The sequence below is a fragment of the Lygodium microphyllum genome, chromosome 14, assembly GCF_053477565.2.
Source record: "Lygodium microphyllum isolate KBCC chromosome 14, Lygodium_microphyllum_v1.1.10, whole genome shotgun sequence".
Lineage (NCBI taxonomy): Eukaryota > Viridiplantae > Streptophyta > Polypodiopsida > Schizaeales > Lygodiaceae > Lygodium > Lygodium microphyllum.
Genome location: NC_141148.1, coordinates 147297836 through 147369924, shown reverse-complemented (window position 1 = coordinate 147369924; position 72089 = coordinate 147297836). Strand labels below are relative to the sequence as shown.

The following is a 72089-nucleotide window of genomic DNA, read 5'->3' as shown; positions in this document are numbered from 1 at the left end:
AGAAGGAACTAAGGGCCTAGCCCACAACCTATCTTGAATTTTCAATAATTAAATAATGCAAAAAATAAGAGAAAATACAAGGAAAATAGAGAAAAACCACTAAAAATAAGGGAAAAATGCATTTTGGGTGCGGAAAATTAATGAAAATTAAGAACAATGCTCGTGAATGTTTGTGGGGACTGAAGCATGAGGATTTGCCTCAGTTCTCGTTCTAGTGCATTTTTTACGCTTTTTACACATAAAATGATGGCAAAATGCCTTATAAATCGATACAACAATGCAACGTTTGATCGATGGGAGGGTAGAGTGGTTAAAATGTGTCTAAATGCGGATTAAAATGATGAAAAGATTGCTGGTTTTTGTTTGCATGCCATATAGGTCGGTGAATAATTATAAAATAAGAGCCTAGTAGCACGAGGGTTTCCTTGGTGCTAGGTTCGTGCAACGCCGCATAAGAACGGTAGTTGAAAATCATTGAAAGGATGTTTTTCACATGTGCACAATATTGATTTTATAATTGTTTGAGCACTTAGCATCCACAATATGCATAAATCATGGAAATATTTAAGGTATCAGAAATCCTGGATGCACAGTAATTGCTTTCATTAGGACCTTGACCCACGTTGAGTGAGAGACAGGACACCCTAAGCCATAGGCTAGTCATGGGGTCTAGGGGAAAGAGAAGTAAGGACAATGGTACATTCCTGTTACGATTAAATGGTACCTTGAGTGGATTTTGTGCGAAATGTTTATATGTTAAGCGACGCACCGAGGGGCCAATCCCTAAGGTGTAGGAGAGTCGCAGAGGGGTGGCGGCACTCAGCCGTTGGAGGATCCCCTATGTCCCTGCTTCATGCCATTAGGCAATGTGTAAGGGACTCCCTCTGAGGAGTAGTGGGTGAGAGAAGAGTGGATTATAAACGATGTAATACAAATGCAAGATATCTAGGAAGGCAATATATGTGTCATCAACGCTCCTGGCCGCGAGGCCGTGGGGTTGTTGAGCGCGTGAGATAGAGGTCCGGCTAGTGCACGAGCCAGTGCCGGCCCATTCTAGGTTCCATCAAACCTATCGTAAGCAAGGGCGTATGAGGGCAAATGGGTGTGAATAGCCTGAAGGACAAGGGAAACCCTAACCCTAGCTAGGAAGAGGCTATATAAATAGCCTGTGGGTCACTATCAAAGTGTGAGAGAGTGAACCCAAGTTTTACTTGTAAGAAACTTAGTAAACAAGATTTTGTTCTTGTACTTTGAGCTCTCTTCTCCCTCTTTGCACACATTCAAATGCTTACCTCTCTGATATTTTCACAATACACATCCCTCCTTAGAGTAATACTGATATACAACAAGACACTCCATTCCAAGGAGAAAAGAGGGCTCCTAGCCCTAAACTAGATGTATCAGATTATGACCCATACCTCTTCCATATAATATAGCAAGAGGTGTACACATAAAATATTGTCTTACTACCCTATGGGTCCAAGATAACAACAATAAATGGGTCTCTTACCCATACTAACCATAGCTTGCCATATAAAGCATGTTCTAATAAAAGTCCCCATAATTGACCAGGTCCTATCTCATCATCAATGGAGATATATAAACTAGGACCACAATTGAGAAAGAGGTATTCTTCATAAGCATAAATTGCTAATGAATCGACAAACTGATTCCAATATCGTGGAATTAGCTGAAGAGACACTCTTTCAAACTCATCAATCAGGTTCATAATAGTGCGATAATACATACAAAGAATGGGATTCGGTACTATGTACATCCCACTCAATTGATTCAAAACCGATTGGGAATCCCCTTTTACTAGTAATTGGCAAATACCATCTTTCTTAGCAATATTCAATCCCATGATCAAGGTTTTTGGCATCAAAATGCATCTAGAAAAACTCCATCTCCTTGATCCACAATCGTTTCATTTTCCATGAAAATTTTCTCTTTTACGTCTCTCGAGGTCTTTTAGCACTTAAATCCCAACTTTAAAATCCATTCTCATTGGTGACCATGGGATAGGGCGACTTCGCCCATCGAATCCACAAACTAATCTACATATAAAGAAACCATGAATATTATCAAGCTGTTACAAGGAAAATACACAACAAAACATAAAACACAACTCTCACCATACCCCTTGACAAAGATTAATGCATGAAGTCCACAAGGGATAGGCCATATTCTAACAAGGATCCAGAGCTAGTTGCTAGCCAACTATTACAACACAAAATGGTGATAAAGAACTATCAAATGAGTCATCCTAAGTGGTGGTCTGACTTGCCTACTTGACCTAGGACACTAGATTAAGAACTCCTACTAGGTGAGGATTCCTATATCCTAGCCTTTTATTTTCAAATATGTTTTATTTATCACTTTTTTATACTTCAAGATGTGATACTCGGTCATGTAAAAAGGAGGGAGCTCAGTGTATTGTGACCCAAAGAGAACAGGACATCAGTCCAACCTCAGCACCCAAGAACCTACCAAGCTCTCACAAGGTGACACTAAATCCTTTTCTTCTTTTGCTCACTTTTACTTTTTCTCAAACCATCCTTATCTATTTTTCCAACTAAATGTCAACCCTAGGAAGGGCAAGGGATCTTGACTCATCCCCAAGAACCTACTAGGCCTTCATAAGGCAATGATCATCTGCACTTGGAGCTTTTCTTCCTTTATTTTTGTATTTTAGGAATTAGGACCCCTTTTTACACACCTCCATATACTAGGTTTTCCAAAGATATTTATAATTTTCAGCCTTTATTTTTGGTAGGCTTCCCTAGTTTTTTCACAACTAATAGAAGCTCTTAAAAATAGCTGCCTATCAGGTCAACAAGACAAGGTCACTAAGGACTACTCTCAAAAACAATTCTTAGAGTGCCCAACAATGTCTTCACAGGAAGTGGACAACTGCTTAAACCTCCCAAGTCACATTTGACCTAACCTTGGAACTTCATGTCTTGAATGCCGGTTCCCCATAAAAGGAAAATAAATTCCCCACATACATATACACATATAGTACAAAGAAAAAGAACTCATAAAGAAAGGACATCACTTGGACTTGGCCACAAGAAGCTTCTAGGTAGCAAGAGGCTCTCTCTAGGTACTCCATTGAATCTGTTTAGTACAACACTAAGACAAGAAGCTATTAACCACACTGGCACCAAAAAAACAAATGGCCCTCTTAACCTAACAAAATCAAACACTAAATCCAATAAGAACGGCCCTCTTTGCCTAATGAAAATATAGCTATAAAGCACACCATTCAACATCCTACTACTTAAAACAAAGCCTTGGCCCCACATAAATCATACTGAAGAACAAAAATAGAACAAGGGGATAGGGTGCTTAGGCCCTACACTAAATGCATCAAATTATTAGCTAGCTCCCTACATAAATAGCAAGGGGTGTCCTACAAATATGCCATTGAACAATTCGATGCGTCCATGAAAGAATATGAAGATGGTGAATTACTACCTAGCTCGTCATCTATACTAATCATCAATGGCCTTAACAAGACAAGAAATCCCCCCAATAGTCCTAGGCTAATAAGATTAGAAAATTCTAATAATCCCTTAGAACCACTATTGAGAAGTACATCCTCGATAAGGGCATAATTTGCCAATGAATCTGCAAAGTGGTTCCACTGATGAGGAATCAACTAATAAGTCATTGTCTCAAAAATATGAAGTATATCCAAGGCTACATGATATATCTGCAAAATGGGATCCCTCACACTATAAGTCTCATTCAATTGGTTGATCACTAGCTGCAAGTCACCTTTCACCAATAAATGACAGATACCACCATGTTGGGCTATATTTAGCCCCATGATTGAGGCATTGTATTTTTCCATGTTATTAGTAAAAGTGGTGCCTAAATAAACTCCCATTTTCATAATGACTCTATGTTGGGGGCCTTTAATAACCATATTGGTACTTGCATGCTTAGCAGGCCCTCGTGAAGCTCCGTCAAAATACAAAGTATATATCCATTCTTCATTGACATGCCACACCATACCGATTAGCCCATTTATACTTATGGTAGTCAAAGTTGAGCCGAGAGAGAGGATATATGACAAGTATAAACCCTCCTTCCTCATGGATCTCAATTGGGATTCTAATAAGAAACCTATGACAATGGTGGTAATAGACCTTAATATCCCACGTGAAAGATCCATCTTGCTAATCAATGATATGATAACCCTTACTTCACCAGATCACTCGACCTTGGTGGTAACATTGCTCTAAATACAGATATTCAAGATAATGAATGATTTTTCCCATCCGATTGCCTTAGCATGTACTAAAAGTTTAAGCCGAACCATGAAAGACCTGCAAAGGTACCAAGTCGATGTTAGCCCCTACACATAATAAGGTGTCTACTTATTAAAGTTTACTTTACTTTAAAACTCTACCCCTTGCAAATCTGTTAAAAGGGTTGTAGAGCCATTCTTCCCTATACGGATGATCTTATAAGGGCCACTCTATTCGGGTTCTAACTTGCCAAAAAATAAATCATGATGTGCATCATAATATAGGACCAATTGACCCTTCACAAATTTATATATTTTAGCATGAAGTTCATGGAGCACTTTCATCCTCTTCTTCCCTACCTTTTGATATAACAAAGCCGACAATTGGAACTCATCAACCTTTCTTGCAATGCTTCCTCTTCACCCAAAGAATGGTTCAACACAAACCTCATAGTGGGGAACACGATTTCCAAAGGGTAAGACACACTCTTTCCCATATACCAACTTAAATGGGGTGTGGCCCGTTGCTCTCTTGAACATAGTATTATAAGCCTAGATAGCCACATGAAGTTTCTTGTCCCAATCGTGCTTACCCTCAGATACATTTTTGGATAAAATCCCTACAAGATGCTTGTTATTAGTACTCTCTACTTGTTGGGATTATATGGGGTGGTTTTATCATGTTTAATTTTTAGAGCTTCAATCAAGGCTTCTATGACCTTATTCAAAAAGTGTGTCCCAAGTTTGAACACCGATTCTTTAGGTGGACCAAAATGGTAGACAATATGTTACATAATAAAAATAGTTGTTTACTTGGGATTGTCCTTCATTGTAGCTTGAGCTTCATACCATTTTGAAAATAAGTCCGTTGCCATAATGATATAACGATTTCACATAGTAGACGAAGGATGAATAGGTCCAAGAAAATCGATGCCCACTTCTCAAAGGGCAAAGTCACAAAAATAGGATTAAGCAGTCGCTTACTATTTTTCCTAGCATCGTGTCTCTGACAGACATCACAATGCTTAATATATGCTAAAGCAACTTGGAAAATCATCACCCACCAATAGCCAGCACGTAAAGCTTTTTGGGTAGTAAGCTATCCAATGAAATGGCCTCCACATATTAAATCATGGCATTTCTTTGGAATCAAGAGTACCTCATCAAGCACCACACAACAACGATAAATCTCATCCACACCTTTCCTATATAAGATACCTGCTATTATTGAAAAGTGAAGTGCTTGCTACTTAATCTTCCTCTTCTCAGATTTAGAAATTTTTTTTGTCCGGTTGCCTATTGATAGATAATGCATGATAGATGTATAACATGACAAAATAGAGATTAAATCAAGTTTCATAATTCCTCTAAGTCACTAATATTAGTCCACTCTTCCTTTTAGGCTCACCAAAATCTACTAGATACTCTACGATACCCTGCAGTCTTGGTGGCTTGCTCCTAATCTCATAGTCAAACTCCTGCAAAGAGATCAATCACTTGGCTAGGCGATCAGGGGCTTGAATCTTGTTCAGTATAGGTGCAATCCCTCTGCCTTGGTGAAGAACACTACCTTCTCATAAAGAATATAGTGTCTAAATTTCTTGGTGGTGAACACCATAGCCAAGCAAACCTTCTCTAGATAGCTGTAATGAGGCTCTAAAATTCCCAACTTTCAACTTGCGAATACAATAGGATGATAAAGATGTGCCTCCCAAATTTAGGATAGGCAACAACTAATACTACGCCTTGTCTTGCAACCATGAATATATAGAAAATATCGCCCCTTTTTGGAGCTTTTAAAATTGACACTTTGGATAATTCCATTTTAGTATCCTCAAATGCCACTTTTGCATGCTTCTGTCCATTCGAAAACATGGCCATGAGATAAGAGATTCATCAAGGGTAACGAACATTCAGCCAATGCATTAATGAATTGACAATAGTACCCAATGGATGAAACAAAACTATGAACTTCCTAGGGCAAGTGGGTGGGCTTAGGGACACAATAAGAACCACTGTTTCAGGGTCGGTGGCAGTCCCAGCGGCACTTACAACATGACCTAGTAGTAGCAAACCAACCATAAGCCATCTCGAATACACCCTTTCAAGGATTCAATGCTATGTAATACTCACGAAATAACTAAAAGCATGTCTGTAGAACAATCAACTATCTTTGACGGGTCATGGTAGCTACCCTAAATCGTCTATGAAAACCATTAGCTCTTTAAGGGATATAGTGGCAAACGTCTTGTTAGCCATTCTTTGCCAAGACCCAGGAGCATTACATAGGCCAAAAGCCATCACACGATATGCAAACGTACCAAAAATTATAATAAATGTCATCTTCAACTTATCCTCTTCAGCTATGGCCATCTGATTATAACCCGCAAAATGGTCCATGAAAGAGTTTATCTCTCACCTTGCTAGCTAATCTAAAATATGATCAATAAAGGGCAGAGGATAATAGTCCATCAACGTCTACTTGTTCACCTTCTTAAAATCAACACATAGGAGGATTTGATTGTTCTTTTTCTTGCTTATTATGATAGATAATCACCATTCTGTATGTTCAAGTGGAAAGATCTGACCAACCTTCCTTACATTCATAAATTCCTCAAAAAGAGGTTCTCTCAGCTCAAAAGGCATGTGTCTAACCTTCTGCCTCACTAGCTTACTACCTTCTTTCAATGGGATTATATGCACGATAATAGAGGGGGGAGTCCCCTTGTTGAGGGTTGAAATGACTTGATTTTTGGCCGATTTTTATTATTTTTGTGGACTAACTGGTTGATTTTATATGATGATTAGTTGTTTGGAACTGTTTAAGAGTTTTTTGGATGAGATTGATTAGGTCTGAGAAGGTCATGATAATTTTTAGTGGAGATATGATGTTCTGACATGTTCTGTTGATATTATGATAGTGTTTGATTAGTTTTGTTGAGCTTCAGTTTTGCTCTATTTTCTTCTGTATGAGAGGTTAGAATGATTGATTGATGGTGTTTAAGAGTGTTTGATTGGTTTTGCTGAGCTTCTGTTTTGCTCTATTTTCTTCTGTATGAGAGGTTAGAATGATTGGTTTTGTTGAGCTTATGTTTTGCTTAAATGGTGAACAGGTCCAAGCATTTTACTAAATTTTAGGAAGGGGATGTGGTAGATCCTCTTCGAGAGGCCATGGTATGGGACGTGCTGGCAATAACCAACAAAACAGGTTCAATCAATAGTTTGGTGAAATGCAGGTTTTTGGAGACAGAGTAAACTTTAGAGGCATGGGGAAGTCTAGAGGAAGAGATGGATGGCATAATAGAGGTTCTGGAAATTCTGCTATTGTTTGCCATTATTGTGGCAAAACATACCATATTGTAGCCCACTGCTATACAAAGAAGGATGATATTTGTAGTGGTAAATTGCAACAAAGAAACTATGCATCGTCTGAAGACAATGATTGATTGATATTTTTTAAGAGTGTTTGAATCTTATTGAACAATTCTTGATGGTTTTGGTTGAGCTAACAACTTTCTGATGACCTGATGTATGGTTTTGTAGACCCTCTATTGAGCTTCTATAAAGCCTCTGTCTCTATTCTGTTCTGTTCTATATGCCTCTGTAAGTATTATATGGGATGGATGTGTAGCTTGGGGAAGTTTTCTAACCTTGGAAAGAGATGAATACAAGTTCCAAATAGCTCAAAGAAGTGGAAGAAGTAGCTGCTGAAGACTCAAGCAAAGATTGAAGTGACAGTGACACCATTGAGTTACAAAGGGACACTGCAATGGCTTCGGTGAACTTTCATATCAAACATATCTCTTGGGAGGGATATCCATGACCAAAGAAGAGTTATGTATGATTATTCTTGATTATTCCATTGTACCATTGAGAGAGAGCATGTATGAGAGAGAGAGAGAGTGAGTGAGTGAGTGAGTGAGAGATAGCTAAATCTATACAAAACAATGTATCTATGAGTGAGAGATTGTGAGAGAAAGCTATGGAATCTTTGAAGAAGAATGCTATGTGATTATTTCCATTCAAAATGGTATATTCTCTTGTGTTTTTGTGATGTCTTGATGAATTATATGAAGAATATAAAGAGCATAATTTTTTTTTGTTCAAGTTAAGCCATGGGAGAATTGTTTGTATGAAGCTATGTGAAGATTTCTTATTCCTAGTGTTCTTTTCCTTACTGTGGTCACATGAAATATGAAACACATGCTTATTGATGATACAAGATAGATTTTCTTGCAGTAGATTCCCCATTTTCTATACAACTGGGAAAAACTGCCATTAACAGGCATCAGAAGGGGTTGAAAATTAAGGAAATGGCATTACTAAGAGGAGAAGAATTCAATGGATGCTTGCAAAGTTTCTTCTACTACTAAAGAATTGGAAATTCTCATTGCCAAAGCCACTTTCTACAAAAACATTATCCCACAATGGCGGAAACATATTACCATCTTGATGCACGCTCTATGTGGTGAACTATTCCCTCTCCCTGTTGAAGCAATAGAGACGTGCATCTTGGTGGCCAATTGTTTTCGAACAAACTGAAGAGCAAGAACAGAGAGAATGACCATCTATGGAAGATTCGGCCTTCATTAAAGAGTTTCCAAAAATCATCAAGTGGGAGGTTGTGAATAAGCTTTAGGAGTCATGGTGGTCAGTTGACATTCACCAGAACAAGAAAAAAAAGAGTTAGAATCTATTCGTGGATGCTCAACAGCAAGAGTTAGAATCTGTTCGTGGGTACTTCAACAGCAAGATATGTGGGATGCTTGGTGTACTGACAACTTTCTATTTGTCCAATTAGAAACCCACTGCAAGCTAGTAGACAGAGTGTTCTTCACAACATACACTTTTAAAATAATCAAAAGCCGGCATTACTATGATAATGGCACCACAACAATCCTTAGAAGAATGATTTTTGATACCTTCAGAACTGAATATCTTCCCCGCTGCAGTGGAATGAAAGCTGAATTCAGAGATATTAAAAAGAAGGAATTAGAAGAAATGTTGACAAGAGAGTCCTCTAGAGACTGAATCCCTCTGATTTTGTTCTGTTGAGTACAGACAAACTGGGTGGAGCTAACTCCTTAATCAATGACACGATTAAGAGGCAAGCACTCAAACACACCCAGAGGTACATGAGAAGAGAGAAGGGAAAAATCAAAGCTGAGAACCAACTAGCAGCAAAAGCCTCCTTTGACGCCCTAGCAACACTCTTTACAGAAGTCCCCATGGCAACTCAAGGTCCCCTTTCTAGTCAGATTCATCCTAAAATATTGATGAGACCAACAAATGTAGTCTCATTTCCCATCTTTAAGGGAGAGTACAATGAAGAGCCTAATTTTCATGTAGTAGAGTTCATGGTACCATGTATAGCTAACAATGCCAGAATCCCCCAACATTGGTTGGTGATACTCCTTACTACTTTCAAAGGCATGGTGTTTCAGTGGTATGAGAGATAAGTAGCAGGAACTTCTGGCGCATGAAACAATATGAAGTTGGCCTTCCTCTCTAAATCCAGGCATGGAGATTTTGAAAAGCGGATGTGCAAGGAGTTCATGAACTTAAGTCTAGCAAACAAATGAAAGAATATGTCTCTAGAATGGAATCCATACTGAAGAGATGGACTAACCATCACTTAGATAAAGGCATCTAGAAGGGAGTTTCTCTTTGAGGCCTACAACTAGAAGTTGGGAAATTGAGAAGATCGGTTAACTTGTAAGCTACACTGGAAGGTGTAATACTGTATGGTGAAGTTGAAGCAAGGTTGTCAGTGACCTCAGAAAGAGGAGTTTGACCTCCTCCCATGCCAAGAATGGCATACCCACCAAATGCAGTCCCAGGGACAGTTCCCCACACTTACCCTCAAATGCAAAAAACATTGCAGTACAATGCATCGAATCCACAGTGGTTGTAGATGGCAGTGCCTCAAACCACAACAATAGTGGCCTCACATAGTTCCCCCAATGGGAACTCAACAATAATAGTGGAATCCTACCTATTAGAACCAACAACTACTAGTCTCAATAGGAGCTCTAAATCTGAATTGGAATAGAGGATCCTTTGGACCAACCCAATCAGTTTATGTAGTGATTACAGAGGCTTTCCAAAACCCTGCTGCAAGTACTCCAAGATGCAAAAATCTGAAGGACTAGTCCAATTCAATTTGCAAGCATCAAGAAGGAGTTGATGGATGTGATTACAGAACAGTTGCATACGGTAAAGGTGAATACTATCGCCATATCCAGTCCTGCAGTAGGAGGTGAAAGAGATGTGATGAAATCAAATACATGGTGTGGAAAGTGTCATCATGCAGGACATTTAGCCATTGAACGTACCTGAAAACCAACCATCCCTAGAGCTTTCTATTCGCATTCTTTAAGGAAGAACCATACAGAGGATATTTGTGCTCTGAAGGAGATGCATGAAAGAAGGAAGAAAGATGAAGAAGCAAGATTTAACTTGTTGGAATCCAAGATGACCACTTAGGATATCAGACCAAAGCCTAGAGAGTTTGGTCCTAATTTTGTCATAAGGAGGTTTCCCTCTTAGAGTTACAGAGGACGATAGTCTGGCAGTGGCCAGAGATTAGAAATTGAGTATTACAGATGTGGAGAAAAGAGACATTGTTGAGATATCGAGCTCCACTCGTGATATGCCAGGGTGACCGTTGTGCATTTATGTCACTGACTTGTCAGTTGCAGATGCAGTTGGTACACCGCTCATGAATAATAGCTACATGACAGCTATCCTTATCTACTCTAGTTCATGGCTCAGTTAGCATGCCACCTTAGTTAATTGAGTTTGGTTTGAGACCCATATATAGGGTTCTTCTATTTCTTTGTACTTGAGTTCTTTTTGGCTTACACAACTAAGAAGAGAAAAATTGTTTTCAGCCTCCATCTCTGTGTGTATTCCCCCATTGTGCAAGCAAGAAAGCTACAAGTGAGACTCCTTCTCTCCCACAATCTTGACATGGTATCAGAGCCTTTTTCGTGGTAAGGAGCTCAAGAAAGCAAGCCAAGCTTGCAGTGTTCTGGTAACAGGAGTAGTGTTGCTTTCATTTTCTGTTTTGGGAGCAAATCTGTGCAGGTAGCACAGCCGAAAATTGCAAGAGTGCATTGTCTCAGGTTGAGATGCCCTTCGCGGTGAAGCAAGAGGACAGTATATGCTGCGGGCTATGTCTTTAGCCCTTGGCGACCCTATTTTTTTGATTTGAGGCCATTTCGGGGCCTGTTTTGGAGGCGGAAGTTTTCTACACGTACTCAGGAAAAGGCCCAGTTTTATGCTGTGCAGCCACTGTTCTACAAATCGGTGAAAAGTTACTGTAGAAATTGCATCGTATGCCTATGTGCAGAGACATTGGGAGTTACAGAATCATCCTTGTTGCCTATTGATGCAAAATCGTCACTAGGAAGTGACTGTGTGGTCAAATACCACTTTCGTCAGTTTTGCAGATTTGCCCTTGTGAGGCTGAAGCTGTGTTCTTTGCAGTGACAGAATTTTTTGCAGTGTTCTATAATGGCGTCTGATTCTCTTTCACAGATTGTCACTGAAAAGCTTGACAAGAACAACTTCCAAGCATGGAAGTTTAGAATGACGAATTTCCTTATGGGAAAAGGATATTGGGAATTTGTTGCAGGAAATGAAGAAGAACCAGTTCTTCCTAATGTTCCCAATGAACAGCAAATGCAGGCATTTAAAGCATGGCATGAGAGAGCCAGGAAAGTTATGTACTGACTGTCTATCAACATTTCAGACTCTATGATTGTGCATATTCAAGATGCAAGTACGCCAAAGGAGGCATGGGATACTTTGTCAAAAATTTATAGCACAAATACGCAAGCTAGGAAAATGCAGCTCAAGCAAGAGTTTCATAATGTGCAAAGAGAAAGTATGAGCATCAATGACTACCACATGAAGGTGAAGAAGATTGCAGATGCACTTGCTTCCATTGGGTTGCCAGTGGAAGATGATGATTTAGTTTCTGTGACCTTGAATGTTCTAGGAAAGGATTATGCACAGTTTCGGACATCCATTTTAGTTCGTGAAAGATTTCATGATTTTGAGGAGTTGATTGCTCTTCTAATTTCTGAGGAGCAAAGAAATGGTGGTGCATCTTCTTCAGGAGGAACTTCAAAAGAAACTGTCTTCTACTCAAATGCTGGAAGAGGTAGAGGCAGAGGTAGAGGAGGCCGATTTGGAGGCCGTGGTAGAAATCAGAATATGCAGCAGACTCAAGAAAACCAGTCCTATGGAGGAGGATGTGGTAACTCTAGAGGCAGAGGGAGCCAAAGAGGTCGTGATGGATGGCAAAGAGGCCAAAATGCAAACAGTAATGTTGAATGCTACTACTGTGGTAAAATGGGTCATATGGCTAAAGACTGCTATAAAAAGTAGAATGACATCATGAATGAAAAACTGCAACAATGAAATTATGCATCTTCTAGTAGACAGGGTGATAACAGAAATGAGCATTTGTTTATGGTGCAACACATGAATAATTCTGTGATAAGTGCAGAAGAAAGCAACAAAGTGTGGTATGTTGACTCAGGTGCATCAAATCACATGACAGGTCATGCAGAATGGATGGAGGATGCAAGGAAAATGGAAAAACCAGGATTTGTGGAGAATGGTGATGATACTGCACATCCTATTGTGCAGATTGGAAAAATTCCTTTGTCTATGCAGGATGGGAAAAAGAAATACCAGTCCGATGTATTTCATGTCCCGAATATCACCAAGAATCTGGTTTCTATTGGTCAAATGGTTGAGCAGGGCTTGCAGGTCAGATTTAATCCTCATGGATGCTTTGTTGAGGATATGAAAAATAAAGGTCACTTGATAGCAAAAGGAAAGAAGAAGGGCAGAATGTTTACGTTGGATGCAGATATGCCTGAATTGAGTGCATCAATGTTTGCACATGGGACCGGTGTTGTTGCAGATATTGATATCTGGCATAAACGCATTGGTGATGTTAATGTACAGTGACTTAAATCAATGCAAGCCCAAAATATTGTTGTAGGATTGCCTAAATTCAAGGTTGCAGAAATGCATAAGGTATGTGAAGCCTGCCAATTTGGAAAACAGGCAAGGAAACCATTTCCTAGACATGTTCAAGAGAGTAAGAAGCCATTGGAATTAATCCACTCTAATGTGTGGACTACTAAAGCTGCATCTCTTGGAGGCTGTCATTATTTTGTCACTTTTATTGATGACTATAGCAGAAAATTTTGGGTGTATTTTATGAAAAAGAAAAGTGAAGTTTTTGGGCATTTCAAAACTCTTAAAGCTATGGTTGAAAAAGAAACAGGCCTGCAAATAAAATGCCTAAGGTCAGATGGAGGGGGAGAGTACCTCTCAAATGAGTTTGCAAGGTTTCTGCAGGAGCATGGCATAAAGCAGCAATATTCATGCAGTCATACCCCACAACAAAATGGAATTGCAGAAAGAAAAAATAGGCATATTGGAGAGGTATCTCGTGCCATGCTCAACGAAAAAGACTTGCCAGATTTTTACTGGGCTGAAGCAGTTGCTACAGCAGTCTACATAATGAACAGGACTCCCACTGCAACAATACATGGGATGACTCCAGAGGAGAGGTATACTGGTAGGAAACCAGATATTTCTCATTTGAAAATTTTTTGTTGCGTTGCCTATGTTTATGTGCCTGATGAGTTGAGATCCAAGTTGGATCCAAAAGCTGAGAAGTGCATCTTTATTGGTTACTCTTTGCAGCAGAAAGGGTATAGATGCTATAACCCTTCTACTCGTAAGTTTACAGTGAGCAGAGTTGTTGTTTTTAATGAGATGAGTAGCTGGTATAAACCAATAAATGTGATTGATGATGTAGATGCAAAAAATGGTAATGTTGCACAGAATTCACAGCAGCAGTCACAAAATATTAGTGGACCTGGAGCGTCCTCTAGAAGTGATTCACATTCTTTGCCATGGACAGGCAGATTGAGATCAGGAGAATCTTCACAAAGCAATGTAGATAGTGGTATGCACGTATCACGAAAAGGAAAAGAGAATGTAGATCAGCCCATGTTTGATGTGAATGCAGGTCACTCTTATGTGGATGGTGAATCTAATGGCTCAGAACAGAGCATTGATGATGAGTTGGGTACTCCTTCTATTGTTACACCTAGAGTAAGGAAGACCAGGGATGTTTTGAGAGAACCTGGGAGTGAAACTAATTTGCGCAGGTCTACCAAAGCTAGGTATCCTGTGGATAGGCTGAAATATGATGGATTTACAACCATTCACTATGTCTATATGGTCAAAGTGATACATGAACTAGAACCCACTTTTTTTTAGCAAGCCATAGGAAAAGAAAAATGGGAGAAATCCATGGATGAAGAAATGGATGCCTTGGAAGAAAATGCTATATGGAAATTGGTACCCTTGCCTAAAGGTAAGAATGCAATTGGCTGTAAGTGGGTTTATAAGGTGAAGCACAATGCAGATGGTTCTATGAACAGATACAAGGCAAGATTAGTAGTCAAGGGGTATGCACAAACATATGGCATTGATTATAAAGAAACATTCAGTCCGGTTGCAAGGATGGCAACCGTAAGAGCAGTCATTGCTATGGCTGCATCAAAGGGATGGTCTTTACATCAGATGGATGTAAAGAATGCCTTCTTGCATGGTGATTTACAAGAAGAGGTCTATATGGAGCAGCCACCAGGTTATGTGCATGCTATTCATCCTAAGTTTGTTTGCAGGTTGAAGAAAGCCTTGTATGGCTTGAAGCAAGCACCTAGAGCATGGTCTGACAAGATAGGACAGTATCTTGTCACTATTGGCTTTCAGATTTCCAAGACAGATTTCTCACTTTATGTGAGAAAAATAAAGAAAGATATTATGCTACTTGTCATTTATGTTGATGATTTGATTATGACAGGTGATAGTGATGAAGATATCCTTCATGTGAAAATGCTATTGAAGCAGAAGTTTGAGATGAAGGATTTGGGAGAGCTGCGTTATTTCTTGGGCATTGAGGTGATTAGATCACCAAGTGGGATACAGCTCTTGTAGAGGCAGTATGGATTGGACATGCTGTCCAAATATGGGATGACAGGCTGTAAGCCTATCTCAGTTTCTTTGGAGCAGAATGTGAAGCTGAGCGCAGATGCATGTGAGCTTCTGGAAGACCCTACTATGTACAGACGCATAGTAGGAAGTTTGATTTATATGACTATTACCACGCCAGATTTGAGCTATGCTGTTGGATTGGTAAGCCAGTTTATGCAGGCTCCAAGGAAACCACATTTGGATGCGGCTAGATGCATACTCAGATATGTGAAGTCCACATTGCAGTATTGACTATTTTATGAGACTGGGGTTCAGATATAGTTGCATGGATACACTGATGCTGATTGGGCTGGTAGTATTTCTGATAGACAATCTACCAGTGGATATGTGTTCTCTTTTGGGAGTGCTGCAGTCACTTGGAGCAGCAAGAAATAGCCTACAGTTGCCTTGTCGAGCATAGAGGTTGAGTACAAGGGTGCACCAATGGCTGCATGTGAGGTAGCTTGGTTGCATAAGCTACTTTATGATATGCATTAGCTTACAGATGGGCCAATTGTCATTTATTGTGACAACATGAGTAGTATACACTTGGCAAATAACCCAGTCTATCATGCTAGAACAAAGCACATTGAGGTGCATTATCACTATGTGCGGGAGAGGGTTTTACTAGGTCTTATTGATCTAGTTTATGTCAGCACAGAGGATCAGGTAGCTGACATATTCACAAAGGCATTGGGCGCAAAGAAGCTGTGCAAGTTTAGAGACCTACTTGGTGTGCAGGAATTAGGATTGAGCTCGAGGGGGAGTGTTGAGATATCGAGCTCCACTCGTAATATGCCAAGGTGACCGTTGTGCATTTATGTCACCGACTTGTCAGTTGCAGATGCGGTTGGTACACCGCCCATGAATAATAGCTACATGACAGCTATCCTTATCTACTCTAGTTCATGGCTCAGTTAGCATGCCACCTTAGTTAGTTGAGTTTGGTTTGAGACCCATATATAGGGTTCTTCTATTTCTTTGTACTTGAGTTCTTTTTGGCTTACACAACTAAGAAGAGAAAAACTGTTTTCAACCTCCACCTCTGTGTGTATTTTCCCATTGTGCAAGCAAGGAAGCTACAAGTGAGACTCCTTCCTTCTCTCCCACAATCTTGACAGACATATCTCACAAAACTATCTAAACTCTAGAATGTCGATGGACTACAAACCCTTATGCAGTGATGCAAAGAAGAAGGCCACATTGCAAAAGACTGTCCAAGTCCTACTCCTGTAAAAGCTATCCCTGATACCCAACAAAAGACCCAAGAACCTACCTCCAATTTGGTAGAATTAGAAGTTGCTGCAAGAACGCATGCTAAGAGAAGAGAACCTTTAGTCAAAAGAGAACATTCCCTTTGCCAAAACGGTGAAGTTCAACCTTCTTCAGAAGGAGAAATAGAATAATACAGAAGAGAATGGTACGGTATAGAGGTGTCTAGTAGTACAAAAAGATTCAAAGATAGTTGCAGAGACAAAACCAAAGGTCCACGAGATAGAGGATGTCGAAGTATCTCCAGAAGTAGAAGAAGTGTAGATAGTTCCACTTCTAGAGGAAAAAGGGAAGATCAAAGTGAGTGTTTCCCCATTCCCTAGCCAGTTGCAAAAGCCCATGGATCCTATCAAAGAATATGACTTGGTCAAAGACCTAGACACCTTTAAACCAAACTTGACATTCCGACAGTTGTTAATTTTTTCTTTTAGCTGTCGAAAGAAATTAAAAAGCATATTGACAAGAAGAAGAGGCCTAAGGATTGCTCCCTCAATAGCCCCCAAGTCCAATACATCTCGAGAGCTTGTGAAAGAAGTGGATGTGGCTAACACCTTCTTGGACCCTGATACCCTAGAGAATGGCATGTGGATTGAATGATGCTTTATTGCAAATGCATTGATTGATGGAGGCTCATCAGTAAATAAAATGATAGATGTGACAATGAAGGATTAGTCTTGCAAGGTATGCAGCTTACGTAGTGGCTTATCACACTGGCAGACCAAAGTAGAATTAAGCATTTGGGCATTCTTCCATATGTGAAGAGAACCCTCGCAGAAGAGACTATTGGTTGACCTATCTAGTGGTAAAACCAAATTCCTACGAGACCTCATACCCTCTACTGTTGGAAAGACCATGGATTTTTGAAGCAAGAGTACGAACGGATTGGTTCAAAGACCTTAGGTAGAGGATCTAATAAAGTGGTGCTAAAGTTGCATGGATCGTAAAAAGGTAATAGATCCACTTCCATTTAAGTCTTAACAGACTCTTCCAACGAAGTAACAAATGGCATATCAGGAGACGAAGAAGCTATCAAACAGATCTTTCCCAAGAAAACAGAGGTATGGTCCCCCTAACAGTGGGCATTATAAGCCAACTCCTGAAAGAAGCAAAGTCTTTGTCAATGGGTGAATACCTCCTGTCTAAACCCGAATTGAATTCTGAAGTCACCTCTGATAGTGAGATAGAAGCATGGATGTATTATTCTCCCTGTTACATAGTTGTAGTAGAGACAAAGATAGAGACAGTGACCATAGAAAAGACAGAAACAGAAGTAGAGTCAGATGTAGAAGCAGAGGTAGAAGACACAATAGAGAGTCTGTTCTTCTCTTATAGAGCCCCTACAGAGGCGAAAGAAAATTCCGAAGAGGACGAAGTTGACCTTGTAGAAGAAGATTATGATAGTGTACTGGAAGAATCTATCCTACCCGTAGAAGGCATAGATGAGGAAGAAGTTACAGAGGCTACATAAGTAGAAGATCCCATGATGTTGAACAAAATGACTATGGTTCCCTTTGGAATATCTAATGAGTCATGTCATTTGCAACAAAATATCCATAAGAAATGGATTAAGAAAAATAATCCTTCCTTTCGTAGTGGCTCTTGTCACCCTAATCCACCATTCCCAACAAAGGATGATGATGATGCACCTTGCCAACAACTAACAGTCCTGCAGCCGAAAAAAAACTTTGAGTGATCATGTTTTGTGACGTTTCTTAGAGGCATCTTCAGAAGATGAGTCCTCAAGCCAAGATATAAATAACCCTTCCATCAAACCCAAAACAGTCCTAATACCCTTTCAGCTTCCCAAGGAGCAGATTTAGTCTCCACTAAAAGAGGAAGTCGATTCTAGTGGAGCATCAAAAGAGGAAACCACTCCCTTGAAGGATTCGAATCTGTATCCAAAAGCAATCTATGGGACCTTCATCCATGAAGTGGAAGGTGAAAAGCAATTAATATTTATGGATGTTGATGATACTGAATGTCACTTGAAGGTGGGTGTCAATCTTCCAGAAGAAGAACTATCGGTCATGCATGACCTTCTAAAGGAGAACCTGGACGTGCTTGCATGGTCCTACAAAGATCTGAAGGGGATTGATCCCACAGTATGTCAGCATCACATCGACCTAGAGCTTGATGCCAAGTTTGTGAGGCAAAGACAAGGGCGCATAAATCCAAATTACTTTGACTTAGTGAAAGCCGAATTACTGAAGCTCCTTAAAGATGAGTTTATCTATCCGTGAATGGGTTTTTCCCATCGTGGTAGTACCCAAGAAGAATGGAAAGCTATGAATATGTGTGGACTTCCAAAAGCTAAACTACAAAACCAAGAATGATCATATTCCTATTCCTTTCATAGACCACTTATTGGAAACAGTGGCATGCCATGAACTTTATTCCCTCTTGGATGGATGTAGTGGATACAACCAAGTTCATATCGCAGAAGAAGATCAATTCAAAACAACTTTCACAATCGAATGGGAAACCCATGCTTATAGAGTGATGTTGTTTGGGCTCTGTAATGTTCTTGCTACCAAGTGATGATGGCCACATTCCAAAATCATTTGCATGATTTCATTGAGGTGTACCTAGAGGAATTTTGTGTCTATAGCCTAATTCGTGAGCATTGGGGACACCTAGAGCAGTGCTTTGATAGATATCGACGAGAGTATGGAATCTCTCTCAATCTCGACAAACGCGTCTTTGGAGTCTCTTCAGGAGTTCTTTTGGGTCACATTGTCTTTGCACAAAGGAAAGAAATAGACCTTGCAAATATTGAGAAGATTGTAGCTTTAACAACTCCAATCAGCCTCAAATAGTTGAGGGGATTCCTCAGCCATGTGGGCTACTACTATAGAAGGTTCATTACACACTTTGCAACGAAGCAGTCCCCTTGTATAAACTCCTGAGAAAGAATGCAGAGTTTACATGGACTACTGATTGTGATGAAGCATTTAAGACTTTGAAGCCGTTTTTGATTGAAGCACCCATCCTGGAACCTCCTGATTAGATAAAAGAGTTCCATGTGCACATTGATGCATCTGTAGAAGGCTTAGGAGCAGTCTTATGCCAAAAGGGCTCCTCGAAGTTAGATCAACCTATCTACTATGCTTGCCAAAAAGTAATTGACTGAGAAAGGAACTATACAGTGACATAGTTCGAATGCCTAGCAATGGTGTTTGCCCTAGAGAAGTTCCAACACTACCTACTATCGACGCACTTTAAATTCTATGTCGATCATGAGGCCTTGTTCTTCTTGATGAACAAAGAAAATGTGAAGGGGAGAATGGTTTGGCCTCCATATCTCTTCTTATGTTCTTTAGTGAGCTTCCTTTTATCTGTATGGTATGTGTTTGGCACAATAGCTCAAATAAGTCCCCCCACCATGCAATTCTTGACAATCTAACTATGAGCTAAGTCTGGAGGCTTGCATACACAAATATTATCTCTTCAAGCCTACCCAACTTGCTAGATACTCTGGATCATTCTAGAATTGTGAATAACACAACAATCATCATAGTGTTAGAATCTTATGGGATAACAAGCACACCATGCATACACATGGGCTTGTCATCCCAATAGTAAGTTGTTTGGTTTAGCCTCTACAAGGGATTGAAGACCTCAACCAAGTTCCTCTCATCATACTAAGGTAAAAACCAAACCTATCTTGTTTTATGAGCCATATATGTCTAAGCTATAACATCCTTCAAGCCATAATGTTGCCGAATAAACATGATATTAGTGCAACATAAATTATTCTTTGTGGACCTCTGTTAGCTCTTTTATACCTTACCCAACACAAAATCTTCACAAATTGGTTTCCGTTTTCAATGTAAAAGCTTAACCATGCATTCTCGTTCACCATTTCCTAGTGTTATCTTAAATCAAGTTCTAACATGGCATGATAAAATTGTCCATCACAGTGTTTTGGCTAACTAATGACATCATTAATTAAGTTTTCTCAAATTAACATCTTATAGATAATGTTTGCATAATATTGTTGCTAATCACACTGCAAAACAAAAGAGTTCAAGTTCATATTTGTTAGATAGTGTTTGATCATTGTTTGTCATCATAATGCATGATGAATCCCTCGGATGAGTAGAACTACACTATTTTGTTTGAGATCATTGTAATATTTATAGCATGTTATCTTCACACAAAAGAGAGACTACAACTCATAGTAGTACCATGCATATATATATGCCATAAGACATCCAACATTCACAAAAAAGACATGTCACCTATGAGCAAAAGTTCTTTGAAAACCCCTATGTATGACTTATAGAAGAGTAATATGACCCTATTTTTATTGCTATATGATGTGCTATGCACATTTATTATAAGATGTTATTGGAACGTAAAAGAAATAGTGAATTATTATACAACTCTCAAAATCTATTAACATTTCAAATCAAGATGTAAGGATGAAGGATTATAAAACTTGATTCATATATTATGCACATGTCTAATCAATGTACAATCATTGCATATATAAAAATTGAACATTTCTATTGAGAATAAATTTTTGAACTAAGACTAGTAAATTTTTGAACTAAGACTAGTCGACTAACCACTATGAGTCGTGATTTGAATAATTTTTCAAAGAGGCATTTACTCAAAACCTTCTTTTAGGATTTAATAAGTTTTTAGAAGAGATCAAGAGTCTTTTGGGAATCTTCTTCATAATACAAGATGTGAGGGTTATTTAGTATGGATAGCTTCTTTCCAAATTCCATCTAAAAGGACGTCGGTAATACATGAAATAATTACATGAAGAGTGATACTTTTGTATACTACAATCATTGTCCTTTGGTATTTCTCTAAATTTTATTAAAATTACTCACAAGGTGAGTTTGTTAAGATACTTTAAGTTCTTCAATCATGATGGAGAAGCCATTAATAGGAAATGCAGTAGCAGCAGCTGTAGAAACATGTTCGAAAGGGTCCACAAGCTTCCACCTAAAACTTGTAACAAGATTATGCAAAAAGACCAAAGATAACATTTTTGCAAAATCTATCCCTGCACAAAGGTGGGGCCCTCCGCCAAAAGGGACAAACGTATTCATTTTGGGACCCTTTCCATCAAAACGAGTAGGATCAAATGTCATTGCATTGGGAAAGTATTGCTCATCTAGATTGCATTGGGTTGTGCTATGGAAAATCTGTTGTCCATAGATACAACTATGAGCTTTCTCTCTCTCTCTCTCTCCTTTTCACACACAAATATAAGCATGTTTGTGTGTCTTTATTTTCAATCCATGAATAAAATCTTATGTATAGATCCTCTTCTATAGATGTGATTTGTTGTCAAAATCTATCAAACTATGTGTATATGCATATGAAAATATTCTAGGTTGTTCATCTTTATGGAGGTTATTGTGTATGTGGGTCTTGTTACCTTATTATTTATGCGGATTTATTGAGCTCAAGCATCAATCCATAGAAGATAGAAAGAAATATTTATGAAAATGAATACAACATTTGTATGTTATAAGGTTATCATGGATCTAGTTATCATCCCTTCATGTACAATTTGGTTACCTATGTGAGTCTACAAAATCATAACTTCTAGATTTCTTAATTTGAAAGAGATATGTAATATGCTGCAAATCATCACTCATAAGCTAATGGTCCTTGGATAGAAAAGCAAGTAGTACTTGAGCTATATAAGGTTAATAGTTCATAGTGAAAATAGAGGAAGAACTTTTACCATCCATCCTTGAGGAATAATGAAATGATCAAATTGAAGATCGCTGAGGACGGTATAGCACAACCCAAAGGTTGGAGGTTGCAATCTCATAGACTCCTGAATCACATTCCAAGTGTACCTCATTTTTTTAAGGTCTTCCCCATTCAACATGTCATCTTCCTTCTTGCTAGATCTTATAGACATTTGCTCTGTTATGACATACACTCAATTAGATAATTCTAATGAACCAAAACATCAATTTTTAGCATCATACCATAATATGTTGGCATGATTTAATGAGATGGTTTTAGAAAAAGGAGATTCTACTCTACAAGAATATCTATTGGTTCTTATATTATCAAATATCTAAATCTTTTTGTACCTTTGATTATTGTGAGATCTCTAAAAGGCATGTCATAATATGGTTGTAACCTCTACAATTGTAGATGGACTTCTATATTCAATCCACATGGCTTACCTCATGGAGTTCTAGTGTAGTTGAAATATACTCGAGAATTAATGACTACATCTTGAATGTTTTTCTTCTAGGGAAATTTTTCTTTTCTTGGCTAAAATAAGGGTTCATAAGAAGAGTTGGGCTACAAAACAATCATTCTTTAACCCGAGATCATGATGATAGCCTAAGGTTTGAAAATTTTGCAAAATCTTTGTGTCTTGTTGCCTAAATTTGCATCTTTTTAGAAGACTAGCCTATCATCAATGCCAATAACTTGGAAATAAGTTGTTCACACTTGTAGCTATTGACTATCAAAGAAGGTGGTGGAAGCCAAAAGCAATCAAAGAGGTCAATGTGAAGAAGAAAATGACGTTCGTACATGAGCACCTTTGTACAAGGTTTGGAGTTCCCTTATCGATCCTTATTGATAGAATCCCAAAGCCCAAGAACTACCTTATAGAAGAACTAGAAATGAACTTAGTTTTCAAAAACAAATACCCTTCTCCATATTATCGAGATTGCAATGGCCTTGTAGAGGATGCCAATAGATAGTGAAAATCCTCAACAGACTGCTTGTCAAAAAACCAAGGATATGGGATAATTCTTGTACTTCATGAGGGGTCCATGAAGAGTTAGAAAAATGTTTGGAGGCTTGAAGGACCACACATGCAGTTATGAAGAATTCGAAGAATGTTTGTGGGCTTGAAGGACCCCACATGAAGTACAAACTTGTTTCACCTTCCGGTACGTCTAACTTTTGAAGAAACTAGATTTGTTTTGCAAGTTTGATAGTTACCAACAATGTATTTGAGACATTGTCGTGATGTTAAATGCCTCACCTGTCCTGACCTCGTCGTAGCAGGCGGGATTCTCAGACAAGAATTTGCATGCCATGCAGATGGCGGAGGTCACCGTCTCATGCCCGGCGAACAGAAGCGCGATGAGCATGTCGATAATCTCCAGGTCAGAGAAAGGCCTGCCGCCCTCGTCGGTGGAGGCGATAGCGAGGGAGAGGAAGTCGCGTCGATCAGTAGTTTTCCGCGTATCGTCGTCGCCCTCATCATCAGCAGCAGCAGCGCTGCTGAGGCGGCTTTCGACAAGCAGCTGGTTCCTTCTCTGGGCGACGAGCTCGCGAAGAAGCTTCATGAGGCGGGCGCGGGCCCTGTGGGCGGCGAAGTAGCGGGTGCCGGGGAGATAGAGGGGGAGGCTCATCACGCCCTTGTTCACGCGCGCGAAGAGCCGCGCCAGCTCTCGGACGCAGGCCGGCTCCTCCACGCCCACCAGCAGGCGGCACGCCACATCCAGGGTGTGCCGCGTCACCAGGCGGTGGAGGCCCACGCGCGCGCGGCCGAGCCAGTGGTCGCGAACGTGGCGCTGCGTGAGCGCGTCGACCTTCCCCGTCACCTTCCGGACGACGTCGGCCGAGAGACAAGCCACGAGGAGGCGGCGGAGGCGACGGTGCTGGGGCGGGTCGCCCATGGCGACGAAGGTGTCGCCGAGGAGCTTCTTGGTGGTGCGGGGAAGGAAGGGCCGCAGCTGCCTGCCGTCGTGCAAGAACAGGAAGCGGTTGGCCTCCGGCCCGTGCATCACCACCGTCGGCATCCCGAACAGCGACGTCCGGAATACCTTCGAGCCGTGCCTCGCCACCCGATCCTCCACGAACCTCACCAGCGTGTTGTCCCTTAAGGCCCGCAGGAAGGCCAGTGTCTCCCCCACCACTGGCAGGCCGCCATTGCCCGGAGGGAGTTGGCCACCCCCACAAGCAGCTAACCTCGCTGAGAGCCACATCATTAACCTCTTCTCTCTGAAGATCAGAAACCCGACCGCCATGATCAGGGGCAGTACTACTGCAGAGGCCATACCCATTATCTGCTGCGTGCTCGCCATATTACTGCCTGATATAATCAAGTTGAGGCTAGGCAAAAACTGGTCATATTCGGCTCAAGAGCACCTTAGAACTTTATACAAGATGGCTGCCTCAAGTAAGGGTTGCTGAGAGGGTCATATAGGTACTTTTCTTGGTTTATCGCCTTTCATTTGCGTAACGGCAAATTGTAATATTTTTTGTAGCCCTTCTTCATCTCATACCATGTGCAGCAGTTATGGGTATCATGTTCATAATGAATACCACTATAAAGTGCTTCAACCTAATGAGGCAAGTGTCTCTCAACGTCAATGCTCGATCAACCCACCTTTGGAATATACTTGTTGTTTTGCTCAAGGACTTTTTTTTGCTATGAACTATATGTACATGTGAACTCCCTCCGAACACCTTCTTTTGCAAAAAATAAGGAAATCTTTGAAGCAAGTCACTCGGACATTAATGCTCAATCAACACACCTTTGTAATACACTTGTTTTGCTCACCAATCATTGAAGCAAGTCTCTCTGAGACATTAATGCTCAACAGGCCTGCTTTTTGAAGGGCGTCATCAAGCCTACCTTATGAAGTTTAAGGATGCCCTTCATGAGTATTTTAGTAGACGTCCGAAAAGCATATTTGCCCTTCATTTTACCCATCATGACATGGGGAAAAAAAAATTCCCCTTCAAAATTCCCTTTTGTAAAATTTTTGGGATAAATCAATGTAAATTTCAATTATATAGGTAAAGGTATACACCAATCCAAACATTTGAATCACTTAAAAAGCCAAGCTCTAAAACGAGAATGGGTAAACCCAAGTAGTACTTAAGGTTTGGATGCTTCAAAATATCTATGGTAATCAACCACTTTGACATGCCTTTAGGAAAACACAAAAGGAAAAGGCCTCGACTCGCTAAGGAATGAAAATACCCAACATCATACATCTTATACTACTCAAACATCATATACCCTGTCTTCTTTAGCATCTTGCCAAATCTCAAAAACTCTATTCCATTCCACATCATCTAGCTTTGATCTTGTAAGTGCAACACGCATGAGAGCATCCAAAGTCTTGATAGGCATTGATGTTCTTCTTGCATCCTCAATCATATTTTGGAGTGAGAAACCTCTTTCACATGCCACAATGCTTGCTAGAATAACAAGAATAGCTTGCCATAACTTCATCATATTAGGAAAGCTTTCTTGCCATTCTTTCATTACTGAAAATGCTCTCCATGCTTCTTTCATTGTAAACCCTTCACAATTTAACCGAAGAGTCTCAATAAACATAAACAACTCTTGTTCACAAGCTTTTCTATCAACCAAGGGATACAACAATTCTTCTCCTTCCTCACATGGTTGAAGATGTTGTACCAACTTATCAAGCCATCTCTTAGCATTCTTCTCTCTAATTTCATCATCTTGAGCATAAAATCATAGGCTAAAAATCTTTACAGCATTAAAGAGTGGAAGATATGGAAAACGAGCATTTAGACTATCTATCAAACATTGCACATAGTCCATTGCAAGCTCCATGCAAGATTTCAAAGTACCATCAATGTGTGGTCTTATCATTGGAGCATCTTGCTTTTCAACATCCTTTTTCTTTCCAGTAGATGCATCATCTTTATTTTTACCTTTAGGAAGCAGTCTGTATATCAATTCATATTATCTATGTATATAGCCATCCTTATCAACCATTTCTAAGTATCCTTTTTTAGAGCATCCCAAGAACTTTGATAAGTATGTGGTATCTTTTGCGAAATTCATGGATCTAAAAAAGCAATGCTTAAGCTTTGATATAACCACATCAATAGCACTTCCAATGGTTGTTAGATCCATTATTTCTTCCTGAAACTTTAGACTCAAGAAATTTAATTATTTTAATACATCAGCCATCATATGAATGCAAAACTGCACAACAAAATGTCTAGCTTTATTGTGCCAATCCATCAACTTTTCATTTTTCCAAGTTGTCAAGATAGTAGGCATTAACGCAACAAGTCTTTCCCATGACTTGTCCATGTGAAAGCCATCTAACTGCATGAATTTGTAATGGTCGATGTGCATCTAGCTGCGTAATCTCTAAAAGAGACATCAATTCATTGTTTCTTTTAGATGAGTTATTGATCCATGAATACACTTTGTTTGCTAGCTTCTCTACAAAGAGAAGCTCCGCAAGCATCTCCAACAGCCAAAGCTTCTCAATGTGCAATGCAATGCACTGCAATTAAATTTGGCAAGTCCTTTCTAAGGAGCCCAACAACCCCTCTCTCATATCCAACCATACATTATGCCCCATCAGTTGCCAAGCTAATCATTCTTTGCTTGCATACGCCTCTTGCATTAGGAAAGTGCATCAAAGCATCATAGATGGTCTTTCCTTTTCCATCTGTCAGTGTCATAATACCCATAAAACTTGACTGCTTAACCCCCACCCCTTTGCCTGCAATATAAGTACCATATTCTATCAAATGCATCTCAAGTCCTCTATCTCTACTCTCATCCAACATCACAGAGAAATATGGAGAATCTAGCATAGATACAATCTGCATTTCCAACAATTGACTTGAAATTGCTAAAAGGAACTCAATGCCTGTGTACCAACTTGTATAGGAAGAGTACTCTGTAGTCCTCGGCATATTTGGAACATTTAGAGACATAGCCAAGTCACAAAGATCCTTAAATGAGGCAGTCGAGTTGTCCTTCTTTGCAACATAATACATTAGTTTCATGGTGGTAATGATCCTTTCCTTATTTGCATAATCTATTGATGCAATGTGCACTGGAATTGACTTTGTTTTCTTTTCCACTGTACAAGTGTACTTGGCCATTGCCATTTTATGGCCACTAGACAAAGCATGTACCTTGATAGCATCATGTTGCATAGTAATACATCCATCTCCCATACCCCATGTACCTGACACTTTGTACATCTCGCACCATTCGCATTTCATAACTCCTTTTTCGCCATCCCGCAAAACATATTTGAGCCAAGGAAACTTTGCTTTCCATTGGGCTCTAAATTTCCTTACCGAACCTTGCTTTTGCTCTCCTTGAGCATTTGAAGCATTACTTGCATTTTCCAAAGAAGGTTCCCCATCCAAGCCATGCATATTACTAGCATTTTGTGTGGAAGTTGACCCTTCCAAACCATGCATATCTAAATCTTCTTGCAAATCATCATTAAGATCAAAATCAAGAGGACAATTAGCAGCTTCCTCAATAACCTGAGAGGGAGCTACCCAACCAAACATTGCTTTCAGAGTCTTTTGCCTCTTCATTCTTTTGGGTGCCATTGAGAATCTATACTAAAACACATACATGATAAAGTATCAATTTGCATGAACTATTATTATAGTGCTTTAAAAAACAAAGAGATAAAGTTTAGAGCTTGTACCTTGATCTCAAAAGCAACAGTTTTGTATAGTCAAAGCCCTTTGAGATTATCAACCACCTCCACTCCACAAAGTCACTATTCTCAAGCCCTCACCCTTAATATCCAATGGAAAGTCCTATAAGATGACAATAATCACCAATAATCACACTCTTGAATCATCCCACCTAGTTTCATTATAATTTACAATCGATGTACCAATTTGTAATAGATCAAATAATTGATCTCTCTCTCTCTCTCTCTCTCTCTCTCTCTCTCTCTCTCTCTCTCTGTGATCCGTATCATAGTTTATGACTCCTGACTTCTGTGACGGTAGTACAAAGACAACAGAAGAAGTGTAACTGTAGTGGCGAGTCACGAGTTGTGACCCCCAGCTGCGCATCACGCACTCTTGCCCTCATAGTGAGGGCGGGATGTTCTCCGTCTTGTTCACAAGCCCCATTTTCGTTCATGCTTCCGCTGTCGAAGGGTTTTCGAAAGCAAAGTCACAACCACAGAGGTTCTTGAGAAATTCCAAGATGAAAGATCAAGCGAATATGATGCCAGGGTTTCAGTGTATTACAATTTTTGGTTCAAGTACAAGTAACAAGACGGATCAACCAAAAACCTTGCAAGAAAACCACTTTATGTTATAAATTAGAATACGCAAGTCATAGAACTGTCATCATATAAGGAAGAAGTGTTGTTGTAGAACAACAATACACAAACTTATATTCTAAGGCAAATCAGAGTGCCATATCAATATGCATCAGCATCATGGACTTCTACTGATCCAAACAACTCAGCACTTCTGAAGAGTAAGATTGCTGATGATCATGATTGCTGAGCTTATCCTTCACAGCAGTAAGTCCACTACTCGTCAAGCTCTCTAAGGATGTCAGAAATATTCCAAGAAACTCCACTTCATTGTACTATTGCATCAAAAGCCACTCGGCAAGATTGACGTAGAAGAGGGGGCGTTTAGGCATTGGAGACCACGAACCCGATCTGTTGGCATTCTCAATCTCCTTGACTAATGCCGTGCCACCGTAATTGCTTTCATGAAGACGTCAAGAGTGTTGACGAGGGCTTGATCATAGTGGTTGCTTTCGTATTATGGTTGTTCTCCCTTGTCGCTCAAAGGAGAGGCGATGTGCAACTTTTCCACCATTCTGTCCAGAATAGGATGGTTGAAGCGGCAATTTGCGCCGTATTTACAAGAACCACAACGTAGGTAATATGCACAATCCGGCTACTCTGGCCTCTGCGGATAGGAAACAGTCGTGGAAGACTCCATTGCAGGAGAGGTCTGCAAAAGCTTCATTTTCTTAAGAGCTCAAGCTGCAATTCTCACGTCTGAGACGGAATCGGGAAGAAGCAGATGCATGAAAGCCCATCAATGCATCAAGGCGTCTCTCTCTCTCTCTCTCATTCATTGATTCATCCTCATGCCTCCTCTACAGAGTGAAGAGAACGCAGAGAGTGAAGAGAACGCTGAGGAGTGTGTATTGCTTTCTCGTCCCTCGTGTCGAAACGCCATCAGACATCATGTGTGTCATGTAAATAATGTTCTGTTGAATGAAACACATGCAGCGCCGTGTGGAGAGACATGGCAATATACTTGCAAGACCTATCATCCGTCGATGAATGCACTGCGCCACATGAATATAGTACAGATCAGCTTTGATATTGGACGACAGCAAGGAATCACCCTCGAATTAGAGATCCTCGTCGGCTGCTACTTGAACCACAAGGGGAATGTTGGGATGCCATCAATTACGGAGAGGCTGCAGCCTTCAGACCTCAATTGCCATGTGCCTTTCTTTCTTCATGAAGTTCATAAAAAACAAACAGTAAAACCTGCGTATTCCCCCTTCTCCCCTATACTCTGTTCTGCTTTCCCCTCTCGTCACCTTCGGCTTCACCTCCTTCACAGCCACGTCTTCCTCCTTTTTCCCCTCTGTTCCAGCAGCCTTCTTCGTTGATATCTCTTCATCCCCCCAATTAGCCTCGCTCCTTTTCTTCCCCCAGCTATTTCCGTCGTTATTCTCCCCTCAAAGCACGGCTCTTCTTCCCACTTTTTCTCTTCAACTAACTTCCGAAAATTCCCAAAAACACTAGCATACCTGAGTCTATGCTCACCTGCAGCCTTTGGCAGAGATAGAAGAGATGGAAGCTCAGAAGCAGTAGCTTTAGTAACTACCTAACAAGTTGAACATTCTGATCAGATGGCTGCCCAGGAAGGCATTGGGCTGAAACTGAGTTTCCTGAACCAGCTTCCAAATCTCCTCAGCTGATTCCATGCACTTAATACTGATAATATACTGAATTATAACTTGCCAAATGTTACTATTGACACGCATTCCCTTTTCATACATATCTGCCTGTGCAGCACGAGCCTCCTCCCCAGTCCTTCCTAGAAGAACCATCCACTGTCTTTTGAGTTGCAGTAGTTACATAGACCTCAGTCATCAGACCCTCAATAATTCCAAACTCTTGGCGTATAACCTTTGCAAACGAAGCTAGACAGTTCGTTGAACAACTGGCATTTGATACAATTTGCATCTCTGGTTTGTATTTTTCCTCATTAACACCCATCACAACATTGGGGCATCTGCAAAAGGTGCTAATATAATTACTTTCTTTGTAGCTTTTAAAGCACAGACAAGTGTGATATTATCCAGAGAGATATCCTCCTCATGCATTTATTCAAATAGTTGTAATGTCTTCTCTCCTTGACCCAGTTCAACATAGATTGAATACGCAGAGCATAAATGTAATCACAAAAACTAAGTGTGCATAAAGTATGAAATCGCACACACTACTTTCGGGTGGTTTTCACATCTCGAATGCGCAGCAATACGACACCGCCTCCTAGCATGTTGTCAATGCATGGGAGTCGTCTAATCCTCTCCCTCACAGGAACTCTTTCGCCCTATCTAATAGCCCTGTTGCCTTCAGTCACTTAGCTGATGTTGCACAAGTGTCAATTAGCCCCATCCTCATGCAAGTTCTCCCTTCGGAATATATTGAAAAGCTTCACCTCACCATCCTAGCCAAGAATCCCCACCCCCAGCAGAACCTCCTCCCTCCCCTCTCCTCTCCTTCCCATGGTGTCCCCCCTGCAAGAGTTTTTCCCCCACTTACAGCACTAGAATTGAATTCGATCCCTAGTGGTGAAGGAGGCTCGACAGGTTCTCTCCTGTGTGCTGTCACCTACTGGAGTCTCTCCCGAAGGTGACAATGAGCTCTCTCTCTAGCCATACCACATCCGCTGTGAAGGATATCAGCCGGTTGCCCATCGATCACCACGTGACACGTCCATGCTATTGGCATCCACAGGCCTGCTTCATCGAGCACCTCGACTCGTGAAAGAAGAGCAGTTGATCCACTCTGGCATCCAAGGCGGCCAACTTCTTAGTGGATATGCTAAAGGAGTGGTGGGGAGTCTTGAGTCAGATGCCAACTGTAGTCTACACAGGCTGCAACATTGCTTGTGTAACACGTGCTTGTAGGGCCTAGGCTGTCATCGTTGAGTAGTGACTCGTGACTCGTGAGCAATGAGCATTGCTTTCAACTTCCAAGGTCGAACTCCTGAGTCCTCAGACTCCTCACTACTTAGTTGCGACTCACCATTTGTTGAAGCACTTGTGAGCGTGCGTACAACAGTAAAAATCTAATATCTATGGTAGAATATGAACTTTGAACTCAGTTTTAGGATGAAGCATGTTGCATACCTTTTGTGAATTAGGAGTCAGGACTTGGGACTCAGGAGTCAGGACCCAAGAGCTTGATCCACGGGTGACGGTCCTATGGATGGTGACGGGCCTCCAATGCATGCTGCATAGTCCATTCTCAATCTCTCACAGTTCACTTAGAAGTTAGCACTATCTAGTATCTTGATTCTCGATTCACAGATCAGCTCACCACAATCCTCAACCCTAGATTGAAGATAGTACAGCCTATACTATCTCTTTTGCAAAAATCAAGAAACTTAGATAATAGAAACTTGAAAGCCATCTGGCACTGGTCGGGCGGCCACTTGGGTTGTGCTCAATGACTCATTGGCCCATGGCCCATGGGCATTGGGCATTGTTCCTTGTCCTTGGGCTAGGCCATGGCCTATCAATGCCACATGTGACATGGGTTTATATTAACATTTGACTTGCCATTTTTAACTCTACTTGTCAAAATGACACTCTTGTAAAATACATGCACTTCAAAGGTGACGTGCAAGTTAAAAATGTGAAAGTGAAATACGTGCTATGGACCTAAAAACGTGCATGACCATTGCTCACAGTCAACCCACCTTTGTAATATACTTGTTGTTTTGCTCAATGACTCTGTTTTGATATAAACTATATCTACATGTGAACACTATATCTTTACGTGAACTCCCTCTGAACACATTTTTTTGCAAAAAATCAAGAAATAATTAAAGTATTCTCCGTCTACATCCAACCAAAGGTATTTAATATAAAACTTATCTCCTTCTTCTTGTAATAAAGTAAATTTTTGTCCCTAGCCTTTGTATAAATTTAGAACCTAGGATTTACTATAAAGGCAAGAATTTGCCATTGTACCTATCTTTGCTAATCATTTGTAAGTGTCCTTTGTGGAGCTCTTGAAGATTCTCCTCCAACCTTTCATGGAGATGTGTTTTCATGGCCACCATGCATGAGGTATGTTTCATGCAACCTTTCTTGTAAGTCTTGTTCATCTTGACTGTGGCTTTCTATACCATGAGCAACACACTAATATGAGATATGCCTCTTGCTATTTGAGCATTTCATGGTATTTTCTTGATTTGAGAAATAATTGTCATTCAATTAGAAATTCTCCATTTCAACTGGTATCAAATCTTTGTCTTTGATCCATATCTAGTATTATTTCCACAAAATTCCACATCAAAAGTAGTATAGGTTGTCTAATCTTGTGAATGGGATGTCTGAAAAAGCTTCTATAATTAGCTCATGACTAAGTTAGGTACCTTTAGGGGGAACAAGGCAAGAATGGCAAAGGTTGTTGGACATATGTGGCAGATCCTTCTCTTTATCAAGCCCTTTTGATGGAAAGTTTGAGCAAAATGAAGGCTACTAGAACTAGAGGCAATTATAAGTTCTTATACTTTTTTAAAGCTAGGATTTCTTTTTTCCTCTTCTAGCTTTCTTTCCAAGGTCCATGGTGGATTACATCCATATCTCCTTCTCCAATCTTCTCAAGCATCAATAAACCATTGATTAGAGATCTCTACTTTGTAAGAAGCAAGTTGATTCCCAACCATTGATTACATCCATATCTCCTTCTCCAGTCTTCTCAAGCATCAATAGACCATTGATTAGTGATCTCTACTTTGTAAGAAGCAAGTTGATTCCCAATAAGACTTATCATTGCAATGGGTGCATTTCATAGCACTTTAGCCTTATAAGGTTCTACACTTGCCTAAGAGGGAATGTGAAGATCCCCTATATGGATTGATTGTTGCATTGGTAGACACAAGTTGAGGTTGTGACTACAATCCATGCATCATATGTAAGGATGTTAACATAGTCCCCTCCTTCATCAATGAGAGCTTTAGTGGTATGCTCTCTCTTCACAGTTAGTTTGACCCTAAGGTTGGTAGGTGGGATTAGTTCTTTGTCCATTGAGATGATGGTTATAGCTTGACCATTCTAATCAAGATATTATCCCATGTAGACCCATTTGGTATATTGTTGGATGTTTGACATTTAGGGAAATCTTGATACATGTGAGTAATGCAACACTCACATGTTAGGTTTGTTTAGTTCAAGGTTCTTGCATCCTTGGGCAGCCATTTGACACATGCCCTAGTTGCTGGCTAGAAATTCTAGCACTCTATTGTTTACCTTGGATAGTTTGTTCCTTTTCCTCCTCCTTGGTGTCCTAGTGTCAAGATAGAAATAGGGTGGTGATCCATAAGGATCATGTTACCTTCCTCATCATATGCCACATAAGTATTTATGTAATTCTCTTCATCACAAAATTGCTCTATCAAATGTGTAGGAGAGTTTCTAGGGGGTACGTTACTTATGAAGGGGCGCTGGGGCTTGAGTACTCTTGATAGATTGATTTTGTCTCTAGGTCCGAGCAATTGCTCCTTGGTAAGGTGAGAATGGCAAAGCTAGTTACTACACTTTTTTGGGTTGTGTCGAGATAGCCATAATTTAGATTAGATATTGGGAGTCTTTGAGAAGCTTTGCAATATTTGGTATCATACCCAACACGTCCGTAGTTAGTGCAAGTGCATGCAAACCACAAACACTTTGAAGAAAGATGGTCTTTGCTACAATGCATGCATTGCACATTCTAATGATAGGGTTGGGCAGTTGAAGGGATTCAATCATTTTTAGTAGCTATTGTTTTATTGCTTCATCACATCATCTATAAGATTATGTGCTTTGTTGACATGACATTTCCCTTGACTTGATTGAAGTTCCTATCAATGTCCTAGGGCTTTCTTGTCTTTCTTTCTTTCCATGTGCAAATTGTTGACCCAAATGGGTTCATTTACCACATCATTAATATTAGAGCAACCAAGACTTGAGTTTCTTACCATGGTTGTGTAAATCCTTTTATCAAGGATACCCTTGATGAAAGCTTTTGTTACAACCTCCACAATGCTTTTTGCAATTGGGTTTTGCTTAAAAAGGCTTCTTAATAGGTTCTACAATTGGGATTTTCTTAAAAAAGCTTCTTACTTTTGAGATATAGTTTCGCATACCCTTTTCCTCTTTTGCTGCGGAATGTTTATCAATTGGATGATGAGATAGTCACTTGTAACTGGCTAGCTTTTGCAAAGTGTTTAATGAAAATATTTTGGAGTAGAGTAAATGGGGCTTCCCTATAGCATCAAATCTAATGAGCCAAGTTTGTCCCTTTTCATGCAGGCATACTCTAAATGTTTGTGCCTACTTTTAGCATCACAAATAAGGTTGTTTGCTTCATAAACTAGTTTGAATTGTTCCATAAAGCTCTAAATGTCATCGCTACTAGCACAATACTTGCCTAAGTGATCAGCTACAAGGGGAATTTTGGCTTGGTATCTAGTTCCAGGCATGTTTTCTATGCTAGGTAAATTTGTTTGGGCTATGTGGGTTCCAATATGTAGCATTTGTGTATAGTCAAAGAGATGATGCTACACAAGATCTAATGATGAATCTTGTGAGGATCTTGTTGCTTTAGCGTTAACAACATTCTTCGAATTATTTCATATTTCATGATTGCTAGTTGTTGTCTCATGTCATTGTTGATGCTCAAAAATCAATTTAGGGTACTAGTGTCTTGGCTCTAAAGCTCAATGAGCTTTCATTTCATGGATTCTAGAGACATACTAGAGATGTTGAAGTTGGTGCCATGCTAGAAGGTATCCATAGTGGCTTAAAATTTATCTAAGGTATCCCCTATATAGGTGGTATCCTCCATTGTGTCTAATTTGTTTCCCAAAGTTTGCTCATTTGATGACAAGGTCGATTAGGACATTGACAAAAGTACTATCAAGGTTTCAAGATCCCTTTGCACTAGAGATCCCACTTGCAAGTGAAGTTGTATGTTGGAGCCATTTTTCAAGTGCATACAATGGCATGTATTTGAGGTCGTGTGTGAAATTGGATGGGTTTAGTGCACAGAAGCAAGTGGAGATTGAAGCGGATAATGGTTTCCTATCATACATGTGTAAATATGCTACTAAGTAAGGATATGTGTATGTGTTATGGGGAATTGAGGTGGCTACTTGCAATAGGCTATGTGCATGCTATTTGTGGTTGAATGCACTAAGATGGCAGAATGTAGGGTGCACAAGTGCACATGTGCAGTGGGCATGCAGTGTGCATGTGTGCCATGGACATTGCACTATGTGGACACACCAAGATATGTGCATTGTGCATGAGTGTGACAGATTATTGCAGGATGTAGTGCACCAGGGTGTGTAGGTGGTGTTGGGATGAAAAAATACGAGTCTACACTTAGTGGATTGGTGTGAGCTTGTGTGTGCCCATGTATACATTTCATTATGTATCATGTGCAATGCACTATGCATTGGTTCATGCACTATTGCATTATATAGTACACGATGATGGTATAGATGCAAGGTATTCCCAAGATATTCCAAGGGTGGTCTAGTGTGGGTCTAGTAACCTAGATTCATTGTAGAAGAATTATTAAGTTATTTATGTAGATGGATGCTAGTGCATTGTGCACTGTCTTGCATGCACTAGCCTTGTGTACGTGTGCATTAAGTGGTATGCAGGGTGCTAGAAGCTTACAATGCAAGGTGTGGTGCACAATCTATATACTAGGTGAGGATGATAGGTGTAAGTGGGAGTCCTTGATGGATATGTGCATTATGCACTTCCATGCACATGTGCAACGTGCTATGCATTGTGCATGTGTGCACTAAGATGGATTGATGCATTGTAGATACTATCATAATGTGTCTACCTATCGACTCTCCAGGAACCTTTTAGCGGTCCATCAAGAGACCAATCCAAGTGACACCGCCTGGCACTCCCATGGAATGTTACGGGGTTTGTTGCCCTCAAGTCAACCTCACAATGGAACGTTGGTAGCTAAACTCACTGGGATCTATTTGAAACCTAGGTTCGTAATGGCCAAGATCTCTTGACACCATTCCAGGGTCGAGTCCTAGACATACTACTTTATGCAGAGATACCCAATCCAAAGTAGATCCACATCGCACTTGGTTCAAAGAGAATGGGAAACATGACGGATGTGCCGCTCAACCCCTCTACCTGTAGGGCATAGTCCCATTTCGGTCCCCTAAAACAGCATGAATCGGGGTTCTAACCTAACAATTCCTAAGGGTCAGTCATCGGTAAAACCTTGTGAGAAGCTTCCCAGTTTTCTGGGACCACCCTGCCCTAGGGTAGACACGTCAGGGGTTTCGCCCACCCACTTCCCTCAATAAGTATTCTTTAGTTATCTAATTAGGTCCTATCACATTTATGTGTGGCTTTTAAAATCAGCTTCCTTAATTAAGCCTTTTAGGAAACATGGTTCGTTCATGTAACATATAGCACTGACACGAAAACAGAGCAAGCAGTCCTTTTGGCAAACAAGTTCCTTAACTTATGTTCAAGTTAATCTTTGCCTCTTGCACATACAACAGTAATTATATGTCCCTTCTACCCTGCAGAACTAACTGGTCCAAATCACATGACACCACAATTTCCATCCTTTATCTAGAATAGGATCTTCCAACTCCACAGATGTTGGGGGCCACGAAGGTTCTTAACTTCGTTTCAGACTTGGCAAGGGGTATCCAAAGCTCCACCTGACCCAGAAGCTAGCTAGGAGTAAAGCACTATTCCCGTGGTTGGCTTTTTCACCACTCGACCTTCATCCCTTGAATCGAGCAGTGCCCTTTTCGGGTTGATCCACGGTGAAATCATGGAGGTGATCCACTTGTGCAAAATATCATTTCCTTAATTAAATCATTTAAGATTCAAGCACAGTCAAGGCAATCTGCCCTAATATCAGTTTCCAAGAAAACATTCCTTTATTCCCATGACAAATTGTCATCATAAACCTAGCCATGAATTTACCATCAACTACAAGCACTTGGTTAATAATCCAAACCACAATCCAACAATCACTTGAATGTAAAATAATTTAGGGTGTTGTTTGTTAACCAACAAAACAATGGTATTCTTTTTCAAACATTGCAAGAATAGTAGCAATAACATTTCCATCGCATATTTGCTCTCCCCCTTGGGATCAAGGATCGATACTATGCAAAATTTTAACTTGACTTTAGCTTTCTTTCCCCTAAGGCTAATTCAAGACTTATCGATGCTTAATACTTTATTATAGAGAGTGAAGAACTTAGACCTGAGTGGCCAAGGGTGGGGTGTTGCTCATAGTTTCATTAGCTCTTGTTACACCTACACTTGAGTTTGTTGCAACTCTCACAAAGCTAGAGCTACGTCTTCTTTCGACCATGGAAGTACATGGTTCTTCAATGGACCAACTCGAATGGCTTCATAGGCTTCTGCTTAGATAGGGCAAGCCCTCCTGGGGGGAGGGAACAAAGGAGATCTCTCTCTCTCTCTCTCTCTCTCTCTCTCTCTCTCTCTCTCTCTCTCTCTCTCTCTCTCTCTCTCTCTCTCTCTCTCTCTCTGTATCAGCATGTCCAATGGCATCATTTTTCCTTGCATTTTTCCTTGCGATAGGTGGAAGGAGAGAAGTGCTGAATTGCAGTCCTAGGGGGGAGTGGTGTTATAAAGGTGGGAGAGAGGAAGTGGAGTGGTGCATGGTGACTTGCCACTCATGGATGCATGGCAGCAGTGGCCTTTGGACTAGTGAGGTAGCCTGGGGGTTGTAGGCCACGTGGCCTCCCCCTTGCCATCATCATCATCATCAACTACCTCTTCTTCTTCGGCGTCATCATCTCCCTCATCTTCCCCCTCATCATCATCAACTCATCTCCTTCTTCCTCGTCATCGTTGCCTTCCTCCTCCACTCCTTCCTCGTCATCATCGACTACTTCCTCCCCCTACCACTTATTTGGAGATGATAGGGGGGAGGGTAATTTGAAAAAATTCCAATTTCCTTTAATTAAAAAGGGAGGGTTCCTATGCCGGGATATTACATCCTTTCCCCCTTAGAGAATTCGAGATGTCCTCATCTTGGAAGAATTGGGGATTTCGTTTTGGAACTTGTGGGGTAGGACCCATTGCACATTCATTGCGACACTCTGATCACTCATAAGCATACGATATTTCGAAACAACATATTATTGTATTTGATATATATGAGTCTAGATTACAAAAGAAAAGTTTATTGTAGTTACATCTCATGAATATCTTCTAGGTTGTTCCTAAGTATCTAATGATTTCCTAGTAGATTCTAGATCACTAAAGCTTGTACAACTTCATTACTTGTAAGTTTAGGTTCCCTTTGAGTCTCGTTGGGATATTTAGCGTGGATATATCCAATGTTTTGGCACTAGGAGTATTGTTGTTTAGGGTTCTTTGGACATTCCCTTTCAAAATAACCTAACTCCTTTTGCAATAGAAACAACATGGAGCTTTATCACTTGGGGTCACAGGATTCTTGGTTGTCTTTGTGGTATAATTTTATTCTTTAGATCAAATTGCCCTAGGATCCTTTTAGCATACCAAAGTGGGCCTTTATCTCGAAAACTCTATTTTCGAATTGTCATATTTTTAGAATTGGACTGAGATCCATAGACAATCGGCTTCACTTGTAATACCAAAGAATACTCCCAAGCTTTGACATTCTGGCAAGACCCTATCTATATTAGTTGAGAAGTTCATTGCAGGTTATAACTATCATTCTTGCTAAAGTATCTTTGGTCACTTGTATGTTCTAGCCTGAAAATTGATGCAACTCATTTTTTTGGGTTAACATTAGTTACGAGAGTAATGTTTATTTCAATACGAGTTGTATTACATGTCGATAATATTTCTAGGTTTTCTAATCATCTTGAAGGGGTGTAGTGGGTTGTAGGTATTCGTCTTCATCTGATTCCTCTATATATCCAAAAACTGCGCTTGTGTAGCTTTGTTTTCTTAGAGGCTCAATATCTTCTGGACTTACATCAGGGTGGTCTGCTTGTACATGCCCTGGCTCATTGCAGTGGAAGCATCGATGGTTGGGACATCTCCTATGGATGTGCCCTATCTTTTCGCGCATGTGGCATCTCTTGTTCTAATCTCGGGAATCATTTTCGTCACAATTGCCCAATTTAAGATCTTGGATGATTGGCTTTGCTCGAAGTAATGCATCTTGCAAGTCTTTGGATGCATTTCTTCAAGAGAGTGGTCTAGAGGAGTGTTTAGGTCATGGCAAAAATTGGATACTTATTGCACAATATCCATAGGCGGTGCATATTTTAGAAGGGTTACAAACTTTGAGTAGTAGGTTTCCAAGGTTAATTCTAGCTATTTAAGCTTGAAGAATTCATTCATCCTCAAATTCTGGTAGGTGGGAAGAAGGTATCGTCTACGTACTGTATCTTTCAGCTGAACCCAAGTGACAACGGCTTCAGAAATGCCTTAATCTTTTCACCATTGCTTCCACCATATCCAAGCATTTTTTTTGGCTATCATTGCTTGATTGGTAGAAGCAGTTTTCGCGGCAGAGAAATAATCATTCATCAACTCAATCCATTTCTCTGCCTCTGCTGTGACATCTATTCCCTCTCCACCAGACTTGGGTACCTTAATTTGCTTAAGAAGGAATTTCTTCTCTTGCATGTCAACATTCGTGGGTGTAGAAGGTGCTTGATAATCAAGCCATGCCATTTAGGTTATTCTGTTTAGGCTATGTCTACGAACCATACATTAATCAATCAAGCATCATTACAAAGTTTCGCTCTGATACTAACTATAATGTGCCCACCTATCGGCCGCCTAGTGGCTGTTCATGTAGGTTTTAGCGGTCCGAATCTAAGCGACATGGCACGGTACTCCCATGGAATGTTACAGGGTTTGTCGCCTAGGGTTTCTCAAGTCCATCTCACAATGCAAACGTTTGCGGCCAAACCCACTGGGATCGACCTGAATCTTGGTTCCTAGTGGTCAAAATCTCCTAACAGCATTCTAGCGTTGGGTCTTGAACATCCTACTTTACTTAGAGATACCCAATCTGAAGTAGATCCATGCGGCACTTGGTTCAAAGAGAATGGGAAACGTGAGGGATGCATCGCTCAACCCCTCTATCCATAGGGCATAGTCCTATTTCGGTCCCCTAAACCCACATGAATCGGGGTTCTAACCTAACAATTCCTAAGGGTTGATCGACGGTAAACCTTGTGAGAAGCCTCCCCGTTCTCTAGGACCACCCTGTCCTAGGGCAGACCCATTAGGGATTCCGCCCACCGGCTTCTCTCAATAGGCATTCTTTAGTTATCTAATTAGGTCCTATCACATTTCTGTGTGACATTTAAAATCGGCTTCCTTAATTAAGCCTTTTAGGGAACAGGGTTCGTTCGCGTAACTTATAGCATTAACACAAAAATAGAGCAAGTAGTCCTTTTGATAAACAAGCTCCTTAACTTATCTTCAAGTTACCTCCTATCCATATAGGAGAAATTGTATATCCCTTCTACCCTGTAGAACTAACTGGTCCAAATCACATGGCATCACAATTTCCATCCTTTATCTACAATAGGATCTTCCAACGCCACAGTTGTTGGGGGCCACGAGGGTCCTAAACTTCATTCCGAACTTGGTAAGGGGTATCGAGAGGTCTACGTGACCCACAAGCTGCCTAGGAGTGAAACACGATTCATGTGGTTGGCCTTTTCACCACTCGACCTTTGGCCCGTGAATCGAGCAGTGCCCTTTTCGACTTGATCCATAGTGTGATCATGGAAGTGATCCACCCGTGCAAAATATCATTTCCTTAATAAAATTATTTAAGATTCAAGCATAGTCAAGGCATTCAGCCCTAATATCATTTCCCAAGAAAACATTTAATTATTCTCATGGAAATTTGTCATCACAGACCGCGCCATGAATTTACCATCAATTACAAGAACTTGGAATAATAATCCAAACCACAATCCAACAATCAGTTGAATGTAAAAGCATTTAGCTTGTTGTTCGATCAACAAACAAAACAATGGTATTCTTCTCCAAATATTGCAAGAATTGTCGCGACAACCTTTCCATCACATATTTGCTCTCTCCCTTTGGATCAAGGAGCGATACTATGGAGAATTTTAACTTGACTCTATCTTCCTTTCCCCTACGGAAAATTCTTTCCCCTAAGGCAAATAATGCGAAACAAATTATTAATGATGCAAGACTATCTTTCAATGTAAAATAATCCCCACATTATTGTGTGAGTTGTAATCAACTCATGGTTTGGCAGCACAAGGTAAACTCCTTACCTGTTATTTTATGTGAAACCTTCATACGATGGATGCAAGACTTTTAATGCAATATCATTTCATGTACCATTGATGTATGTTTCATATAATCTTTTCCATGCATGTACCATCTATCACTACAACAAAAAGGCCTCATAGACGCACATTTAGACGCGATTTTTGAATATAGAGAAATTCTTATGGGCACGTCTATCTTCCTGTGTATTTGCGCGTCTACCATTTCGTGTCTATAATCACATGTATCAACGAATTTACACGCACAAATAGACCGCATATACGCATGCATATAGACACGCTGGTAGACGTGCTTTTATAAGCACTAATAGATGTGAACGGAAAACAAAAAATGTCCTTTTTTTAAAAAAGATATTTAATTTCTTTTTTAAATTTGAATTATGAAGCGCGTGTATAAGCGCGTGTAGTCTGCATTATAGACGCGCGTATAAACCCGAATTATCAGCAATTTAGACGCACTGATAGACGTGCAAAACAGAACTGGAAAAAAAAAAGCAGAGAGCATGTGGTTGGTAACCACATGGTCTCTGGTTTTTTTTTCCCTCCCATACATCAGATTGTGTATTTGGGAAAAAGACAATGTATCTTACGGGCACGAGAATTGAAAATAAAAGTCCATGTATTCATTATATATCAAAAGCATTTACAAGGGAAGTTTAAGTGCTTGCGACCTAAAGCGTGGCCGCAAGTAGTAGGCTCAAAGAGATATCATACATATACAAGAAAAGAAGGCCTCATGAGGAGGTATGGTGCTCCTCTACGAATATGAAGAGGAAACATCTTCGCTAATACCACCATGGCTACTAGCGCCGCTATCCCCCTCCTCGCTATGCTCCACATCCAGGTTCACCTACACACACAAAAGATCAGGGTTGCTTACATAGACAAGGTGGAGAAAAAGTTATAATTAGCTATACTTTTAATAGAAAAGTAAGAAAAACATACCTCCTTTGGCTGTTGAATCCTCATGGCTCGGTAATATTGGTCCTCAGTGATGAGACCCTCCTCATAAAAATGAAGCCATGTCGCTGTGCGGTTATAGCCTCGATGGTAACCTACCTCTCTAGGAGTAGGTGTCCTACCAACGATGGTAGTCTGCAAAACATTTAGAGATATATAAACAATTATGAGTCACAATATATTAGACTAAAATATATAAAGAATTGAAAGAAATATAAATTTAAAAAAACTAGAAATCAAAATATACTTACAAACTCTGCCTCCCACGACTCTCTGCGTCCGATCCGTAATGCGACGATCCCATTGTTTCCATTTGGATCCGTCGCGCCTCTACATGCTAGCAACTCTTCACTTTCTCAGCTGCTTTCTTCTTGGCTTTCTTCCACTCTATGCAGTGGCACATAGGTGGTTGGCTATAGGCTCCACGCCCCTCCTCCAGCCTCCGCAGTGAGTCCCTGGCCCGTGTCATGAGGTGGGATCTTTTGTTGTGAAGCATATCCCTCACTTTTGTACGTCCCCAATCATCCGAGAATCGCTGATCCTCAGGATTTGGGTACCTCCTATGGACTGCCCTCAACACCTCCTGCCACAAGCCACTTTTCTGATTTTTGAAGGCAATGAAACAATCTTTATACGTTGCATGCACGACGTTCCTCATGTACGCCATTACATCCCTTCCCTCATCATCATGAAAGATGCCACTAGCATCTGTAACTCTATATTACTGGCGTACAACCTCCTCTACGTGATCTACTGGTGAGGGTGATCGCTTGCCACCTCCTAGGCAACCCCCACACAAGCCTCGTCCTCCCCCTCGACTCTCCCTCCTCCCTCTCTCTCGACTATCCTCTGCCTCACTGGACGCACGAGCTTCTGTAGATGCACGTGCTTTTGCAGATGCTTGTGCTTCAGCCGTTGCACGTGGAGCACGTGGAGTACCTCAATATGGAGTACCTGCATATAGAGTATATGTATGTGGAATACCTGCATGTGGAGTCTGGGAAGTAGTGCTAGGCAAAGACTCTAGAGGTGTCCCAGACATGACACTAAACACCTCGTCCGCTGTGGGAGAGCGGCCAAGGTGTCTTGTCATCTCTCCCATGAAGTCTTCCCTACTAGGAAAACCTCCAAAAAATGCATTGACCCCCTGCCAAAGGAGGCCAATGTATCATTCATGCGATCCACATCTGGGTCATTGCTAGATGAACCAGGATACGACATCTGAAAAAAAAAACATAGAAAAAATACAAATTTATTTGCATACAAAAAATCATATATTACCTACATTTTCAAAGAGCTTTCTTTAGACATTGAGCATAACACTTAAGTGCTAATGCTTCTCTTAAACAAGAAAACTGATAAACACAAACATGAGATTGGTCACATTCATCATTGCAAAAATATATTGTTTACTATCAGAACTGGGAGACCTGACACGTGTATTCCCGCGTCTACATTGCAGGTTAGACGCGTCCTCAGATGCGCTCCAGTGTGAACCTTTTGTCCAGCGCGTCTATCTGCGCATCTAAGATGCAGCACAAATGCGCTGTCAGATGCGCATCCCAAGTCAATGCGCGTGTAGACTGCAGGTCAACCTTCTGTGCAGCGCGTGTATCATCGCGTGTACACTTCAAAGCACACGTGCCAGCACACGCGCTCTAAGACGCGCCCTCAGACGCTCTGAGAGGAAACATTTTTTGCATCTATGTCTGCGTCTACACTGAGATGTAGATGCGCTATCAGATGCGCTCGGTCGGCCGATTTTAGGCCGATGACCGCTATTGATGATTTACAAAATGCAATACATAATGGAATCACAAATCCTAAATACACAGACAGAGCGAGAGAGAGGAAGAGAGAAACACAGAGAGAGAGAGAGAGAGAGAGAGAGAGAGAGAGAGAGAGAGAGAGAGAGAGAGAGAGAGAGAGAGAGAGAGAGTCACCTTGGGTGTTTGGTGTGGCGGGTGGTGGCGCTTCTTCCTTCTCCTTCTTCCTCTCCTTGGTAACTTACCTCCCTTGATGCTTGCTTGCTTGCTTGCTGCGTCTTCTTGTTCTCCTCTTTCTTGTTCTCTCTTTCTTCCTCTCCTTGGCTTTCCTTTTTCCCTTCTCGTGTGTTTGAAATGAAAGAAGAGGTGAGTCATGAGGAGGTGAGGCATGAAGAGACTGCATGCCGGCTAAACTCAAGCTTCAGAACCACAAAAAATGTAGGAAAGGAAAGGTGCAGTTTGAAAAGAAATGATTTAAGTATGGTTTGAATTTTGACGTGTGCGTCTATTTTCGCGTGTATATGTGCGTCTATTGTTCAGATAGACGTGAGTATAGATGCAAATATAGACGCGAAAATAGACGGCAATATAGATGCATAGTTAAACGCGGATATAGATGCGCATTTGGGCTTTATCATAATTTTTTGTTTTTAAGATAAGTTTTGATAGTGAATTCTTATCATAAGTTTTAATGTATTTATGACGAATTTTGTGTATTTAAAATTGAGATCTTATGTAAACATATGAATGATAAATATTTTGATATTGTAAACATATGAATTTCTACACAAAAATAAACAATTCTCAAATACATCTTGACACATATGTGAGCTCGAAGGAAATTGATCCAAACACGTTGCAAGATGCTCGAGTATTATCTGTTAAGCTGGTTTGTTTGGTGGAGGAAATTTTTCCTCGATCCATTTTGACTACTCAATTACATTTACTCGTACATTTGATTGATGAGATCGCACTTTGTGGGGCTGTTCATGTAAGGTGGATGTTTTTTCTTGAGCGCTTCATGAAAAACCTTGAAAGATTTTGCGAGGCAAAAAGCACGGCCTGAGGGAAGCATGGCTGAGGGTTGGTGGTTAGTGCAATCATCCCTTGTTTATATCTCTGAATATCTTGCTGAAGTGGATCCCTCTCAACCACGACTATGGAAAGATGATGAAGACTTGAGGATGACCTCTATATTACCTCAAGGAAAATGAATGAGTAAAGTGCTAACAAAAGAAGAACTTCGTAAGTTAAATAGTTTTTGTGTGCTCAATAGTGATGTAATGAGCAAATGGGTGACACTATATAATGAAGCAAGGGCAAGAATAAATAGCAAAAGACAAGAATTTTGCACTAGATATGGACATAATGTCTCATTTCCAGATCATCTAAATGCGCTCCCACGTCATATTGATATAGATTGGTTACATGACGAAATGGAGAGAATGGAAAAAGAGGAGGAAATTAATATATCTCAAGAAGAGCGGGAATACGCACGAGGTTGCTTATCAAAGGTGAGACATACTATCAATTAATTTGTTTCTATAAGTTTTATTTTATATAAATAATTGACATGTTTGATCTTTTATCTTTTACTACTAGTGCACATTATTCAATGCACTTTGGTGTGAGGGTAAACATCTTCGAACTCAATGTATAGATGAAAAGAGAAATACCCAAGATTGTGGTGTCCTTGCTCACTTCGAGGATGCCAATGGTACCATGGAAAGGTTATTGTGGCTTGATCCAAGATATTCTGAAGCTTGAGTTCAGACGATTCTTTATATATGTACTAGATGTGAAGTGGTTTAAAGAAGTGGTAACAAATGATGAACATTGCACAATCAGATGTCATCCAAGTGGTTTTGTAATCATTGAATCTACAAAATTTCACCAAAACAAGAATGTCATATTAGTACTACCTCAACAATGCGAGCATGTATATATGCAAATGCTAATTTTTTTATATGTATATATGTGATACATATACACAATATAATAAGTACTTAAGTTTTTTGCTTTTGTTTTTCAAATACAGGTTGTGTATCATCCAATGGTAAACAATAACCGATGGTGGTATGTCATCCCTATATCTAATCGTTCAAAACCAATATATGGTAATATTACCGACATGGAGATAGCAGATGACAATCCAACAATTAACGATGATGTGCATGATGACACCATAATGGATGATATGCGTGATATAGTACAAGATGAACCTCGCGAGGATGTTCAAGGAAACGCAGAAGAAGACAATAATGTGATTGTCAATGATATTGATGAAGTTATTGAGGAATATAGCAACACATCTGATAGTGGGATCGTTACCTCTTGGTAACATAGACCTAGAAGTAGATAGTTTAGCAAGGGCTGATCTCATTGAAGATGAGATGGATCATTTACTGTAACATGCTTAATTTGCTTATTGATTCAATGTGTATTCCTAATTCTATGCTTTTTATCATCATGCGCACACGTGCATACTCAAGAATCAATAGTTAATTTTAAAGATAAATTGAATTTTCCATAATAAAAAGGAAGTATCTTTTATCATCTTCAAGTATGTAGAGAGATTACGAGATACATATTGCAATGCTTGCTACTAATTGTAAGGTTTCTGTCGCTTGCCGCTAATTACTTATATCAGGCTTGTCAACTGGAGGAACTGCCATTCATTAGAGAGCAATGAAAAAGTTATTATTAACTCTATTTTTTTAATTCAATGATTCAATGTGTATTCTTAATTCTATGGTTTTTATCATGCACACATGTGCATGCTCAAGAATCAATTTCACGTGGTTAAATAATTATTAACTTTGGTTTTTTAATTATGTGAATTGCTAATTTTAGGTGGTTAAATAATTGTGCGTCTGTTGACGCGTCTATATTAGCGTCTATTTGCGCGGATATATAGACGCAAAATTCGCGTCTATTTACACGCACATTTACGCGCACTTATAGTGCTCTGATAGACGCACCCGACTTTGCGCGTCTATCCCTTGTTTCTGTTGTAGTGTATGTGCATAACCTTCATGGTAACCTTAAAGGACATTGTCCTACGTAAAGACTTATCGATACTTAATACTTTATTAGAGAGAGCGAAGAACTTAGACCTGCGTGGCCAGGGGTGGGGTATTGCTCATAGTTCCATCAGCTCTTGTCACACCTGCACTTGAGTTTCTTGCAACTCCCGCAATGCTAGAGCTATGTCTTCTTTGGGCCATCGAAGTACGTGGTTCTTCAATGGATCACCTCGAATGGCTTGATAGGCTTCCTCTTAGATAGTGGAAGCCCTCATGGGGGGGGGGGGGGGGGGGAACAAGGGATCTCTCTCTCTCTCTCTCTCTCTCTCTACCTATCAGCGTGCCAAGGCCTCCTGCTCCTTTGATGGGGGGTAGGGGGGGGAATAAGTTCATAGGGAAGAGGGAAAGGGGTACTTGCGTGTGGTCACCATGTATTGTTGTACAATATGCACCATGCACCATACACTATGCATTGTGCACCATGCATCATACACTGTACACACTAGTCCATGCACTAGTGCGCAATGTTTGCGCACTCTACAATGTGTACTAAGAGTGTTGTGGAATATCCTAGATACAAGGTGGGTTAATTACTTTGAATAATGCAAGGGTGGATGTTAGTATAGTGTGTGTTTGCACCATGCATGTGTGCACTACACATGTGCATTGTGCACTATGTGGGAGGCTAGGGTAGAAAGTTGGTATGTAAGTAAGCGAATGTTGTAGTGAGCTATAGTGTGGGTGTAGTGCACTAGGGAGATAAGCACATGCACTAGTGGTTACTTGTGAGTTGGTGCACTATTGCATGCGTGCACCTGTCTATATGCACTATGTACTATGCATTATTTTCTACTATGTGTGCATTGTGCACTAATGTAGTTAATTGGTGTTAGACATTGTAACCTATTACCGTTGCAAACAAGGCATCAAGCAAGTCAATGAGAAAAGAAAGAGGAACTTCACAAGCACACAAGTGTGTTGTTGGTCTAGATGCAAGGTGTTATGTGTGCAAGATGAGCAAGGGTTAGTGTATAGTGGTGTGCGCTAAAGTGCATGTACAATGTGGGATATGCATTGTGCACATGTGCATTGTGCACTCTACAAGTATACATGTGTGCTATGCATTGGTATTGGCACTACAAGGTAATGCCTTCCTTTTATCATTCTTCCCCTTGGTCCCCCCTTTGCGAACATGTACAAAGGGTGTGCAAGGTTTCACTACACATAAGTGCATTACAAGTACACATGCACACCATTGCACACAAGTGTACTATGCTAGTGCATGGTGGTGTGCACTAGCACAACTTTACTATGCACATGGACCCAATAAGTTGTTCATTGGGTAGCATTCGCAAAAGTCAAGAATTTTAAATCCCATAGAAATTAAAACACTATATCCCACCAAGAAAATTTGACCTTAATCAATGCTTTGTCGGAGCATCGGATGAAATAGAGGCCACCCCCCTCCCCTACTCTCTCTCTTTCAATGCAAATTTAATGATAGTCATACGCCTATGCAATGATTAAAAACACATGGCTGTACATTCAGATCCCCACCCGTCCCTCTCTCTTTTAATGCAAATCTATCTCCCCAAATGTAATGACAGCCATGCACTCTGTGTAATATTGAAGGCACATGGTTTTATATTCATGCACTAGACTTGGCTGATGGGACACTTGCTGCACCACTTTGGTTCAGCCTTTGCAGCCTCCTCAACCTGCACTCTCGGCGTAAGAGGCTGCGTATGGGTAGTGGTAAGGCGGCGGTGATAGAAGATACGGAGCCATAAGCTGCTTATAGGCGGCGATGATTGAAGATACGGAGCCATAGGCTGCTTATGGGTAGTGGTAAGGCGGCGATGATTGAAGATACGGAGCCATAGCTTTGTGAGAAGCCACGTTCGTGATGAGCAGCCCGAAGCGGAGTTTGGTGATGCTGCATGCTCACGACATGTGTACACCCTCAAGAATTTACCACCATTGCAAAACTAGCGGCATGTTAGATAGTTCATGGTATTTAGAGAATCAATCACAGTAGTTTGCTCTTTGAAAAGATTATGGTGGAAATCAATCTATTTGCTTTCCAAAACCATAAGTACAAGAGCTGGTTGGGGATGATGCTTGTATTTCTTCATTATCTCACAAACTAGCACCATTGACTCGAATTGCCCTTCAAGACAAGTTGTTTCTGAGATTTGGTGATCCACGAAATACTTCCAAGTAGATGGACGGTTGAGAATTGGATGCATGGAATTTGGATAGTGCTAAACACAAGATGTTTTAGGATTTGGTGGCCTCTAGATATGATGCAAAAACAACAAAGAAGGCAATACAATCCATCTCGAAAACGGAATTTATTGAGCTTGATTTGTATAGATACATAGTAAGTGGAATTGGGAATTGACTTTGAAGAAGGAAAGTATTGAAATTGGAAAACTGAATGGAATTTGGATAGTGCTAAACACAAGATATTTGAGGATTTGGTGGCCTCTAGATATGATGCAAAAACAACAAAGAAGTCAATACAATCCATCTCGAAAACGGAATTTATTGAGCTTGATTTGTATAGATACATAGTAAGTGGAATTGGGAATTGACTTTGAAGAAGGAAGTATTGAAATCGGAAAACTGAATCTAAATGTTAAGTTTTCTATTGTGGATTCTACTCCAACAAAATACGATAGTTGATTTAATCCATTGGCAATTTCAAAGATTGTAAGGTTGTCACAATGGGCACAAATCTCAAAAGTCTCCCATTCAATCAAGAAGCTGGAAGACGTAACTAACTTTCTCAAGAGGTTATCTACTACTCAAGTGCTGCTGTTAGTATTTTTGAAGACCCCAAGGATAGGTATGGCAATGAACTCTCTATGGTCTTGCACTTGTAATCCTATTTGCAAAACTATTAGAGGAAGCATACAAAGGAAATGGAACTTATGTAGTAGAAAATGGACGACTTGCAATAATAGGTATTGCAATGCAAGATGTTAGCAAAGATGTTTACATAGTGAGGTCAAAAGAGCTAAAAGGTAAAGTGGAGGACTATTCATCCCTTCTTCGAACATATGTAGAGATGTTGGTTGAGATTCAGTTTCTATAGAAAAGATTATTGGTTTCGCAAACAGATTGAAAGATAGGTTCCCAAAATCTTGAAGTAGAAGTGGAAGGACTCATCCTTACCATTACAAAACATCTGGCTAAGTATGCATGGTTTGCTATTGTGACATGTCTAGGAGTGATTGTCAATAGGCCTTAGGATGTATCGTATGGATCTTTCATTTATGAAAGTGTGGAGAATTTCTTGAAAATCAATGAGGATCAAAGATTGCAAGTTGACAATCTCTATAAGGAGGTTACTATTATTCAAGTAAATCTGTAAAATGCATTGGTGTCCAGTGTGAACCAGAAGATTCCGTTGTAGCACTACTTTTCAAATTAATATAGAATGTGCAGATGAATTTAAGAAAATTGGTGTTAGACATTGGAGAGGGATGTATGCAGTTGGGGACTCGATAGTTACTAGGGAAACTACTTATGGAAAGGAAGCTTATGAGGTTCTTGAGGTTCAAATAGAGTGGAAGGTCTCTATTGTTTCAAATGTCCAAGTTGGAGGTTCAAGTAATTTGAATAATGGTGAGTCTACTCTTCTACTTGAGTGTTTTAGATGTTGGCAAGAGCAGGAAATGGTATTTGAGGTTGAGATTACTATGTGATTCTTTAGGTGCCTTGTAGAAAGCAATGTTTAGGAATTCAAGTAGAATGAGTTCACAGAGGCTACACAATGACCTTTTCCTCTACAATTTGAGCACAATACTAGAGGGATGAAATTTGATAAACCCATTGCAATGAATGAGAGCAACAACTAGGAAAAAGAAAACTAGGAAGAAGTACATTCTATTGTTTGAAACAGAATATGACTTTTCTTTTATCAGTGTCCTTTTTTCATATCATATAGTTCTTCCCTCTTTTCAAGAAATGTAATGCACTTTATAAGAACCTACGTTAGAGAGTTTTAGGTGTCCTTAGTACTCCATCTAGGCTCTACCTTTAAGTGCTCAATATGGGTCATTTTGAGGCACAAGGGTCTAGTGGGGTTCAAGTAGTTGCGTAAACCTATTTTCATCTCATGTTCAAGGTGGAGGCTTCTAAAGAGATGCTACTACAAGTGCAGCTAAATAGGCCAATGCTATTATCCAAGACATTAAAATAGCCCAAGATCATTAGAAGCAATATAGTAATATGCAAATATTTGAATGGATTTTTAAATAATCCAAAAAGAGTTTTCTGCTACCAAGGAAGTACAAAATGTAGAACCCTCAATATTATGGGTGTTACAACCCATGCCTACAAGATGGAGTTTCCACTAAACATGTAATGTCCATATAAAAAACACACCCATCTATAAGAACAACCAAAATTTGAAAAGAATCTTATATGTAAGCTTGTAGTATTAACTAGCATTCCTCGTATGGCCGGTTCATGGCAGCTTCCTCTTTCTCTATTCTCTTTTTCCTCTCCATTTCTAAGATGTTTTATTTCTCTCACTCACACACTCACACAAACACACACACACACACACACACTCTCTCTCTCTCTCTCTCTCTCTCTCCAATTCTTTCTATAAATACTATTTCTTCCTCTCTCTATCTCTACCTTTTGTTTTATTTTATTTTGTCTCATCTCCTCATTCTCTCTCTCTCTCTCTCTCTCTCTCTCTCTCTCTCTCTCTCTCATTATAAAATGGAGAAAGCTAAATATACATGCAGCTTTATCTATACATAACCTTAAGAAGGCCTATGCTTGGTTCATCATGTAATATTTAGAATTGTTTCCTCTTTTTCCCTCCCTCCCTCATTTTCACTCTCTCATCAAGATTATTAAACTAAAACTAATTTATAAAATTTGTAACATAGAATGCCAGACATATAAACAATATCTTCTATGCACCATACTTACAACCTTTCGTCTCTCTCTCTCTCTCTTTCTCTCTCTCTCTCTCTCTCTCTCTCTCTCTCTCTCTCTCTCTCTCTCTCTCTCTCTCTCTCTCTCTCTCTCTCTCTCTCTCTTTGCATTTAACCACCTAACCAACTAACCTACTAACCAACATAAACACAAACTAACATCATAAACTTACAATAACTTACTAACTCACAATAAAGAGGATAGAACCTACTAACCTAATTACCCAAATAACCAACCTACTAACTAACTAACCAACTAGGAAAAGAAAGAGAGAGAGAGAGAGGAGAAAAAGAAGAAGAAGACGAAGAGGAAGAAGAAGAATGAGAGAGAGAGAGAGAGAGAGAGAGAGAGAGAGAGAGAGAGAGAGAGAGAGAGAGAGAGAGTACAAGATACATGCCTCATATCGACGTTCAAAGCGATAAAAATGTTCACCAAAAAAATTTCCCCGTCGTTGCTAAACATATCAATATTAGTGACGCCATAGAACCGTCACTATTTGTGTTGCTATATCAACATCACTATTTGCGCCTCTATTTGCATCACATTTATGATGCAAATAGTGATGTATACTACGATGCTAATAGCAACGCATGTAGTAAATTTGCGACGCTAATAACGACAGTTACAGAGAAAAAAAATTTGTGGATGTAGCACTATGTGCTGTATTTGGGCTATACAAAAGGGTTACATTAAGGTGTACAATGGTTGTCAAAATGAAGGCAAAGTGTATATGATCAATCCACAATTAGACTAATATATAAAATAAATACAAGATCACTTAATGAAAGCGCTCATAGAATCATTGCAAGATATAAACAATAATAATAACATAGTGCACAGAAAATACCTACATAAATTATAGTACCAAAAAAGAAAAGGATGTGTGCTCCACGGATCCAAGCGCAGCAATAGATCCTCGCCATCCGAAAGCTCGTCCGGCCACAAAGGAGCATCAAACGAACTCTGCAAAAAAAGAAACAACTACACATTAGTCCACCATACAATAACACATTTTAATTAAAATTAGTAACTATGGACAAGAAAGATGAGTGACTTATTAGGCTACCACCTGTATACAATCTATTGATCAATATAGTGAGACCGTGTCTCTCTGCATATAGAGTCTCTAGGCCTGTGGGATCACAGTTTGTAATGGAGTGCTGCAAAGAAAACAAACTATAACTGTTAGAAATACAATTGTAAGTACAAGCAATATTGCAAAAAAATAAGTGAGAAGAACTAAAGAAAAACTTACAAAGTCCTCCAAATAAGTCCTCGGGCCACCACTCCCAAGATGATGGACCACTCCTACCTCTAGTCATGCCCTCGTTGCCTCGCGTTACTATCTCCAACATCCTGGAGAATTTGTAGTCTCAATAGGTGTGACAAATCCCACATGTGACATAAATTCAGCAGAATGATGAGATGGAGACACTGTATCAGTACCTCCACAACAACCACTTGAGCCATCCTCTCTCGAACCTGCACGAGAGCGAGGAGTAGCATCTGTATCTTGAGGTGACGGCTGGCTCAGCGTATCCATGTCTCTACAGAATCCCCCAAAACCACTCCCTCCGTTTGGCCCAAGTCTGGAGCTTCAACCTCGTCCATTGGAAATTGAAGCATCAGAGTGTGCCGAAATAGATCAAATGGAACTGTCTAATGGTGTTCGAGACAACTTCTGATCTGCCATATCTCTGAATTGAGCCATCTGATCTGGAGACATACGTATGAAGATCTCATGTAGCTCCTTATAGCTCATCCCTCGACTCGTCATGCTGTCCAAATATCCACAAAGGTCACCTGCACAGAGAAAAATTGATGTTAGCATAATCCATATAAAGATTAATGCAAAGCACAGTAGTATAACTCTTAAAAAAAAGATCTTATTAAAAATACATATTCTAGAGCAACCTTATAAGTGATTCATCAATGAATTGAGTAGGTGGATTCTCCAAGTATGACATAGCTTATGGTCCCATGTCAATCTCTTGACACAACTCCACATACATTAGAAGGTCGATAGAAAGGTCACCACAAAAGGATGAATCCACCTCGTTCTCAAATAATTCTTGGCCCCCTGTCTTTCCATCATTGTTACCCGATTTTGCCTCCTCTATATGCTCCAAGATTTGGGCGGCCTCCACCCCCTGCAATATCGACCCCTCTATCTGCATATTTGTAACGTGTCCGCTAGAATCATCCCGGACACGTCTTAGCAGTCCATCGGGAAGGATGTCTAGGAAGCTCCGCCCGGCACTCCCATGGAATGTTACGGGACTTGCATTCTAGGTCTTCCCGCGTCTGCCACGTAGCGGAAGTATCCTGGCCGTTCCCACTTAGGATCGACCTCTCTGCCATAAGGCATAGTCCCATTCCGTTCCCCTAAAACAGCGTAAATCGGGTAGGATGTAATACTAGGTCATCGTCCTCGTTATTCGCTTTGATGCTGAAGATCAACCTGCTGTTCGTCGAAGACCTTGAGAAAAGTTCCCGGCTAACCGGGACCACCCATCCATAGGATAGACCCATGGTCCATCCTCCGCACTTTCCTCAGTTGTTTTAATTATGTAATTACCTACCACATTAATTTGACATATAACAACCAGCTTCCTTAATTAGCCCTGTTAAGCACTGGTTCCTTCACGTAATCTTATCACAGGACATAAAGAAAACAATGTCAAACAACTCCTTTATTATCATTTTATCCTTTTATCTTTGAAATACAAGGAGTTCCCGCCCGTAGGCATATTCATAATCCGCCCGAAGGCTATCCAGTAATCCACCAAGGATCACTAATCCAAGTTTCCGCCCGTAGACTAGTATGCGGGCCTCGAGATCCAATCCCGAGTCACGTTAGCCTCTTGTGTAGGGCCCGGAAGGCGAGGGATTTACAGCCAGAGCCCCCTCTGGCACCCAAGCGTCCTCCTGCTCCAAGTAGAACTCAACGGAGAGACCTCTCACGGCGGGTTCGGTCCACGTTCCCGACGCGGTTAACAACCCCCTTGGTTAGGGTCAGGCAGGCAGTCGGGGGTAACTGAAGCTGCCTCTCAGGCACCAACGTGAAGCTTTAGATATATTTTCATCCTTTTAGTTCATTGAGCAAACAATGCAAACAGTCCTTTCTAAACTGTTACAAGCACAATCAATTTCAATGGTCGTTTAGCTGGCAAACTGTTAAGGAGTGACTTCTTTTCTCCGAATGCAACCCGCATTCGATCCGGAATCAATTTGCAACTTGGCAAGATTCCTATCATTCTTGGGTTAGGGTCATACCCTACCAATACTTTAGGTTTTGTTGTGGTAGGTTCCAGCGACCATGTCGCTTTAGTTTATTGTCTGGTCATTTGCTTCAAGGAAAATACCTAACTTTCCTTTTCCTTGGCAATTATTCCCCAAGAAAAGTGAGTAACAGGATGATTACTCATCCTCTTGTAAGTTAAATTCTTTCAATAACTTGCCAACCTCATTTCGAGAGATGACAAAACTCTCTTGTGGACAAATCTCAAGTCTACACGATGTCGCAACCTTTTTGCACATGTATTGCATCTATTCCACAGGATTATTCTTCCCATTGTTTAGCGTTTTCCGGTCACGGAATTACCTCTAGCCGAGTAGCAGTGTTTAGGGTATCCTCCAACCCATTCCTAATTATGTTGGCCCATGGCCTTAGAAGTTCGCAACTCCGTCGGAGTTTCATCATTTGAACGAATGATCCTTAATCCTTAGATCATCTCATGCAGGAACATCCAATTGACTCAACATTTAGTGAATGTGTGTAAGATCTTTGGGTTTGCGGGTTTTGACTTGGCAACAAGTGTAAAGCTAGGTCGAATTCTTATCGCACTAAACCCTAGTTTAGCACTTGGAATACTTATCATATCGTCTGAACCATGCCCATATGAATCTCGTGTGGTTTATGTGATTTAGACAACACAATATACTTGTCCTGCGACAAGGATGAACCTTTCCCAAAGGTAATAAACTAGACTTAATGGAGAACAACAGTTACAACTACACCAATACGTGTAAACATGCGATTCACTGCTTCTACGCATCACCTGGTTCACAATAACCCTATCCTTTCTTGGCAAAGTAAAAATGCCTGATAATCTGGACACTAACTTTCCTAGGTCCTACTAGGATTTATGTTAAATAATCATGCCACTTGCAAGTCCATAGATCATTTTCGTGCCTTCTATTCCCTTTCGAATAACATCTTATGGGTGTTAACTTATTACAAGGAAGATTTATCCAAAACGGGACATGCCATTAATCTCTCCATGCCTATTAAAAAGGTGTACCTCAATAATTTCAACCTTGTAATGAGGCAAGAGATGTCCTAGGTTCGTCACTTTTGAATGCACAAAAGGAACTTACTAATAAGGTCCTGCGAATGCATAGACACCTTATGCTCCCTCCATTGAACGTACCAATGATCAATTTCCATATCTTAGGCTATCTCTAATAAATGTTCAAATAGCCAATTCATTTTCCAATTGCACTTAACTTGACTAGTTGAATTCGAGCATGCATGAGTGCTTCCTAATCCGTGAAGTTTTCGTGATTAATTCAATACTTTTGTGTGGAATCCAAATAGATCAAACCTGGACTTGTGAATTCCGGGAAATGTCCACGTATGCTCGGGGTGAACCTTCCGCATCGCACCTTGTGATCTTTTTAGAGGCCATCGCGAATTCGATCTCCAGTTAGCCTTTGTGGGTTTCAACTTTTGGCCTTGGCTTGCAGTCTTATGACCTTGGTCCGTCTCCCTTGTATGCGCAACTCTCTTTGATATATGGCTTCCTTGACCGAAGTTCCGACTTGCGGAATTTGCCTTGGGAAGGCCTTAGGGTTCTTATGAGGTCCCTTGGACAATGGAGATTTGAGAGCTTTAATCCACCTTGAAATTCCGGGTTTAGGAAGGATTTTGTGGGCCTTGCGGAAAAGGGAACTCTGAATCCCAAGCCTAGGGCCTTATGGGCGATTGGTGGGAAGGGCCTTTATGGGCTTCATCTCTTATTCTTCAAAATCCCGGCCCAGGGATGACTGGCGTGAAGGGGTTTTGTAGCCTCCTCTTCTTCAAGTCCCGGGATGGACTTATTGGGTGATTGGTGAGAAGGCTCGTAGCTTTCTTCCCTTCAAAGTCTCGGGGGGGGGGGGGGGGGGGTATGAATGGACTAGTGGGAAGGGGAGCTTAAGAAGCCCCCCCCTTAGAAGCTTCTTGAAGAAGCTTCTAAGAAGCTTCTGGTAGATTGTGGCAACGTCGAGGAGGGGGGAGGGGGTCCTGATCAGGCGGGGTGGCGTTTCGTCAGCACGGCTACCTCCTGCGGCAGCACGGCGATCTCCTTCTACAGCACCGCGGCCTCCCTCTGCAGCACCGCGAGCTCTCTCTGCGGCACCGCGAGCTCCCTCACCTTACGGCCCGTCCTGCACACCCTCTAGCCTCCCCCCCTCTAGCTAGGGGGGTGTTTATATAGGCCTTGGGAGGGGTGGGGAAAGGGGGCCTCCACACACGTGGAGGACCTCCTCATGCAAACTGACCTTCTCCTCATTGGCCATTCCTCCCCCACACTCCCTCTCCTCCAGCCATGCATCGGCTGGGGGAAGGGATAATAATTAAAAAAAATTGCCTTAATTTATCCTATTGCCCTTCCCAAGCGGTCGTTCCCTCGCGGTTATACGGTCTTCAACCCCGGCTTTTAATTATCGACGTGGAGACCTCGTGAATGGTATGGTTTAAGTTACTAATAACTTGCGAAGTAGGGAATACCTTTGCACAGGGTTTACACCGTGTGCTGACAGTTAATATTTACGGTACGGAGTGTGCGGAAATATTACATTCTCTCCCCCTTAGAAGAATCGAGATGTCCTCATCTCGAGATAAACTGGGGATATCGAAGATTGAGAGAGCTTTCATTCATCCAGGTAGCATCCTCCTTAGGATGATCTTTCCACTGGACGAGGCATTCTCTCAAGGTTCTGGATCTCAGTTGTCTCACCCTAGCATCTAAAATCTTGTCCGGCCTTAGTTCAAGGACTCCTTGACTAGGCATTACAATTTGTTGGTCATCAAGTACATGATTTGGGCTAGGTACATACTTCATTCTTCAATAGACTGTTATGGAATACATTATGAACCTTTAGATGAACCTTTAGGTTTTCAGGGAATTGCAGTCTATAAACATTAGGTCTTAAGCACTTGAGGATCTTGTATCGTCCACAATACCTTGGACTTAGCTTCCTGCAATCTCCTAAGGATAGAGAACTCTTCTTTGGGCATACGTGAATGCAGACCATGTCTCCTTCCTCAAATATTCTATCTTGACACTTCAGTTTCGTGTATGCCTTCTGTCTATCCTTCGCAGCTTTGATGCCCCGATAGAGTGAAATCATAAGCTTCGCACAATATCTTCTATTTAAATAACTGGCTTGCTCGTACACATGCTCTCATTCTATAGTAGACATGTCCATTATTGACAGAGAATTCATGATACTTAGCCTCTAGCTTTTGTTCCTGGTCCTTGATAGAGACTTCCCTTAGCATCCTTCCTCTCTAGCTAGCTCAAGTATTAGGTCGTTTGTCATGGACACCTCGGTAGCTAGAGATCTAGCTATTGATAGATTTTGCAAGATTAGTGAATTAAGGAATGCCTTGCGATTGAGTGCATCAACAACTACATTCTCCTTTCCAGGTCGGTACTTGATCTTAAAATCATATTCCTCCAATACTTCAACCCATCGACGTTGCCTCATGTTGAGCTCGTTCTGGGTAAAATCCATTTGAGATTCTTATGATTTGTTACTAGAGTAAACTTGTTACCCAACAGGTAGTGTCTCCAAAGCTTTAGAGCATGGATGACAGCTAATAACTCCAGATCATGAGTGGCATAATTCTTTTCATGACTTTTCAATTTCCTTGAAGAGTATGCTACTGGATGACCTTCCTGCATAAGAACACACCCCAAGGCAAGAATGCTGGCATCAGTTACTACCTCGAACTCCTTATTGAGATCCAGAAGTTTCAGAATAGGTGCGGTTACCAAACATTGCTTCAATTGGTCGAAGCTATTTTGTTCGGGAGTTGACCATGTAATAGAGGTCTGCTTCTTTAGTAAGTCGGTAAGAGGTGCTGCAATCAAGCATAGTTTTTGATAAAGATCCTATACCATCCTGTCAAGCCAAGAAGACTACGTATCTCTTTGACGGATACTGGTATTGGTCATTCAAGCACATCTCTGACTTTGGCTGGATCTACTGATATTCCTTCTGATGATACTATGAATCCTAGATATTCAATCTGACGTTTGAAGAATGCACACTTCTTCATTTTTGCATACAGTTTATGAGACCTCATTGTCTCCAACACAATCCGTAGTTGAGGCTCATGATCTTCTTCCTGTTTAGAATAGACTAAAATGTCATCGAAGAAGACATGCACGAAATCATCAGGATATGGTCTAAAAATATCCTGCATTAATCTATTGAAGGTGGCAGGTGTATTTGTAAGGCCGAATGACATAGCCAAGAATTCAAAGTGCCCATTTCTTGTATTGAAGGCCGTTTTTGGAATATCCTCATCCTTGATCCTGATTTGATAGTAGCCTGACCTGAGATCAATTTTGGAAAAGATCTTTGCACCTTGAAGGCGATCAAGAAGCTCATCTATTCTAGGAATAGGATACTTGTTCTTGACTGTTGATTGATTCAACCCACGGTAATCAATACATAGTCGAAGTGTCCCATCTTTCTTTTTCTGGAATAGGACTGGAGCTCCCCATGGGGAACTACTAGGACGGATGTAGCCCTAATCTAGTAGTTGCTTGAGTTGTTCCTTCAACTCAATTGCTTCCAATATAGACATTCTATAGGTTCTCTTCACAATTGGCACAGCTCCTATTACTGGCTTGATCTCATGATCTACTTCTCTCTTCAGACTACGTCCATGTATTCCTTCAGTCAAGTGACCAAATCACTTTACTTCTTATCAATATTCATAGTCAAGACAATCGGGAAAAAGTTTTATTCCATTCATATCAGCATAGCCCTTACAATTATTTCTTGGGGCGATGGAACAAGTTAATACGTCAATTCGAGGAGAATAAGATGTTGTTGCATTCAGCTACAGGAACTGAGTAATAGTACGGATTGGGGTCATCGATTTTCAGGAATCGATAGTTCATTGGCAGATTAGGGTATCTTTTCCTTTGATATCCCTTCTTCTCATGACGTCCCAAAACCTTGATTCGGTCGGCAGGGATTCTTTGAATCACTTCTCCGTATACATACTTATTCTGGTTAACCCTTCGACCTCCAACCTGTAGGGTTGCGTTTGTGTGAGCCTCAACAAAGACGAACAGCTTTACGATCTTCAAATCCTCCATCCACTTGATTCTCTTCAAGTTAATTTGAAGGTACGCAGGTTGATAGGCAGTTATGTAATAGATCCCTGTAACACCCATCCATCTCCATTCCACGTACACAGGTGATGGATTGTAAATACGGTCTAAGATGTTCATCATCTCAACCCTTTGTCGATAATTTGTGGAATGCATCGCGGTCATAAACATGACTCGGAACACTAAGAACTTGTTCCATGCTTCGTAATTCTGCAAGACAGCATTCAAAGTAAGGAAATGTTTGGGACACAACATTTGCTTTACTTCCTCTTATTAAAATTTTCTAAAAACAAGTCCTTTGTTGGTTTGCTCTGATACCAACTGTAACGTGTCCGCTAGAATCATCCCGGACACGTCTTAGCAGTCCATCGGGAAGGATGTCTAGGAAGCTCCGCCCGGCACTCCCATGGAATGTTACGGGACTTGCATTCTAGGTCTTCCCGCGTCTGCCACGTAGTGGAAGTATCCTGGCCGTTCCCACTTAGGATCGACCTCTCTGCCATAAGGCATAGTCCCATTCCGTTCCCCTAAAACAGCGTAAATCGGGTAGGATGTAATACTAGGTCATCGTCCTGGTTATTCGCTTTGATGCTGAAGATCAACCTGCTGTTCGTCGAAGACCTTGAGAAAAGTTCCCGGCTAACCGGGACCACCCATCCATAGGACAGACCCATGGTCCATCCTCAGCACTTTCCTCAGTTGTTTTAATTATGTAATTACCTACCACATTAATTTGACATATAACAACCAGCTTCCTTAATTAGCCCTGTTAAGCACTGGTTCCTTCACGTAATCTTATCACAGGACATAAAGAAAACAATGTCAAACAACTCCTTTATTATCATTTTATCCTTTTATCTTTGAAATACAAGGAGTTCCCGCCCGTAGGCATATTCATAATCCGCCCGAAGGCTATCCAGTAATCCACCAGGGATCACTAATCCAAGTTTCCGCCCGTAGACTAGTATGCGGGCCTCGAGATCCAATCCCGAGTCACGTTAGCCTCTTGTGCATGGCCCGGAAGGCGAGGGATTTACAGCCAGAGCCCCCTCTGGCACCCAAGCGTCCTCCTGCTCCAAGTAGAACTCAACGGAGAGACCTCTCACGGCGGGTTCGGTCCACGTTCCCGGCGCGGTTAACAACCCCCTTGGTTAGGGTCAGGCAGGCAGTCGGGGGTAACTGAAGCTGCCTCTCAGGCACCAACCTGAAGCTTTAGATATATTTTCATCCTTTTAGTTCATTGAGCAAACAATGCAAACAGTCCTTTCTAAACTGTTACAAGCACAATCAATTTCAATGGTCGTTTAGCTGGCAAACTGTTAAGGAGTGACTTCTTTTCTCCGAATGCAACCCGCATTCGATCCGGAATCAATTTGCAACTTGGCAAGATTCCTATCATTCTTGGGTTAGGGTCATACCCTACCAATACTTTAGGTTTTGTTGTGGTAGGTTCCAGCGACCATGTCGCTTTAGTTTATTGTCTGGTCATTTGCTTCAAGGCAAATACCTAACTTTCCTTTTCCTTGGCAATTATTCCCCAAGAAAAGTGAGTAACAGGATGATTACTCATCCTCTTGTAAGTTAAATTCTTTCAATAACTTGCCAACCTCATTTCGAGAGATGACAAAACTCTCTTGTGGACAAATCTCAAGTCTACACGATGTCGCAACCTTTTTGCACATGTATTGCATCTATTCCACGGGATTATTCTTCCCATTGTTTAGCGTTTTCCGGTCACGGAATTACCTCTAGCCGAGTAGCAGTGTTTAGGGTATCCTCCAACCCATTCCTAATTACGTTGGCCCATGGCCTTAGAAGTTCGCAACTCCTTCGGAGTTTCATCATTTGAACGAATGATCCTTAATCCTTAGATCATCTCATGCAGGAACATCCAATTGACTCAACATTTAGTGAATGTGTGTAAGATCTTTGGGTTTGCGGGTTTTGACTTGGCAACAAGTGTAAAGCTAGGTCGAATTCTTATCGCACTAAACCCTAGTTTAGCACTTGGAATACTTATCATATCGTCTGAACCATGCCCATATGAATCTCGTGTGGTTTATGTGATTTAGACAACACAATATACTTGTCCTGCGACAAGGATGAACCTTTCCCAAAGGTAATAAACTAGACTTAATGGAGAACAACAGTTACAACTACACCAATACGTGTAAACATGCGATTCACTGCTTCTACGCATCACCTGGTTCACAATAACCCTATCCTTTCTTGGCAAAGTAAAAATGCCTGATAATCTGGACACTAACTTTCCTAGGTCCTACTAGGATTTATGTCAAATAATCATGCCACTTGCAAGTCCATAGATCATTTTCGTGCCTTCTATTCCCTTTCGAATAACATCTTATGGGTGTTAACTTATTACAAGGAAGATTTATCCAAAACGGGACATGCCATTAATCTTTCCATGCCTATTAAAAAGGTGTACCTCAATAATTTCAACCTTGTAATGAGGCAAGAGATGTCCTAGGTTCGTCACTTTTGAATGCACAAAAGGAACTTACTAATAAGGTCCTGCGAATGCATAGACACCTTATGCTCCCTCCATTGAACGTACCAATGATCAATTTCCATATCTTAGGCTATCTCTAATAAATGTTCAAATAGCCAATTCATTTTCCAATTGCACTTAACTTGACTAGTTGAATTCGAGCATGCATGAGTGCTTCCTAATCCGTGAAGTTATCGTGATTAATTCAATACTTTTGTGTGGAATCCAAATAGATCAAACCTGGACTTGTGAATTCCGGGAAATGTCCACGTATGCTCGGGGTGAACCTTCCGCATCGCACCTTGTGATCTTTTTAGAGGCCATCGCGAATTCGATCTCCAGTTAGCCTTTGTGGGTTTCAACTTTTGGCCTTGGCTTGCAGTCTTATGACCTTGGTCCGTCTCCCTTGTATGCGCAACTCTCTTTGATATATGGCTTCCTTGACCGAAGTTCCGACTTGCGGAATTTGCCTTGGGAAGGCCTTAGGGTTCTTATGAGGTCCCTTGGACAATGGAGATTTGAGAGCTTTAATCCACCTTGAAATTCCGGGTTTAGGAAGGATTTTGTGGGCCTTGCGGAAAAGGGAACTCTGAATCCCAAGCCTAGGGCCTTATGGGTGATTGGTGGGAAGGGCCTTTATGGGCTTCATCTCTTATTCTTCAAAATCCCGGCCCAGGGATGACTGGCGTGAAGGGGTTTTGTAGCCTCCTCTTCTTCAAGTCCCGGGATGGACTTATTGGGTGATTGGTGAGAAGGCTCGTAGCTTTCTTCCCTTCAAAGTCTCGGGGGGGGGGGGGGGGGTATGAATGGACTAGTGGGAAGGGGGGCTTAAGAAGCCCCCCCCTTAGAAGCTTCTTGAAGAAGCTTCTAAGAAGCTTCTGGTTGACTGTGGCAACGTCGAGGAGGGGGGAGGGGGTCGTGATCAGGCGGGGCGGCGTTTCGTCAGCACGGCTACCTCCTGCGGCAGCACGGCGATCTCCTTCTGCAGCACCGCGGCCTCCCTCTGCAGCATCGCGAGCTCTCTCTGCGGCACCGCGAGCTCCCTCACCTTACGGCCCGTCCTGCACACCCTCTAGCCTCCCCCCCTCTAGCTAGGGGGGTGTTTATATAGGCCTTGGGAGGGGTGGGGAAAGGAGGCCTCCACACACGTGGAGGACCTCCTCATGCAAACTGACCTTCTCCTCATTGGCCATTCCTCCCCCACACTCCCTCTCCTCCAGCCATGCATCGGCTGGGGGAAGGGATAATAATTAAAAAATTTTGCCTTAATTTATCCTATTGCCATTCCCAAGCGGTCGTTCCCTCGCGGTTATACGGTCTTCAACCCCGGCTTTTAATTATCGACGTGGAGACCTCGTGAATGGTATGGTTTAAGTTACTAATAACTTGCGAAGTAGGGAATACCTTTGCACAGGGTTTACACCGCGTGCTGACAGTTAATATTTACGGTACGGAGTGTGCGGAAATATTACAATATTGTTCTCATCTATGCTGGGAACATTGCTTTCATCATATACTCTCACACTTGGGGGAGGTGAAGATAAAACATACCACCATTGAGGTTGTCAGGGGTTTGGATAGAAAATTACCTATTGAAAATCACATACAAGAGAGATTTAACATTTGTGACATATACCATGTCATAATAAAAGTTTAAAAAACATGAGTTCATGCACGTGTTCACAATGCATCGACAATAAAAACGTGCCGCACAAATCCGTCCATGTGGCAAGAAAGCAGTGTGTCCTTGATATACCATCTTCTTCATGGTTCATGACCTTTGGGAGTCTAACTGTGGCCCACACAATGGACACGCATGATAACCTGAGGTAACCAGACCTATCCCAACACCTGTATTTAGTAAGCACAAACTTGAACAAGCTATGATAGATATGACCAACAAGAACGGAAGCCTACTTACATGAGCACTCCCCAAATGTCAAAAAGTCATGCATGGTCCACATGAGAATGGCTCGTATATTGGTGGACAATCAACCATCACGCTTGCTCATATCTTCCATGGCGACCCCCTCCTCCCATGAAATCTTAAGCTCATAGACTAATAGACAGAGATAGACGTCCATATTCTTGACTTTGTAGCGGCTAGGAACGAGCAAGCTAAGGATCAGGTGTCCTTTCTTTGTAGAAAGCCATGGTGGGATATTATAGTTAACAAGGACTATAGGCCACACACTATAAGATGTTGAGCAGAGACCGAATGGGTTCACGCCATCCATAGCAAGATCGAGTCAAAGATTCCTTGGATCTCATGCAAATCTCAGAAAGGTAGAGTCAATGTCTCTTCATGTGTGTGAATCCGCTGAGATTCATTGGACTCCATTTGTGGATCTATTCTGTGCATGATACATTGTCAAGCTCGCCATGCCCGACATATAAAACATGTAAAGTATACAAAGGATAAGTGGAAAGTGTCTAATAACTTTTTGAGGGATGGTTTGCCCTTGCAAGTCTTGTCGATACATGTGAGCACCACACTTTGGACATGTTTCCATAGTCTCATATTCTCCTCGAAACAACACGCAATTGTTGACACATGCATGGATGTTGTTGTAGTCTATGCCAAGCTTTCATAAATCATGTCGTGCATCATCACCAAACTGAGGCATGGTTTTCGCAAGTGGTAATATATGATACTTTAGCAACCTGGAGAGAAAACACCTTGAAAAAGTACAATTGTTCTTTATAATGGTACCGAAAAGAAATCAACGAAGTGTACGTAGAAGGTACCTAAACAAGTCGATGGTCACACTCGCATCACTCTATCTGTATTTTGCTTACACACTTAGAAGTGCAAGTAGCGTCTTCAGGTGAGATACTCGATACCCATCGTATAATGGTATGGATGTTTCCTCTCTAAGTGGATTACATGTCTTGGTATCCATGGGCATCCATGCATCAATCATTGCCTCCATCTCATGCTCCAAGATTGTAGAAAAGTCTGAAAGGTTGACTATCTCCTCTGGTATTGACGATATAGACTGGGTAGTGCCTTCCAAGTGGTAGATTGGCTTAGGCACTCCATCCATCGCATGCCCACAAACTATTATAACTGGTTGCAATAGGTGCACTCCTCCTTGGGATGAGACGCCACCTCCCCGTATAGATTTTACGGTCACATCCAATGTTGTTGTATATGATATTCAATTAGTTTGCGAATATAATGCATGATTGATACACACTTTTCCTACCGTTTTCTCAAAGTCTAAGTTCGCTTGATGAATGATCTCCGATTGAAACTTGCCAAAGCGTCGTACGTGTTCTATAGGCAAGCGATGTTTTCGTCTAATTGCCACCTTGCATTGAGAGCAAGGACATGGGACACAGTGATTAAGATATGCCTTGCAATCTTGAACATCATGACCTTCATTGTTTTCCATTTTTTCTACATTACAATAAGCAATTTGTTTTTATTCTCATTCTCTTTTTCTTTCTAATTTCATTTGAGAAGGGATTTCTTCTCTTGTAACTCAACAAAAGTAATGTCAACTATCATCTTGGTTTTCTCTTCGTTTCTTTGATTCTCCCCCTTTCTTTACCCTCTTTGTTTTGTGTTCTCTCCCATTTCTCTTTCTTTCTCTCTCTCTCTCTTTTTGTTGTCCCTCTCTTTGTTTTTCTCCATCCCCTTATGTTTTCTCCCTCCCTCTCTTCCCCTCTCTTTGTTTCTCTCTACCCCCTCTTGCATGACTATGGTCTTACTAAGTGATTAGTTTAGGAAAGGAAGTGGTGGCTTTTGAGGAGGAAGACACCTCTCGTGCTCCAAATTTGTCATATGTTTGATGTATCGTATGGTAGGTGCTAAAAATCTTGTTGCCTAATTTGTCATTGTTGGCTAGTAAGGCTCATTTACTGATGTGGTCTCTGTTGCAATTTTACTAACTTGCAAGTGTATGTAGGTGCACCATGCACAACCAGGCTTTTGTTTTCCACAATCAATGTAATTCAATATGAATGCAAGTATCTTCATGATGATGGTGCTCAAACTTCCAATTTGAATTATGACATATGCAAACAAGCATTCAATCACAATTTTTACCACACTACACAATGTGTGAACTCTCTTTTTGATGATCCAACCACTTGTGAGTGATTTTGTAGGCTAATTAAGGTGAGATCCTAGTCTTTTTAGGGTTGTTATCTCTTAGATGTAGTCACTTTTGATGACCTAGTTGCATGAAGTCCAAGGGCTTGACTATCACTATTAGTGCTACCTCCACTCAAGTTATTCTCAACAAATGGTTCCATGTGAGCTTAAGAATAGTTTTAGGTTGACTACTCAAGTTCACTTCTCGAGGTATGAAGTGAGCCTTTAGCACCTACTTTGGAAGTGAGCATATCAGAAGTGTTGGAATAATCTCTTTTGTCTCTATCTAGCACTCTGAAAACCCTTCTAAAGGTGTCCAAACAATTGAGTTGAGTTGAGCTTCCCGTTAGTGAAGACTTGGTTACTCCTTCTCAAGTGCAATGGCCCTTGTGACGTGTCAAGGTGTAGGGAGTTTATTTCACTAAGCTTTTAACCATGAAATGTCTTCTTGCATGACTATGGTCTCTCTTTGTTTCTCTCTATCCCCTCATGTTTTCTCATTCATTCTCCTCTCTCTCTCTCCCTCTCTCCCTCTCTCTCTCTCTTTCTCTCTTGCTTTCATTCTTTCTTCATTTTCCTTTCTTTTTCTCCCTCTCTCATTTCCTCTCCTTCTCCCTCAATGCACCTCATTCTCATAAAAAACAAACAAAAGAAAATGAGAAAGAACAAGAACAAAGAAAAAAGGAGCAATGTAATGGCCGCAAAGACTCGAAGATGGATTCTTCATCTCCTCTTTGCAACGGCTCCTCTTCACCCTTCGTACACTTCCTCCTCTTCTTCGCAAACATGGCGAAGGTGGCGGCGACAACGGGGAGAAGCTCTCCTCCTCTTTCTCTCTATCTCTCCCCCTCCGTTCCTCTTGCGCTCTCTCTTTCACAAACTCTTTCACACAATGCCACGCTTAGTGGGTTTCGGCCGCATTATTTTGTCTGAGTACCATTGCTATTTGCATCGCATTTGCGATGCAAATAGCGACGCCACTAATTTGCGTCGGAACTTTCCGTTGCTATTCTGACCTTGTAGTGAGATATATATATATATATAGAGAGAGAGAGAGAGAGATCAGGGGATGAGAGAGCAAGAGAGAAGAAAAGATAATCTACTAATAGCTAACCAACTAATTGCCAACTTACAATAACTTATTAACTAATATCATATCTCTCTCTCTACAACCACCTAACTAGCTAGCCTAGTAACTAATATAAACACAAATTAACATCATAAAACTAACCAACTAGCAACTAACTAATACCATATATATGTCTCTCTCTATCCGTGCTCTCTCTCTCTCTCTCTCTCTCTCTCTCTCTCTCATCTACCAACTAACATTATAAACTTACTAATTCACAATAAATAAAATAGAACCTACTAACCTAACTATCTGACTAACCAACCTACTAACTAACTAACCAATTGAGAGAGAGGGACAAAAGAAGAAGAAGAAGAAAAACAAGAAAAAGAGAGTGAGGTGAGAGATAGAGAGAGAGAGAGAGAGAGAGAGAGAGAGAGAGACCTATTAACAAAACTGACACTTACATTAAAAAAACTCTCTCCATCTCTCTATCTCTCACACACAAACCAATAATATAAAATAAACTAATAAATAGAGTTCAAAAAAGTACAACTTGGAAGAGAGAGAGAGAGCAAGAGAGAGAGAGAGAGAGAAGAAGAGAGAACCTGCTAATAGCTAACGTATAATAACTTACTAACTAATATTATATATATCTCTCTCTTTAACCAGCCTACTAACTAACCTACTAACTAGCATAAACACAAAATAACATCATAAACCAACCAACTAATACCACATCTCTCTCTCTGTCCCCGCTCTTTCTCTCTAACCTACTAAATAATATTGTAAACTAACATCATAAACCTACAATAACTTACTAACTCATAACAAAGAAGATAGAACCTACTAACCTAACTATCGAACTAACGAATCTACTAAAACTAACTAACCAACTGAGAGAGAGAGAGAGAGAGAGAGAGAGAGAGAGAGAGAGAGAGAGAGAGAGAGAGAGAGAGAGAGAGAGAGAGAGAGAGAGAGAGAGAGAGAGAGAGAGAAGCAGAAGTAGAAGAAAAAGAAGAAGAAGAAGAAGAAGAAAAAAGAGAGAGTGAGTTGGAAGAGAGAGAGAGAGAGAGAGAGAGAGACCTATTAACAAAACCCACATTAACATAAACAAAAGTCTCTCTGTCTCTCTCTGTCTCTCTCTCTTTCTCTCTCTCTCTCTCTCTCACCAAACCAAAAATAATAAATAAAATAACAAATTAAAAAAACAAAATTACAACCTAGAAGGGAGGGAGGGAGATCACCAACCTAGAGAGGCGGCACTATGTCGTAGGATAAAACACTTTTCTTTCTCTCTTTCTCGCCCCCCCCACAGAGAGGTGGAAACACCACACAAGCAAAAATGCCATAGAGAGGGGGAAATGCTTCTCTCTCTCTCTCTCTCAGGGAAGGAGGAAACCCCACACAGATAGGTGCATGCAGGAGAGAGAGAGGGTATGAAAGATGACATCTATGAGAGAGAAAATGATGATAGGGAGAGAGAGTGATGGATCACCTACCTTTGCTCCCTCATGTTGGCCCTTTGCTACTATCGTTGCCTCTACACGCTGGTATCTCTGTTTGCAGCAACCTCTAAGTGGAAATGCCAAAGAGGCAAAGTGAGAGAAAGAAAGAGAGAGAGAGGAGGAAGAGAGCACATATGTTTCCCTCTACTCCCAAATCACGAGCAATTAATGAGCAATCATCACCACCTTTCTTGGTTTGGTATGGGAGTCAGATTTGGGAGTTTCTTAGTGCTTTGACACCTCCCAAAGCTATAGCTCAAATAAGAAAGTAGTATAGATGTGGGGGAATAAGGGACAATATAACTTGAGACTTTATAAGCTTAATAAAATTTAAAGATCGTTTCTTTCCCAATAAATTTTCCACCATTACCGATTTGTGTGTCTCATTGTCATGATCAACACGGAAAGATAACATCGAAACTATGAATGCAATCCATCTGCCATGAAATCAATATGAATCACTAGTGCACTCTTTATCCTTTTGCATTGATAGAAGGAATTTATGAAGAGACAATAATGGCTCTATACTCCACTGGCTGCAAGATGATAAAAAAAAAGGTAGGAAGTGAGATAGGGAGAGGGTGATCAGATAGAATGAGATTTGAAGAGGAGTTGAAACTCCTCACTCATCCCCACGAAACCATTCAAGGTGCCATGCTGTTAGAGGGGTTTTTGTCGAAAGGTCGAATCCACTGAAGATCAGAAGTAGAAGGAAGTAGAGATAGGAGATCGAAGAGAAGATAGAGAATACCCAAGTGGTAAACGCGACAAAAACAAATCACAATGAATTGAAACAATATGTATTGAAAGAACCTGGGATCTCTGCTCTACTCAGAAGCAATCTCCAAGCATTAGTTCTCCTAGAGCTCCTTCATAGACCAAAAACGTGGATCAGAAAAATCAGCTCTTTCTCTGCTGCCCGGAACCCAAATCTGATGGCTTCGTTGGCTCCGAAAGGGGGGGTAAAACTCGAGAACACCTGATCACGGATCTCCCAGATCACTCCTTCTTCTTTCAGTTTAATCTGCAGATTTCAGCCTGTTTACAGCGATCACAATGCGTGCGATTTCGTCAATCTGTCCTTCTTGCGAAAATTCCCTAACTAGCTGACAACTAGCTTTTTGCATGCCATCCTAATCTAGAAGCTTTTTTTAACTTTTTGGACTTTTACAATAAATAATATCAAAAGTAGACTAAAATTATCCAAAAATCTAGTATTTTCGGATAATTCATGCAACTCGTACTAATACTAATGGCTCAGATCACATTGACTCTCTAGATCAATAGAGAAGTCAGATGATGATGCATTCCATACATTTTCACACTATGTCCTCATAACATCACGACATCCACCCCCTCTGAACCTGCACATCCTCCCGTATGTGCCAAAATCCTAGTTGTCACCGAATTCTAAGTCCTCATCCTCTGCAATCATATCCTTTATTTCTTCATCTTCCATATCTTCATGGCTAGCTCTTGTATCATTGCCACTATTTTCTTCCAATTCTGGCAACTCATAAGCAGTAGACTCCTGCCTTTTGAATAATTTGATTATTTTCCTTGTTACCAAAAGTTTTATGGTTGTCCCATCCAGCTCATTTAATGCATAAGTAGCATTATCAAACACCTATCTTACCACATAGGGTCCAAACCATCTCTTGGAAACTTTACGCATGGCACTATGCTGGTTATCTAAACTACTATCATAAACCAATACCCAATCCCCATCTTGTATGGTTCTTGGTCTCAGTCTATGTCTTTTGTCAAACCGTTTCTTGTTATGTATCCTTGCTACCCTGAACTTTGTAGTTGCTGCCTCTATGTCTTCTGACTTTCTTTCCAACTATCTAATGCATAAGATCAACAACTCCTCTTGATTCAACTCC

The 72089-nt window shown here is 40.8% G+C and overlaps 1 protein-coding gene across 1 annotated transcript; it reads right to left on the bottom strand.

Annotated features, from left to right (window-relative positions):
• Positions 1-21232: 21232 nt before the first annotated feature.
• On the bottom strand, positions 21233-24708 carry LOC148026214 (cytochrome P450 716B1-like). The gene is made up of 3 exons (XM_087692220.1): positions 23592-24708; positions 22317-22504; positions 21233-21768 (listed from the first exon to the last, which is right to left on the bottom strand). Exons 1-3 carry the CDS (start codon positions 24637-24639, stop codon positions 21463-21465), a joined length of 1542 nt encoding a protein of 513 aa, XP_087548346.1. The 5' UTR covers positions 24640-24708; the 3' UTR covers positions 21233-21462.
• Between the last annotated feature and the right edge of the window lie 47381 nt (positions 24709-72089).

What these genes read in the sequence shown, in the direction of transcription:
- LOC148026214 (XM_087692220.1), bottom strand. Translation starts at nt 24,639, where the DNA reads ATGGCGAGCACGCAGCAGATAATGGGTATGGCCTCTGCAGTAGTACTG. An exon ending in CTACGACGAGGTCAGGACAG is followed by an intron (nt 22,505 to 23,591) that starts GTGAGGCATTTA and finishes ATGTCATAACAG; the next exon opens with AGCAAATGTCTATAAGATCT. An exon ending in TTATTCCTCAAGGATGGATG is followed by an intron (nt 21,769 to 22,316) that starts GTAAAAGTTCTT and finishes TATGGACAACAG; the next exon opens with ATTTTCCATAGCACAACCCA.